This window comes from Narcine bancroftii, chromosome 4 (genome assembly GCF_036971445.1).
Source record: "Narcine bancroftii isolate sNarBan1 chromosome 4, sNarBan1.hap1, whole genome shotgun sequence".
Classification (NCBI taxonomy): Eukaryota; Metazoa; Chordata; class Chondrichthyes; order Torpediniformes; family Narcinidae; genus Narcine; species Narcine bancroftii.
The window spans coordinates 256798035-256870123 of record NC_091472.1 but is presented as its reverse complement, the minus strand read 5'-3'; the positions used below and the strand labels follow the sequence as shown (position 1 = coordinate 256870123).

The 72089-nt window shown below is 40.7% G+C and overlaps 1 long non-coding RNA gene and 1 other non-coding gene across 2 annotated transcripts; one reads left to right on the top strand and one right to left on the bottom strand.

Moving 5' to 3' along the window:
* Nucleotides 1–15: 15 nt before the first annotated feature.
* LOC138762526 (U6 spliceosomal RNA) lies at nucleotides 16–122 on the bottom strand. The gene has a single exon (XR_011356934.1). It is a non-coding gene; the product is annotated as a U6 spliceosomal RNA (small nuclear RNA).
* Nucleotides 123–45790: 45668 nt separating this feature from the next.
* Nucleotides 45791–56663, top strand: LOC138760102 (uncharacterized). Its single transcript, XR_011355407.1, has 4 exons — nucleotides 45791–45855; nucleotides 46826–46893; nucleotides 51492–51612; nucleotides 56564–56663. It is a non-coding gene; the product is annotated as an uncharacterized lncRNA (long non-coding RNA).
* The last annotated feature ends 15426 nt before the right edge of the window (nucleotides 56664–72089 follow it).

Here is a 72089-nt window from a genome sequence, read left to right as displayed (position 1 = left end):
ATTTTTTGTTTTTTTTTAAATATGGAACGCTTCATGAATTTGCGTGTCATCCTTGCGCAGGGGCCATGCTAATCTTCTCTGTATCGTTCCAATTTTAGTATATGTGCTGCCGAAGCGAGCACAGATCCACTCAACAGCTCCTCAAAGGGCAAACCAGTCACCACTCCTGGACCCAAACATGAATCTCCTCTTTGTTGCAAATATTCTTTCTTACATTAGCATCCTTTGAATTTACATAAAGGGATTGCTATGAGCCCAGAGGACCCCAAAACCCAGTAGCAATAGAAATTCACCAAGACAAATAGTTACTTAAACAAAAGTTGCTTTCATTTATCCTTAAACGTGAAAACAGGATCAAATGCTAACTTATTACTTATTTAACATAACTTAACCACTTTCTAATTCTAAACGCACGTCTATATAAATGAGTGAGTAAGTTTAGAAAAGTTCTTTAATTCACAGACCAATCTTAGTTCACATTCCTCCAAGTTCGCTGGTTGCAGGCCATTGGGGTTAATATTTATGAAGTTCACTAGACTTTGGTGCTTGAAAGGCAAATGGTTACCACTCAGGAAGGTTCTTGTTGATTTTCAGAAAGAGATTTGTTGTTCACTGGACACAAACTGATTCTTCTAATCAGCCACATCAGTGTCTTTCTGAAGAAACTTTCCCATCAGGGTTTTCCAGATGATAACCTCTTTTTTTCAGGTCACAATAGAGTACCTTTTTGTTTCCCTTATTTCAAGTGAAACATTAGGCAGCCAGTCCTCTCCTCTTGTATGGACGCAAGGGCTTTGACCAGGCTGAACTAAGCACTCACAACCCCCGTCTTCAAAATGGGGGTTTTCCACAAGCTTTCCTGCTTGTCCTGTTCCAATCCCAGCTTCTGCTGCTGAACTGAATTCTCTCTCTCTCACACACACACACACACACACACACACACACACACACACACACACACACACACACACACACACACACACACACACACACACACACACACACACACACACACACACACACTCAGAGAAAAGCCCTGTTTGACTTTCTCTGCTTGCAAAACCCCATGACACTCTTAGAACAGCAAACTGCACTCAGATAGCCTGCAGCTCTGAACCTAATCCTCTGAGTTCTTTCATCTGTTGCTTTTCAAAACAACAATCCATTAGTGAAGTCTCTTTGACACTCTCCAAAGCTTTTGCAAAGGCTCTCGGAGTTGGGCCTGTCTGGTTTGAGCAGAGCTCCAGTATTTTAAATTAAATCTGTTCTGGTATGTGACCTACACTAAAAATCTGCCCCAATTTATCTCCTTTAAAACAGATCTATTTACAATATAAAATACAACATAATGTGTCACAGGATATACTTCTAACTTTAAGATCACATTCACAATAAATCATATGCCTCAAAATCAGAAGTTATTGTCTTGAACATGTGTCTTGAAATTCATTGTTTGGCAGTAGCAGTATTGTGCTTTACAGGTGCAAAATTGGTACAAATTATAATTCCTTAAATACACTATTTAAATAAATAGATAAATAAATAAATAAATAAATAGATAAATAGACAGATAGATGTATAGATAAATAAATAAATAAATAGATAGATAGATGGCTACTTAGAATAAAAGAGGTAAATAAATAAATAATTCTTCGAGGGTGAAAGTACAGAACTAATGTAGAGGAAGTTTAGGGACCACTTGTGCTGCATTCAGAATAGGTTTATCCCACTGGGAGAAGGAAAAGATAGTGGGAAAAGGGAATGTAGGATTAAGGAGAACCCTGAAGTTTTCTATGCTTAAGTGAAGAACAAAAGGATGACAAGGGCCATGATAGGATAAGGGAGGCAACATGTGCCCAGAGGCAGAGGAGATTGGGGAGGTCCTAAATAAATACTTCAGTATTCACAAGAGGAAAGGACTTTGATCAGGGTGAGGTCAGAATACAACAGGCCTGTGTGCTGGCAATGTGGGGATTAAGGAAGAGGAAGTGTTGGATTTTCTTAAAAACATCAAGATTGATAAGTCCCTGGGACTGGATGCAATATACACCAGGTTTCTGTGTGAAGTGAGGGAAGAGATAGCTGGGCAGTAGGAATGTTCTTTGAATCCTCTTTGGCAGCAGGGGAGGTGCCGGAGGATTGGAGAATGGCAAATTTAGACCCCTTGTTTAAGAAAGGTAACAGGGAGAATTCTGGTGAGTTTTACATCAATGGTTGTAAACTAATGGAGAGGATTCTTAAGGATAGGATCTATGAGCATTTGGCGAAGTACAGTCTACTCAAGGATAGGCAGCATGGCTTTGTGAAGGGAAGGTCATGCCTCACAAGCCTAATTGAGTTTTTTGAGAAGGTAACAAAAGAAATTGATGAGATTAGGGCAGTAGATGTGATCCTTGTGGATTTTAGCAAGGCATTTGACAAGGCCTCCCATGAGAGACTTGTTCAGAGAGTCATGAGGGATGGGATCCATAGAACTTTGGCTGTGTGGATGAAAAAAATGGCTTGCAGGAAGAAAGCAGAGATTAGCAGTGGAAGGAAAGTATTCTGCCTGGAGGTCAGTGACTAATGGAGTGCTGCAAGGATCTGTTCTGGGACCCCCACTCTTTGTGATTTTTATAAATGGCCTGGATGAAAAGAAAGAAGGATGGGTTTGTGGATGACACAAAGGTTGGAGGAGTTATGGATGGAGCTGAAGGTTATCGCAAGTTACAAGAGGATACACAGGATGCAGAGTTAGGCAGAAAAGTGACAAATGGAGTTTAATCTGGATAAATGTAAGGTGTTGCATTTTTGGAAGATCAAAGCAAAAGGCTGAGTACAGGATTAATGGTGGGTTACTTAAGAATGTGGATGAACAGAGGGACCTAGGGATCCAAATCCATACATCCCCTCAAAGTTGATAGGACAGTTAAGAAGGTCTATGGGATACTGGGCTTCATTAATAGTGGGATTGAGTTCAAGGGTAGGGAAGTCATGTTGCAACTCTCTAGTGAAGCCACATAGCATGTTGTGTTCAATTCTGGTCACCTCATTACAGGAAGGATGTGGAAGCTATGGAGAGGGTGCAGAGGAGATTTACCGTGATATTATCTGGATTGGAAAAGAAGCCTTAGTAGAGTCGGGACTTTTTTCTTTGGAGCATAAAAGGATAGGAGTAGTCTTAATTGAGGTCTACATGATTATAAGAGGCTTAGATAGGGTGGATAGCCAGCGCCTGTTTCCCAGGGCAGGAATAACAAGCACTAGAGGACATCTGTAGAAAGTGAAGGGAGGGAAGTTTAGGAGAGACATCAGGGGTAAGTTTTTTATGCAGAGAGTTGTGGGTGTCTGGAATGTCTTGCCAGGGATGGTGGTGGTGGCTGAAACATTGGAGGCATTTAAGAGTCTCTTAGACAGGCACACGGATGGAAGAAAAATAGAGGGTTGCGGAGTGCAGAGGCAGGAGCAGCACGAGAACATATGCTAGAAGGGGGCATTAGCTATTTTAAAGGGGGATCATTTAGTGGAGGAGGTGCTGGTGGGGACCTGTCGATGGGAGGGGGGATTCCTGTAGATGGGGGAGGGGCTGGCAAGGACCTATCTGTGATTAATGCCATCTGCCCCTCCGACATGGGGCATGAGGACACTTTTTATTGCATCAAGCATCACTGGATGCTACTGATGCTTGATGAACGCTAGTGACGCGACCAGGGGCAGGTGGAGAGTTCCTAGCATGCGTCAACCTAAGTGCTACTGACATGGGAGAGACTGGAGTGGGTCTGACAGCCAGACCACTGGGGGGTGGGCACAGCACCTTGTTTTGAGGAGCAATGCCAACAGATGCCCCCCATCCTTGATGCCGACCTTGAAGGGAGGGTTTAATACTTTTTTAAGGAATATATGGGTCAGCATAATATTGAGGGCTGCTAGACTTTCGTTTTCTATGTTCTATGTTCAAAAGTATAAGAAAAGTGAGGTAATCTTTGTAATTTATTGTCCATTCGTACAACTGATAGGAGATGGGAAGAATCTGTTTTTGTGTCGTTGGGTGTTGTCTTCAAGCTCCTGTACCTCCTTCTTGATGGCAGCAGTGAGAAGGGGGCACTCACAATAAATGCAGTGAAAATAAAATCGTTCTCACTCATTGTAATGTGATCTTCGGCAATGAGCCACAGTCATCAGTGCTCAGTGAGATGAGAAAAGGATTATCTCAGTGAAAATTATAGAGTAATGTTTATACATGAGACATAGACTGAACCAATTTCTCATGATGGGATAATCTTGCATGCTGGTGTTCAATTGGCAGTTGTTCCTTTGATGAAGTTTTTAATTAGGAATAATCTCACCTCTTTCACACTGGAAGGAAAGACACACTTTCCACAGCCTCAGAAAGTCTCAGAGAACTTCACAACCAGCAAAACATGCTTGGAAGTGAAACTGCACAGCATCATAGCAAACACTGCAACCAATTTCTGCCCAAATAGAAGTGTGATAATGAACAGATAACTGTGGAAGAAAACAGAGGGTGATGGTGGAAGGTGATGCACAAAAATGCTGGAGAAACCCAGCAGGTCATGCATCATCCACAGAAAGTAAGGTTAACCAACGCTTCAGCCTGAGCTCTTGGTCAAGATATGAGCAAAAAACAGACAGGTGCCTGAATAAGTAACGTTTAGCCATGGGAGGTCCTTGCTATTGCAGTGAAAAGAGTGTAAGTGCTCAACGAAGTAATCTCCAAGTCTGCGTCCAGTCTTACTGATGTAGAGGAGGTCCCATTGGAAGCACTGCATGCAGTAAATTACCCCTAACGATTCACAAGTGAAGTGTTGTTTAACTTGGAAGGACTGCTTGAGGCCAGCCCTATGATGGTGCTTGGAGGCCTGTGAATAGCTGTGTGCCATAGGGATCAATGCTGGGCCCATTGCTATTTGTCATCTACATCAATCAGATGAAAATGTACATGGCATGATTAAAAAGATTTCTCATTACACTAAAGTGCCTGGTAGACAGTGAAGATGGCTGGCAAAGATTGCAGCAGGATTTTGATCGGTTGGGTGGTGAGCAGAGGAATGGTTGATGGAATTTAATACATTTTTGGAGGGCTAACAAGGGTAGGACCTACATAATGAATGATAGCGATTTGGGGAGTGTTGTAGAGCAGAGAGATCCAGGAGTACAGCATATCTACATATGTATTGTGTGCATGTCTATATGTATGTTATGTCTATACATGTGGTTTACACTGTTCTGCACCATGGACTGGAAAATGCTGATGTGTCCAGTTGTACTGGTATAATCAGATGACAAATGAATTTGAATTTACCTTATGTTAATGGCTAGAATATTGATGATAACTCAGATTTTTTTTTTAAATCATGCCATGGGATTTTTTTTTTACTATGCTTTTGAGAGAGAGCAGCTTTAGCCTCAGTTTAACTCATATTCCAAAATACATGTGACAGAGCAGCTCTCCCTCAGCTCCACAGTGGTATGTTTGCCACTTTGCTCCAAATTTTTTTTTTTCCCTACTGAGAATTTTGATGGCAATTGAAAAGACTGAACTTTGTTCAATTTCTGGCATTATTGCAAACATTGATAAAATCAAACAAGGAATTTGAACCTTGGGGGAAGCTAGTGACAAAGGAGAAAATAATTGGATGGGAACTTCAAGGCAAGCAAAGCTATTCAGAAGCATTAATTGTCTTTGCCCTATGGAAAATTTGAATTTCTTTGCCATATCTCCCTTTGTGTCAATTCTTTTGATTATCCCACAGATTCACTAAATATAAATGAAGGATGAAAGGGAATAAGTTGGATTCAAACTCATTTGTGAAATCATCTTTGTGGTTCTGATTGATTAGAAATTCATAAAGGCCAGGATAGATCTTGGCTTGAGTGCTGATCCAATAATGTTCATAGAGGCTTGCCAGCAAGTTTTTGATCTCTTCAATGGAAATAAAGTAAGTTGCCTTAACTTGCTCATCCATTGCGTTCCAGATCATGACTTGTCACCTCCTCATGTTGGTGTTTTGTTGTATTAAAAGTACACATGAGTTAATTTCTCAAATAATGGTACATATTTGCTTTATTTACAGCATTAAGTACTGATCAGGCCTTTTTCATCAGTGGACACTATTCAACAATTTGTGTAGCAATAATCCAACAAAAGGGACCGACTGATTCACAAAGAGTTTCGATAGACTAGAACAGAGATGTCCAAAACATCCATCCAGAATTTTCCAAGAATTTTGTCTTTGACCTTGCAAAAGACCTTAAGCAGAATTTGGCACCTGCAGCTCGATTATATTGGCTGTGTTGTTACTTTAATTTTCTCTCTAATAGACTCCAATACTGTCGCAGAAGTAGTCAGCATGTTCATAATTCCCTTGGGCTGCCTTCCAACTTACAGTTCAGCTCTGCACCTGCCCCTCTCTATTTCTGTGTTTTTCATTGATTAAGGAGAAATACATGGGAGAGCAGTGTACCGAAACTAGATGGAATTAGACAATTGCATCTAAAATATTCCAAATGGTTTCAAATTTGTTTCTGATCAAATTAATTTGCAGAATCCAAAAGTCGCTATCCTTAGTCACTCTACCCAATTGGGGAATGTAATGGAACTCAATTGTTGTTCCTTTCTCTGTTCATTACAAAATTGCCCTCAAGAATTTAATAATTCAGCAGTGCATAGATTTATCAGTTATATACAAACAATTGAATTAGGAGCACTCAGACCCTCGATCCTGTCTGCCAGCTCCTGCCATCCTGTCATCCAAGTGTGATGGAGTACGTAGATGTGTTTGGGAGATAAATTGGGGAAGGTTTGTTAGAGCAGGAGCTTTTGCAAGAGTGCTCAGACTCATGGTGGACAGTAATTTGCAAAAGGCAACAAATGTAACAACAGGATTTGTCTGGAAAAGAGCATTTACTGTCTGGGAGGTCATGTGATCTTTTCAGGCAGAGAGCAGGGAAAAAACAGGTTGCTCTGAGAGAGGAGGGAGTGAAAGAGAGAGAGAGAGAGAGAGAGAGAGAGAGAGACAGACAGACAGACAGACAGACAGACAGACAGACAGACAGACAGACAGATAGATAGACAGACAGACTGACTGACTTTGGAAGGGGGCCTGGTCAAAGGAGAGGACTGGCTGTCTGGTGTTTCCCTTGGAATAGGATAAAACAGAAAGGAACTCTGTAGTGACCTGAAAGAAAGAGGTTATCATTTGGAGAACCCTGAAGGAGGCAAATTTCATCACCAAGACACTGGAGTGGCTGATTAAAAAGGAATCAGTTGTGGATGACCTGGAACAAGAAAAACTCGCTCTCTGAAAACCAACAAGAACCTTTCTGAGTGATAAACATTTACCTCTTAAGCACCAAAGCCTGGTGAACTTTAATGTTAACTTCTGTGAACAGTATAAGCATTGCCTGCAACCAATGAGATTGGACTGTGAACCAAAGAACTTTGCTTTACACACACATGCGCTTAGAATTAGAAGGGGGTTAAGTCAGTCAAGTGAGTCAATAGAGATAAGTTAAAGTTTGATTCTATTTTCATGTTCAAATGTAATTAAAAGCAACTTTTGTTTAAGTAACCCTTTGTCATGATGCAAATCTATTGCTGCTGGGCTTTGGGGTCCTCTGGACTTGTAACAAAAGTCATGGCTGATCTAAATTGTAACCTCCACATTGCTATCTATCTCAATAACCTTTCAATCTCACACTAAAAAGAGTCTGTATACATATGACTTTAAAATATTAAAAGTCTCTACTGTTATTTAACTGTCTTAAATGTGAAATCTGTCATTTTTAAAGAGTGACCACACTTCCAAATTCTCCCATACACTTCAATGTTCAATCTCTCAAGACCTCTGAAAGCCATATATATCCCCTTAAAGTCCAGCAAAATCAAGACCAACCTGTCCAATCTTTACTTCAAAGGAAACCTAATTTGTCTAGGGATTGCTCTCGTAAAGCTCATCTGAACTGCTTCCAATATATCACCATCTTCCATTTATTACTTATCAAACCAGCAACAACAGAAAACGCAATTCAAAAGGGTTAAATTTTAACTCTATATTTATTAATGACTATTAACAATATAATGTCTTATTAGTTTTACAGTCAAAATTAAATGCAATATTTTGCTGAGATTGATAATGTTAGAGAAAGATATAAATGTTTTGGAAAAAGAGTAACAGAAATTCATTTGATAAAGAGAAAAAAGTACAATTAGATTCTTAGAAATTGAAATATATTTTATTACAAACTTATAGAGTTGAACATTTATAGACAATAGACAATAGACATAGGGTTTTGGCATGGCAATTGAAATCGGAGCAAGTGTCTAGCACAATCAAGGTGGTTAGAAAAAATTCAAAAATTTCTGATAAACCTCAGGATATTAATGAGCAGTTTTAGGAATTTTATTTTTAAAATTCTATACTTCAGAAGTGCGGCAAGATCAAAGTAAAATAGATGGATTTTTAATTAAGTTACATTTACCTATTTTGAATAATTCGATTAAGGAACAATTGGAGAAGCCAATAGATTTTAAAGAAATTATGTTAGTTCTTAATTCAATGCCAAATGGTAAATTTCCAGGAGAGGATGGTTTTACTGTGGAATTTTATGAAATTTCAAAAATTATTACTACTGCTGTTTGTTGAAGTTTTACAGCAGGCTAAAGATACACAATCTTTATCAGAAACTTTTTCACAAACTATTATAACAGTTATTCACAAAAAAAAAGAAATGGATCCTTTGAATCCTGGGTCCTTAAGACAAATTTCATTATTAAAGGTTGATTATAAGTTTTTGACTAAGGTTATAACTAATAAATTAGCACAATTTTTACCTACATTGATTCATATTGATCAAGTGGGTTTTATTAAGGGTAGATATTCTGCAGATAATGTAACTAAATTAAGTAGTTTAATTAATATTTCATAGGAGAAATCTAACTTATCAATGGTTTTATTTTTAGATGTCGAAAAGGCATTTAATAGGGTGGAATGGTGTTTTTTTATTTACAGTGTTGGAAAAATTTTTGTTTGGACCAATGTTTATAAGTTGGATTAAGACAGTATATAAACAACCAAAAGCTAGAGTTATGACAAATGGGCTTTTATATGAATATTTTAATTTAGAGAGATCTACTAGACAGGGTTGCCCTCTGTCACCACCATAATTTGCATTGGTGATTGAACCTTTAGCACAATTAATAAGGCAGGAAAGGAATATAAAAGTTATTAAAACAGGATTGGATGAATTTAAGATTAGTTTATTTGCAGATGATGTGTTGATTTATTTAATGGAACCACAAGAGTCTTTGAAAGTTTTACATGAAAAGTTAATACAATATGGAGAATTATTGGGTTTAAAGTGAATTGGAATAAAAGTGAACTTATGCCATTGTCTGAAACTGATTATTTAGTTTGCAAAGGAGTAGCAGGTTATAAATGGACTGATCAAATTAAATATTTAGGTATTAAAGTAGATAAACATATAAATCTTTTATATGCTTTAAATTATTTGCCATTATTTTCTGCAATTAAAGAGGATTTAATTGAATGGAAAGACTTGCCAATAAATTTAGTGGGTAGAGTGAATTGCATAAAAAATGAATGTATTTCATAGACCAGTATTTTTTTTCAAACTATTTCTTGTAATATTCCTAAAAAGATTTTAAAGATTTGAATACGGTAGTTAGGAAATTTTTATGGAAGGGTAAATAGTAGAGTTTCTACTCATAAGTTAACATGGAAATATAAATGTTTTGGAAAAACATGGGGTTACAACTTCCAATTTTTAAAATTACTACAAGGCCACTCAGTTAAAATTTATTAATAAAATTCTTGATCTTGATAGTCCTTTAACTTTAGTGGATATAGAATTAAATAGAATTAGTGAGGTTAGAAGGGATCAATTTATTCATAAATGGAATGTTAAATTGTTAGGTGCTTTTAAGTCACCAATTTTATCTCAGTTGATAGATATTTGGGTTGGGATAAATAATGAAATTGATACTCAAGATATAATATCTAGATATACTCCTTAGTAACAGAATAAGCTTTTTCCTTTTATGGTTAATAATTACCTTCTAAAGATTTGGGATCAGAAAGGGATTAAAATAGTAAATAATTGGCCGATTTCTTTCATTTGAAAAAATGAAAGATATCAAGTTCAAATTCAGATTCTTTTTTTTTATTATCAAATTAAACCGACGTTGTATGATTCCTTTGGGAAGAATTTGTTTCATCCAAAAGAGTCGAAATTTGAAATAATGGTTCGTGATGGAGGGAAGAAAGGATTTATTTCTGAAATGTATAAATGATTGCAACAGAAAGTGTCTAAAATTGATTTGCATAAATCAAGACTCAAATGGGAGAAAGATTTGGGAGTTGATTTGGATGGAGATCATTGGAAAACTATTTGTAATGATAACATGACAAAAATTTTAAATATCCGGTAGAGACTTGTAAATTATAATTTTATGCATCAATTATATTTAACTCCAGAGCATTTAAAAAGATATAATTTGATTCTTTCTGATTTGTGTTTTCAATGTAATGGTCAGAAAGGTACATTTTTGCATTCAGTATGGTCTTGTGATTAGGTTAATCCTTTTTGGTCTTGTGTTAAGGATTGTTTACAGAATATTTTGAAAATAAAACTTAATTTAGATTCAATTTTTTTTTTAAATTGGTGATGTAAGTGGAATTTGTTTGGCATTTAAATTGGATAAATTTCAAATAGCTTTTCTGAGACTGGCATTATCAGTGATGAGGAAATGTATAGCAAGTTCGTGGAAAGATCAGATAAAACTTAGTTTGCAGAGATGGCATTCAGAATTCCTGTATTCCATTGAAAAAAGATAACATGTAATTTGAGAGATAAATATTATATTTTTAGGAAGATTTGGAGCCAATATTTGGATTATTTTAATTGGAAAATTTGAAGATTTTGATCTGGATGTAGTGGCGTTTCCTCATTCCACTAGGTTTTCATTCTCATTTTTGTTTTCTCCTCTTTTTTCCATTTCCTTTTATATTTTAGAGGTTAATTGAGGTAGATAGGGCTAGAGATAGGAGGTGGGGTGTATTATTGTAGGGGTTAGGGTTAGGGGTGATAGAATGTTTTTTTTTGTTAGTTTTTTATTATATATATAAACCATGTTCAATTTAAGAATATATTTGTATTATATTGTGTTATATTTTAAATTGAATATTCATAAAAAAACAATATAATGTCTTAACACAATTAACCCCACTACAAGTATCTTTAGCTAATATACAGATGTCATATATTTATAAACAGTGAGTATATGAAAAACCCAGACCATTACTGTCTGCGCCCAATATTCAAAAATGAAAATTTCCCCCAAACCCCAGGTCAGTCAGTCCAAATTAACACAGCTCACAGAATTCAATCTCAAAGTTCAATGTCCAAATTCAGTTCTTTAACTGATAACAAAAGACGTTGTATTGAATGTTGGAGAGAGAAATTACCGATGTTCAGTTGCAGTAAACTTACGAATCCTCATTTATTTCACACAGCTCTCCAGCTGCCCTCTGCCACCCCAACTGCCACTCCAACTGTCGTTCCAAATGCTGTTCTTCTGCTCCAACTCCTGCTCTATGCTTCACAGCTGGAGTCTCCCTTTGTTCTCAAAAGTTCCAAGAAATTGACAAGTCAGCACTTAGCTCTACCACAAGTTGTACAGAGTTCTTAGGAGAAATTCATCCTTTACAATGGCAGTCAACAGTCCAAAACATCAGTCCATGGTCCATAACACCTGAAATAGGGAGATCATTTGACAAAGGAAAATATAGACTCTTTACATTTTTAGTGTCATTCACTCAAAACATTCTTTACGTTATTTAGTCTAATCATTCATGTTCTGTACATTGATATGTAAGGACTTAATATTTATACAAAAAATCATTGTCACTCAAATGATACACCCTTCCACTAATTGAAGTGCAACCTGACTGATCTCAGCTCCCCAATGTCCAGGAGCAGTAGGACCTGATACTGTGGTCGTTCCTCACAAAGCTTTTGCATTAGCTGCACCAAGTTTCAGAGTATCCCTCAGTAGATACCCTTGCAGCCTGGAATGTGCCAGTCAGCAGCATTCCCTCACTGTCATCATCTGCTGCTGGAAGACCAGCAAGGTTCAAGCAGACCTGAGAACATCTTTCACCGAGATGATGACCTTTCAGCAGCACTGAATGTCCCTGTGAGCAGCCTGTATATCTGCTCGGAATTAATCGTGACAAGAACCCTTCTCCAAACTCTCTAAACTAATCTACATTCTGCAAAAAAAAAAGTATTATTTTCCCTTTTGACATTGTATTTTCCAATTTTAGGTAACCCTCACATCTGTCTGATTCCCCTAATGCAATCTCTACTTCATCTATTTCCCTTGTCACTTTTCTCTCATACCTGTGCTCTGCCTTCCCCACTGGTCTCTTCCTCTTGCTGACTCTCCACCTTTTGTCCTACCCTCACCTCTTAGCCTCTTCTAGCCTTTTGACCCCTTCCCACCACTTTACATCAACTCTTCCTACTTCTTGCTAAAGGGTCTTGACCAGAAGGGTTGTTCTATCCTTTGGTAATACACAAAAGTGCTGGAGAAACTTAGCAGGTCATGCAGCATCCAGATGTATTAAAGGGTAAACAATGTTTCAGGCCTGGGCCCTTTGACAGGTATATCTAATGAATGGACCAGGGCTGAAACATTGGTTACCCTTTACTTCCCATGGATGCTACTGGATGCATCCTGACCAGCAGAGTCACTCCAGCTTCTCTTTGTTATCAGAAATACAAACCTTTCAGTTTATTCTTATGTAATGGTTTTTCTCAACAGTCATCCACTCTTTATCAACTCCCTTCTCAAATAATCCTCCCTTGACTATGACATCGATTCCTTCCAAATATCTGTCCGCTGTAATCCATGCCAATCCATCTGATGTCAACCATGCATACCTTAGCCCATACACTGCTACTTTCAAAGGCCCTCCAAAGACTTTTCCATCCTTGTCTGCAGACTTTCTTTGAAGGTCTTAATTCAGCCTTCTAAGGGCTCCCAGATACTGCTCTGTAAAGAACCAAGTAGTGGAAATATAAAATTCCTCACACGGTGCATGTAATTATCTTTACATAAATGGGATCTTGAAGGAGTTAGATCAGAAATTTCAGACCAAGAAATGGAAGATCAAAATCATTTCTTCCATGCAGCTCTCTGACAGACTTTGCCTTGTTATTTAAATAGTTGTTGGAATCTATACCCTGTGTTTCTGGAAACTAATCAGAAAATGAATTTTAAAAAGGTTTCCTGTCAGTCCTGCACAAAAACACTTGCCATCTACATTTGCTATTCCATTCTTCATTTCTGCTTAACCATACCTCATCTAGCCCATTCCTAATGTTTAAATACCTCTTTGTATGTTAGAGGTGAGGGATTGTGAATGTTCAAGTCCAATAAAAATATGTTTGAAAGGGAAACAGCAAAATATGCAGTTTTAACAGTATCTCAATATATCTTCTACCACAGGAAAAGTTTGTTTTAATGTAATTCAAATTTTAGTTATTTCCAGAACGCAACTAAAGTATTTGGATACAATGCACCGTGGTCAATCATAGCCAAGTATTCTGTAGCAAACTTCTCTAATGAATCCCCATCTGCTTTGCAATTAAAGAATTCCTACCCCAGAGCCATCATTTCTTCATTCTTTCTTATAAATTAAGACAACCTTGTTAATGGGCATATTATTTTCGGTGAAGCAATTAGTTGAGGGTTCAAACCTCCTTCAGATGCTTGCTCTCAATGCAGTATTATGGAAATACTACAGCATCAGAGATGACTCCAAGGTAATCTACTACTAATCTAATTCCGGTCACCACAGTGCACAAGTGAGACAATTATTAGAAAAGCAAAGACATTGCTGAGGTCCCATTTGGTGTATTGCATTCAGCTTTGCTGCAGGAAAGATATTTTCAAGCTGGAGAGGGTATTGAGAAGATTTACGAGGACATTGCAAGGACTCGGGGGCCTGAGTTACAGGGAGTGGTTGAGTAGGCTGGGGTTTTATTCCTTGGAGGATGAGGGTACAAAATCATGAGAGGAATCGATCAGGTGAACACAGAGTGTCTTTTCCCCAGAGTAGGGGAATAAGTAACCATAAAAGCAGGTTTAGAGACAGGGGTGGGGTGCAGGGGTTGGGTTGGGGGGGGAGGATTGGAAACAAAAGATATAGGAGTTGAAATAGGCCATTCAGCCCATTGAGCCTGCTCTGCCATTCTATCATGAGCTGGTCCATTCCCCCAATCAGCCCCACTCATCTGATTTCTACCCATAACCTTTGATACCCTAACTATTCAGATACTTATCAATTTCTGCCTTAAATACATCAAACAACCTGACTGCCACAATGGTCCATGGTAGCAAATTACAGAGATTCACTATTCTGTGACTAAAGAAATTTCTCCACATCTCTGTTTTAAATGGGCATTCTTCATTCTTCTTGTTCTAGATGCTCCTACCACAGGAAACAACTTTCAACAGGAACCTGAGAGGTACAGTATCTATTTTACACAGAGGGTGGTGGGTGTCTGGAATGGGCTCCCACAGGAAATGGTTGAGGCAGGTACTATTATGGCACATAAGAAACAAATTGGACCATACGTAGATAGGATGGGTTTGGAGAGATACTGGCCAAATGCTGGCAGGTGGGACTAGTGTGGGTGGGATGTTTTGGTCTGCGTGTGCAGGTTGGGGCAAAGGGCCTGTTTCCACACTGTTTCACGCTATAGGGGGATAGAAAGGGTGGAAATAGAAATTGTTCTCCCTTGGTGGAGATGTCTAAAATTAGAATCATAGGTACAATGTGAGAGGTGGGAAGTTTAGGAGGATAAATGGCGATCTTATGGACACAAAATATGATGAGAGGGATAAATAATATGGGAGTGTTGAGGTTATTTCCATAAGTAGGTCACAGGTGAGACTAAAACTAGGGGACATAGTGTCAAGATTTGAGGGAGCAGATTTCAGACATAGATAAGTAGGAGCTGCTTCTCACTGAAAGTACAGAATATCCAGAATTCTCTGGCCACAAAAACAGTAGAGGCCACATCATTAAATTTATTTAAGATACCAATAGATATTTAAATAGTCGGGGAATTAAGGGCTTTGGGGAAGAGGTGGGTCAGTGGAGATGAGTCCATGGCCAGAGCAGCTCCTATTATTGAATGGTGGAGCAGGCTCAATGGGCCAGATGGACAAGTCCTGATCCTGTTTCTTTATGGTCTTTCACTCCGAGGGAATATGAAGAAGAATTATCTTTTACACAGAGACAGATTTGAACTTGGAATGCACTTCCTGGAGCGAGGTACTGGAGCACCGTGACAAGCACTGGAGTTGCTATCTGCTAATTGGCTCCTGATTCTTGGCTTCACTCATTCCTTTGTTAACTATTAAATTTAGACATACAGCATGATGACAGGCCCTTCTGCTCCATGATCCCATTCCCTCCAAATACACCAATCTACCTACAAGCCCCATACATTTTTGAAGGGTGGAAGGAAACCAGAGCACCTGCAGAAAAGCCACGCCGGTCACGGGGATAATATACAAATTCCTTACAGACAGCCCTAGATTCGAAGCCGTGTCACTGGTGTTATAATAATACTGCACTATCCACTATGTTAACTGTGCCTCAGTTTGGTTATCTCCTGACTAAGCTTGGCCCCAGAATATTCAGCCTACCCCACAAGTTTTCAGTTTAACAGTTCTCTCAACAGCAATGGACCAGATACAGGTGAATGGAAATAACATGGCTGAAATGGTTAGTATAGACAAGATTGGGCTAAAAGGTCTGTTTCTGTGCTCTACAACTTCTTCACTGTGACTCTAAAGGCCCTATTATAGTGGGGGGGGGGGGGGGGGGGGGAATTGTAAAGCTAGATATTCTCTTTCTTTAAATCACTTCACTTACCTCCATAAAAGGTCTGAAGGAGGATTAACTGACCAAACTTGTTCCATCTTTAATCTGCCTCGGGGGATAGACACAGAGGTGGAGTGAAGTCGCTCCACCTCTTCCGTAAAAGGAATGCCGCTGAATGCGGCTCCAAAGGGGAGGGCTGATGATGTCGCGATGGCGCCGTCAGCCTGTGACCCAGGAGCGCAAATTTTAAAAAAACAATATGGTCAGGTATAATGTCTTGAACACCCAACACCCAACCCCAACCAACAAATTTTCCCCTGCAACCGCTGCAACCGTGTCTGCCTGTCCCGCATCGGACTTGTCAGCCACAAACAAGCCTGCAGCTGACGTGGACATTTACCCCCTCCATAAATCTTCGTCCGCGAAGCCAAGCCAAAGAAAGATCACAAGTATCTATGTATCTGATTTTTTTTTCAAAAACTAATAAAAAGATTGAAAAAGAAAGAAAAACACATATAGTTAATAGAGGCAATTATGTTGCACAGGCGATCTGCCTGACTCCTAAGACAGCTTGCACAGATCTCCACTAGCGCCCTTACCTGCTCTTCGGCCCCATTTTCGAGTATAGGCCGCTTTCCCTTCGCGGCGTGTAATTTTGAGGTCATGGTGGCAGGCAGCACTACTGTACCACTTGACCCACCACCTTCAGCTCTGGAAGCTAGCTCCCAACTCAGTCCTGCATAAAGGCATCATGGGATCTGCTTTATAGGTCATAACCATAAAAGGTAAATATGCCTTTTTTTTAAACGAGCCAGCTATAATGCAGGGTTTCAGCATAAAAACGGCTTCAGATAACATACCTGTGTTCAGTTGGACAATCTGGGTTTGTTCCCTTGGAAGAAAGTGTGGCTGAGCAACTTAATCAAGTAGTTTGGTGGGGGCACACATGAAGAGAAGCTTTTTACATGTGCAGACAATTCAAGTGAACGCAAATTAGGTTATGTGAAAAAATGTTCTCTCTCATGGCCCATTCCTTCACAAGCAAAGCTGAACATGATGCCTTGTAGCTTTTCTGTCCTCACAGAACTTTTGTTCTGTTTTTCATGGAGCTTTAGGCAACATGTGCCGGGGCAATGACTTGGAGGCGAGTGTTTGCCTAGGACAAATGCCTTCCTCTGGGTCCCATGCCACTGGGCCTGGCAGAGTGCAAGGCACGACAGCCAGAGTGACGCGGAATTGCCCCGCAGTGGTCTGTTCCAAGACCGTGCTCGCTGACCGTTTTCCTTACGGATCCTTCACCCACCGAGTTTGCTGCTGCAGACCGCCAGGGAAATTGTTTCCTGTGCTCTGTCACAGCTGCCAGACCCTGCTGCCAGACTAACATGTGCTATTTGCCCATAGCTGGGGCCCTTTCCAGGTACTGATGGCTGGGCTAGCTGAGCCCGGGGATTTGAAGTCAGAGTTACCTTCTATTAGCTTTTGCCTGAAGAGGCAAAACCTGCAAGGCAGCAGGTGGCTTGAACCCACAGATCCACCCCCAGGAGGAGGGAACTCCATCCGTAACTGAATCCTGGTCCGATTCCTTTCTGCCCTTGTCCCGCTCCTCAGCTCTGAGATGCTCTCCTTCCAGCGGCCCAACTGCAAGCGCGGCCATTCGGTGCAATCCAGGAGGAAGAAATGCGAACAGACATCAACAGCTGGGCTCAGCACTAGGCCTGGAGTAGGCCCTTACTCGGGAATAGTGAAAAATTAATACATAGTGATTTAAAGAAAAAATTTCCCCCTCCTAATAAATATGGAATGCTTCACGAATTTGCGTATCAGGAAGAATAAAAAGAGCTATTTTAATATAATGAGGAATGAGACCTATGTCTTATGGTCTTATAAAGTATGGTGATAATGTGAAAACCAAATGAATATTGAAGTAGCCATAATAGAGTCAAATCAGAGCTTTCAAAGAGTAATTAGATCATTTATAGGGCCTTGGAGATAGAACAGGAGAGAGCATTGAAGAGATAGCAATCTATGGGCTTTGATGGGCTGCATGCCTGCTTCTCAATTTTACAATGATATGGTTGTTAAATTGAAACCTTGAGGGATGGATGGTCTGTTCTAGCTGCTTGTATGGGCCACACATATTTAGGAGCCAAGAAATCAAATGGTTAACAAAGGATCAAAAGGAACCAAAATGTCTAGAACAGATTAACTGGCAACCATTCAACTTAAAGATTCAAGGTTATTTTACTGTCATGTAATAAAACAGAAAATGTGATATTAAATTAAATTTCCTTGTCAAAGGAAGATAAAGATTCACCATCAGCAGAAATTGCCCAGTACCCCTGACGGTCAGAGAAAGAGAAGCAATAGAGAGTCCCCCTGCCATGGATTCACCTCCAACATTCCTGCAGCTTCCACAGCCACACAGACTTCTGTCCAAACCCTTGGCAATTCGAACTCCAAATCCAAACCTCTCACATGATCAGGAAGCCATCACCACCCTCAGTACTCTTTTGCATCTTGGTTCCAATAGCAGGTGCCCCTCCAGCCAGTCTCAAGCCAGTCTCCAGTAGTCTCCAGTCTGGTGCGAGTCCCTTGATTACAGACGCCAGCATCCCCCAGTTTGCGTGAGTTCCTTGCTTCAAGTCACCAACAGCCTAAAGTCTGTGTGTCCTTCAGCCCTGGAGTCCCTTGCTGGTCTGCTGCCATGGTCACCGACCCGTTGGTCATCTCCCCTGCTTCTCCTTTCCAAACTGGAGGCTTGGGGTGCCGCTATAGTGGGCCTAGATCCCACTATCGCAGGAGTTTAAAATAAACCATTGTCTGCTCATTTAGCAGGTTATATAAAGCCTGTACGGAGCCAACAGCAGCAGGATTGGGATGATGGATCCCATGGGGGAGTGCTGTGCATCCGTTCCTTGCACTCTGCAGGTCCGCACCAGAGGCAACACTGCCGTTACAGTAGTTGTGGCAGTGCTGCCATTTTTATATTGGATACTGATCAGTGTTGGGACCACGGGTATTAATAATTCAGATTAATGGCTCTAATGTCAAAACTGAGCTCAATGCCAACATTTCCAGATGATGAAAAACTAACCGATGCAGCTGACCTTGGAGAAGAATGCAAAATATTACCAGCAGTTTAGTGAAAAGCTTGAAGATGGGACAGGTAAGTGTTATCTGAATGTTATCATGGATATAAGAAAGGTGATGCACTTTGGTGGATAAAATAGAAACACTAGATCAACACTCATCGTTTTATGCTTAAAGACAGACAAGGTTAAAAGGAGAAAATAAGATTCCTTGCCTGAAAAAAAATGTTTAATCTTCTCCATTCTGGGCGATGTTGAAATAGCTGAGCTACCTCTAATAGCACACAATGAAAATCCTGACGAGAACAGGATTATGCTATAAAATATTTAATAAGAAATTCTAATCAATGACTTGCTAAATAAACAATAAATAGACTGGAGCCTGGAGGACCAATGATGCATTCTACTCGCAAATCTGACCCTAAAAGATTAGTTTTATCATTAGTTATGCAGCCAAGACTGGAGGGTCTAATCTTGTTCAGTCGATGCAATGATTAAATTTTTAATCTCAGCTGTTCTGAGAATTATTTTCTACTTCAACCTGAGCTTTGTCGCTGTTTCTTTTTTCCCCGTTTCATTCAATCTAATCGGTTATTTTGAAAAATAAGAAATTACAGGGCTTGCCTCCCACGGCCGAAAAGACCCCAAACCCCCTGCTGCCTCGTGGTGCCCTGAGACTGGAGTTCGGCCTCTTTGTGGAGTTTTCCTGTTCTCCCCAGGACTGTGTTTCCTTCCCCTTCCAAAATATATGTAATTTGTTTGCTAATTGGCCATTGTATGGGCTCAATCTATTGGACTATATGAATGGCAGAGAGGATCATTGGAATCTCCATCACCCATGGACATGATTTTCCAGGATCGTTATTTGAAGTGGGTGAACAAAATTGTTAAGGACTCCTTCGAACCCGAACACAGCACCTTCCAGTTACTCCCATCGGGAAAGAGATACAGGAGTATCCAAGCCAGCACCACCAGGCTGGGAAACAGCTTCTTCCCTCCTGAATCACTGTTGAACCTGATGAGTCCCTCCAAGGCTCTACTATTTACTTGAAAATATTTATTTATTTTTATTTATGTTCTACCTATAAATCACATGTAAATATGTGTTTGCATTTTTTCATACCAAGGACCAAAGAACACTGTTTCATCCAGTTGTATTTATACAATTGGATGATAATAATAAACTTGAACTTGAACTTAAATTGGCCTAAAACGTGTAGGTGCATGGATAAATCTGGGAGAAGATGGGTGGAGGAGAGGTGCAGGGTAAATGGCATAGTTGATCAGAAAATTGGATTAATGATGAAGAATTGGGCCTATTTCCTAATCTCCTCATGACTCTGGCACTAACCAATGAAATACTATTCTAGGAACAGGAGCAGCCAATTCGATCACACCAAACACCCACAACCTGGATGCCAGGGAACATTTTACATAAAAATGCTGTAGAAACTCAGCAAGCCATACAGAGTTCTTTATGCAGAAAACCAAAAAAATACATAACCAATGTTTCAGGCCTGAGCCCTTCTTCAAGGTATGAGATAAAAGCAGGGAGGTGCCTAACAAAATGGTGATGGGGTGGAGTGGGGAGGAGCTTATATAACCAATGCTTCAGGCCTGAGCCTTTCATCAAAGGTTTTCATAATCATTGTTTCATGCATGAGTCCACCATCAAGGTTTTACATAACCTACATTTCAGATCATTCCCTTGCTCCACCTTCGAACTCTGCCATGAGTGCTTTCCAGAGGAGAGGGCAAATTGACCCTGGTTTTTTATGCCTCATCTAAGGGATTGTACTTCTTTCTTTCTTTGGCTTGGCTTCACGGACGAAGATTTATGGAGGGGTAATGTCCACGTCAGCTGCAGGCTCGTTTGTGGCTGACAAGTCCAATGCGGGACAGGCAGACACGGTTGCAGCAGTTGCAAGGGAAAATTGGTTGGTTGGGGTTGGGTGTTGGGTTTTTCCTCCTTTGTCTTTTGTCAGTGAGGTAGGCTCTGCAGTCTTCTTCAAAGGAGGTTGCTGCCCGCCGAACTGTGAGACGCCAAGATGCACGGTTTGAGGCGATATCATCCCACTGGCGGTGGTCAATGTGGCAGGCACCGAGAGATTTCTTTAAGCAGTCCTTGTACCTCTTCTTTGGTGCTCCTCTGTCACAGTGGCCAGTGGAGAGCTCGCCATATAACACGATCTTGGGAAGGCGATGGTCCTCCATTCTGGAGACGTGACCTACCCAGCACAGTTGGATCTTCAGCAGCATGGATTCAATGCTGTCGGCCTCTGCCATCTCGAGTACTTCGATGTTAGGGATGAAGTCGCTCCAATGAATGTTGAAGATGGAGCGGAGACAACGCTGCTGGAAGCGTTCTAAGAGCCGTAGGTTATGCCGGTAGAGGACCCATGATTCAGAGCCGAACAGGAGTGTGGGTATGACAACGGCTCGGTATACGCTAATCTTTGTGAGGTTTTTCAGTTGGTTGTTTTTCCAGACTCTTTTGTGTAGTCTTCCAAAGGCGCTATTTGCCTCGGCGAGTCTGTTGTCTATCTCGATGTCGATCCTTGCATCCGATGAAATGGTGCAGCCGAGATAGGTAAACTGGTTGACCGTTTTGAGTTTTGTGTGCCCGATGGAGATGTGGGGGGGTGCAGTATTACCCTGAAGAAGGAGCTTCAGTTTAGGTTTTATCCTCAAGTCACAAAAGTGCATGCCTTTTATCGAATGGGTGAAGGCCATAGTAAAAAAAAATGACCTCAGTATCAAACCCTGCTAATGGAGCATTGTGTCAGTTCCCTTGTCTTCCAGATCCAATTCCTCTGATCCTTTGTTCTAAGGGTGGTGCAGTTAGTGCAGCGGTTTAGCACAACACTGTTGCATTATCAGCAACTGGGGGTTCAAATCTGGCACTGACGATATGGGGATTGTATGTTCTCCCCATACCTGCCTGGGTATCCTCCAGGTGTCCTGGTTTCCTCCCACCCTTCAAAACATACCAGGGGTTGTAGGTCAATTGGGTGTAATTGGGGAGCATCTTGCATAATAGGTATCAAACGATTAAAAATAATTGTCATTAATGGCTTAAATTTCTCAGGGATCTGTCATATTGCTGGACTTCAATGTACCTGATCTGTTGGACAACAGAGATTCCTGCCTCCTATATGCTTCCAAGTTACAGACCACATATAGCAAGCCCATCAAACCACTGGATGGATACCAACAGCTTTGTATCCTCACAATCCTTCATATCAGCTGGTAGGGTAAGAGATCCAAAATAAGAATTCTTTCCCAGGCCATACACCCAGCACTGAGCCTATGCTCTCTACTCGCTTCTACCTTAAGGCAGAGGGTACAAAACACTGAAGTCCAGCACCTTGAGGTTCAAGGACAATTTTTCTTTTCCAACAGTTATCAGGCTTTTGAGCAACCCTATCCTATCCTTATAATAACACTTCTTCAAGATCAACATAGAACTACTGACACAGTAGAGTTTATGTACTGAAACTCAAAAGTCTGCTGACCCTGTGGAAAACTCCATATGAGGCCTAGTCAATGTTTTGTGCAACTGTAACATGACATACCAGCTCTTGTACTCAATACCTTGATAACTGTACCAGTTCCCTCAAAGCACAGCTTAGATTCTCATTCTCGTTTTCAAATCCCTCAACCCTCTGATTCTGCAAAATCTGATTCAACCTCACATTGAGCTGAGGTCACTTTGCTTCTCCCATTCTGCTGCCCTGCTGGTGATCATACTCTATTATACAATTTTAAGCAGCCGTATGACAAGCTATTTTTGTATGATGGCTTTTTGTTTCATAAAATGAAATATTGTTCCCTTTAAAAGTGAGAAGGATTGAACAAAGTTTATTGTCATATAGGTAAGTACAAGGTACAGATGCAAAAAATGTTTTACTTACTGCAGTTTCGCAGGAACACAAGTCACTCTATTTAATTTAATTTAGCCGCAATTAACGCATGAGAGAAAGAATAAAGTAATAACTATGAAGGGAAGAAATAAATGTCACAGAATCAGAGGGTTGAGGGATTTGAAAATGAGAATGAGAATCTAAGCTGTGCTTTGAGGGAACTGGTACAGTTATCAAGGTATTGAGTACAAGAGCTGGTATGTCATGTTACAGTTGCACAAAACATTGACTAGGCCTCATATGGAGTTTTCCACAGGATTCTGGTCATCGCACCATGGAGATGATGTGATTAAGATCAACAGAGAGTGCAGAAAAGTTCACAAGGATATTCTTTGGATTGGAGGGCTTGAGTTATAGAGATTGGATAGGCTGGCTCTGTGTCTTCTGAAGTGAAGGTGGCTGAGAGATAATGTGATAAAGGTACATTAAATTGATTATTGCTGAATTTAATGTTTTATTTTTGTCACATAGAACATTGCAGCCCTTCTGTCCACGATATTGTACTGATCTGTGTAAATCTATTCCACCACAAGCTAATTTTTTCCAACATCACAACCATAGGCCTCTGTTTACTGAGATATGGTGAAAAAACTGTGTTTGTGTGTTATCCAGGTACGTCAACTCAGAAATAGTCAGGGCATAAGTTTAACGTGAAGGAGATCTGAGGAGAAAGGCTTTCACACAAAGAGTAGTTGGTTTCTGGAATGATCTACCAGAGAAGGTGATAGAGGCACGAGCAATAACACCTTCACTTAGATTCTCATTCTCGTTTTAAGAGGTATCTGGGCAGTTATTTGAATATGTAAGACATAAAGGGATATAAAATTAATGCAGCCAAGCAGGGTTATGATAGCTAGGCAAAGTGAAGTTTTATTATTAGAGTTTATACATGACATCACTTACAGCCCTGAGATTCTTTCTCCTGCTGTTCCAGGCAGATTTTCTGCTTATCGGTGGTGCAAAAAACTACTCAAGAAAAAAATGCTAACACAAAAGAGAGAAATGTCAACAAAGAAAGAAATGTAAATGAGCTGACTGTGCAATATAAAAAATTCAATATTCAACAGTAAATAATGTGCTAAGTAAGAGTCCTGAAATTAGTTTCTGATTGAGTTTGTGCTTTAGGAGTCTGATAGTGGAAGGGTAACAACTGTTCCTGGACCTGGTGGAACGAATCTTGTGCCTCTTTCCTGTTCGCAGCAGTGAGAACAGAGCATGTGCCGGGTGATGTGACTGCTTGATGGTTGCTGCTGCTCTCTGATGTGAGAGTTTCATGGAGATTTTCTCAATGGTGGGCATGATATTTAGCAGAGATGTAGAGGGCTGAAGGGCTTGTTTCTATGCTGCGAATCTCTATGGTTCTATAATGCAAAGACCCTAAAATCTGACAGTATTTTATCACAGAAATAGGATCGTAGTCACTGTTCAACATCTGTGCACGATAAAGGCACACATCTGAGGAAACAGGTTTCTCAAGAGTGTCAAGTTTATATTAAGTAGTGGTGAAATTATTGCCTTGCACACATCTCGAACACTGACGGGACTTTAATTGCAGGCCACAAACTTGAGTGCTACTTAATTTTTCAAACCTAAGTCTCTCATTAAGATCCTAATTTACGACCAGTCTCATTTCAAATTTTTGCCAATAAATATAGGAAACCTTCAGGTGAAGAATCAGTAGTGTAATTACATTGTTTCATGTTCAAGTAAAAAAAAAACAAAGCAGGGGCAATCTACTCTGTTGTTTTACACCACAGTCTGCACAGAGCAACTGGTCAGTGTGGAGATTCAATTATCTAGCTCCCACAAAATGGGAATGCATGCCATACCAGGGCTAAGATGCAATGAATAGGTAATGTCCCAAGAGACTGCCCAGGCTAACTTTGATGGTACAATCAGAGAGGCTGATTGGGACTGGCTTGTTGGAGGTAAAGAGACATCTGTCAAGTGTGAGGCTTTTTAAAATTGAAGTAGGGAGAGATCGGGGACAGCGTTCTTGTTAAAATGAAGGATAACTCTGGCAATAGCAGGAATCCAGATGACAAAAGATACTGAGCCTCTGGTCAATAAAAAGGAGGCATAATGTCAAGTAGTTGGGATCAAGTGAATCCCTTTGGGTGTACAGGGGATGTAGGAGTACTCAGGAGGACAAAAAGAAGACATGACATAACTTCAGAAGGTAAGATGAGGAAGAATGTTAAGACACTCAAGTTCAAGTTTATTATCGACTGATGCACAAGTACAATCAGATGAAACAGCATTCTCTCTCTGGTCCTCGGTGCAAAACATGCAGACATACAACCAGACATAACACACATACAGACAAATGATACATCTGCAGGACAAATATACATCATCAAAATAAATAAATATTCTTTAGTAAATAGTCACGTCTAGGGTAGTTAATGTGAGCAGTTAATTTAGCCATTCAATATTCTCACTGCCCGTGGGAAGAAGCCTGGTGGTGCTAGCTCTGATACTCCTGTATCTCTTTCTAAATAGGAGCAGCTGAAAGATGTTGAGTACAGGGTGGAAGGGATCCTCAATGATTTTGTGCCCCCTCTTCAGGCAGCAATCCCGGTAGATCACGTCAATGTTGGGGAGGGAGACCCCAGTCATCCTCTCTGCCACTTTTATGGTCCTGTGGATTGACCTCCGATCCAATTCTCTACAGCAGCACTCTACACCTATATTAAGGCAAAAAGATAATGATGCAAGAAAATGGCTCCTTAAGAATTAACTACGTGTAGAGCTACTTGGGATAGTCAAGGTGTTAAATGAGTCTTGCTTGCAGAAGTTCTGGCTCTTCTCCATGATGCTCGGCTCCTGGTATGGCTTTCCTGGGGCAAGCTGGTACATAACTTTGGTCTTTTTGGTGTTGATAGTGAGACCGAAGTTGTTGCAGGGCTTGTGAGAAGCAGTCCATTTCTTGCTGCATCTTCTGCTCTGTGCTGGCGTTCAGTACGCAGTCATCAGTAAACAAAAAGTCTCTGATGACAGCCTCTTGCACCTGCAAGGTACCTAAAGTTGAACAACCTGCCATCAATCCTATACCTGATGTGGATTCCTTCTTCATAGTTACGGAATGCATCTGTCAGCATGGCAGAGAATACCATATTGAACAGAGTTGGGGCAAGAATGTAGCCTTGTTTGATGCCATTTGTCTCTGGGAAGGCCTCTGACTTGTCGCTGTCATCCAGAACTTTCACCATCATACAGTCGAGGATGAACTTGTTGGGGCAGCCAAACTTCTCCATGATATTCCACAAGCCTTCTCTGATGACCATATCGAAAACCTTGGTTAGATCTACAAAGGTCTTGAAGAGGTTGCTGTGTTGCTCCTGGCATTTTTCATGGAGCTGGCGCACAGCAAAAATCATGTCCACCTTGCTCAAGATATTGGAGATGGCGGTTGAGCAGGACGTGAGCCAGAATCTTCCCCACAATGGACAAGAGGGAGATGCCTCGGTGGTTGTGGCAAGACGGGCGGTTGCCTTTCCTCTTGTAGATGTGGACTATGCTGGCATCTTTCAGCTGTTGCGGGATCTGTTCCTTTTTCCACATGGACTGGAAGAGTACAATCAGTTTTTGCATCATGACAGGGCCTCCTGCTTTGTATATCTCAGCAGGGATTGCTTCGGGTCCTTGCGTTTTGCCATAGGAGAGTTGCTTCACTGCCTTCCTGACTTCATCTACTGTGAGGAGGGTGTCGAGGTTCTTGTTGATCTGGGGCATTGGCCTTGTCATTGATGTCAGCAGGGCAGTTAAGGACATTGTTAAAGCGTTCAGCCCACCACTCCAGAATCTGCTTCTTCTCTGTCAGCAGCTGTATCTCATTTGCATTGAGGATGGGTGATGAGCCGGAAGACTGGGGTCCGTATACAGCCTTAAGCGCATCATAGAAGTCTGCATAGCCCTGAATTTCATTGGTCTTCTTGCTGAACCAGTTGTTCTGCATCTTGCAAAGTTTTTTCTGCACTTTTCTTGCATTGGCAAAGGCATCTTTCTTGGCTAGCGACGTGTGGTCATTCTGATGCACTCTGTACTATTGATGTTTCTCCATTAGTAGTGCCTGTATTTCACCCTACTGCTTTTCAGCTTGGAGACATTCAGCCCCTTTGCAGTCTCTGCCCTTGGGGTCTTCTCATGGGCAGAATGCGAAGCCTGAACTTGGACACAATGAGGTGGTGGTCGGTCCAGCAGTTGGCACCACACAAGGCTCTCATCACTCTGACGTCCATCCTGTCTCTCTTGCTGGTGATGACGTAGTCAATAATTTGCCAGTGCCCCAAGTGTGGGTGCATCCATGATGTCTTCTTACAGGTGGGTAGGCGGAACAGGGTGTTGGTGATGACAAGATCATGTGTGCCACATGTCTTGAGGAGCAGAAGGCCATTGCTGTAACACTTGCCAGTCCCTTCCCAGGTTTGGTAGTCTGTCCCTACTCTGGCATTGAAGTCCCCGAGAACAATTAGCTTTTCTGACTGTGGGATTGCTGAAATGAGAATGTCGAGTTCTTCATAGAACTTGTCTTTAATGTCATCTGGGTTGGTCATGATGGGGGTGTAGGCACTAATCAGCGTAGCACTCTTCTTGTTTGCAAGTGGGAGCTGGAGTGTCATCAGGCAGTTGTTGATGCCCTCTGGATGCTTGGTGAGTTTACGGGCGAGGTTAGAATTGATGGCAAATCCCACGCCTGCTTCTCGTCATTCAACGCTGCTGCCACCATTCCAGAAGAACATGTATCCACCACTATGTTCTGTCAGCTGGCCCTTGTCTGCTAAATGTGTTTCGCTGAGAGCTGCTATTTCCATGTTTCCAACCAGTGCAGTTTTTTTCTCTGGTCCATCTGCCTTGACATTATCTCGCAAAGTCCTCACGTTCCATGTGCCAAGGTTGAGCGCCATCACTCTCTTCTTCACTGTTGTAGGTCGACCGCTATGAGGGATCCCCACCAGCTGAGGTAAGCTGGCCAGGGTGAAGTGAAGCAGACTATGTTTGAGGCACCTTTTTCAGCCCGTTCCTCCATGGACATGAGCAGAGCGATCCTAAAGAGGGCTGTTCAGACACCCAGGGGACTGCCGAACTCAACTGCTGCTTCAGTCCATTAGAGAGCGACGCTATACCCTGGTCTGCTTGTGTCCAGGTTTGTGACTACAGCTTCCAGTATATCCATACCTGCTGCTTCACCACTCGCCCATCGCCAAAGGACTTTAGGTGTTGCGCATTGGGTTTGAAGTCATGACACGCTTGACTTGGATTAAACTGAGGAAGAGTTGCTCAGGTTGTCAGCCTCACTCTCTCTCATCCCGGCCTATCTGGACCCAGTGGCAAGACATAGTCGAGACGCTGGAGACAGGTCAGGATGCAGTGGATGGCCAGCAGTGTTCTGTGTGTGTCTCACTGTGTCCTCTTAGCGCTCCACGACGCATTGCTGAGAATCGCCTTTCTGCCCGTTGAACCAGTGATGGTTTCTTCCACACAGTCCACTGAATCCAGACTTCACACACTAGGTAGATAACCCCTGAGTGTTGTGGGACCACAACAGTTCTTGTGGCGTTCTTGCAAGCCTCCCTACCCATTGATGGGCATCCTCATCTGCCTTTCCAGGCATTGGTAGATGTGTCCCCTTCTGCCTGCTCTGCCATTACTACACCTAGTGGTGTAGTAATGACACCACCCCCTCACTTTTTTTCACCTGCTAGCTGAAGCATTTTCCAAGGTGTGGCATGAGGAGCCAACAAGTGATAGATTTAGGAGATGAGTGAGGTCCAGAGATTCTACCATCCCCACCTTAGTGAGGCGCAGCTATCAGCACCAAAGGTACTCCCTCTCCTCAGAGCTCCCGACACCCTACAGCATAGTAGTACAGGACATTTGGTTCTTAATGTTATGATGACCTATATATTACTCCCAAAATAAAATAAACGCTTCCTACCTCATAACCCTCTATTTTTCTTTTATCCATGTGCCTCTCTCTTAAATGCCCCTAATATTTCAGCCTCTATCACTACCTCTCACAAGGCATTCCAGACACCCACAACTCTCTGTGTAAAAAACTTAGCTTTGATGTCTCCCCTAAACCTTCGTTCCTTCCTTCACTTTGTACAGATGTCCTCTGTTGTTTGATACTCCCGCCCTGAGGAAAAGGCACTTGTATTCCACCTTATCTGTGTCTCTCAGAATCATGTGGACCTCCAACAAGAAACCAGCTCTGCTAACCTTTCCAAATGACTTACTTTCCAATCCAGGCAACATCCTGGTAAATCTCTTCTGCATCCTTCCAATAATGAGGTGACTAGGATTGAACACAATTCAGTATTCTCAACAGAGATTTGTAGAGTTGCTATATGACCTCTCAACTCTTGAAGTGAATCCTCCTATTAATGAAGCCCAAAATCCCATAGGCCTTCTTAACTATCCTATCAAACTGTGCAGCGACCTTGAGGGATGTATGGATTTAGACCCCAAAGTACCTCTCTGTTTATACACACTCCTAAGTAACTGACCATTAACCCTGTACTCAGCCTTCTGGTTTGTCTTTAAAAGTGCATCACTGCACATTTATCCAGATTGAACTCCATCTGCCACTCCTCTGTCCAATCCTGAATCCTGTCTATACCCAAGATAACCTTCAACACTATCCACAAGTCTTCCAACCTTTGTATATATCTGCAAACTTACTGAGCCATCCTTCCACTTCTTCATCTAGGTCATTTATAAAAATTACAAAGAGTAATTATGAAAAAGAAAGCTCCAAACTTCCAACACTTTTGCAAGTAACCATACTTCCTGTCTTCCCCTGTAAATGGCCCAGCTCCAAGACTGTACCTCTTAATCCTGATTGAAAGAATAATTGTATTTCACCTGAAGGAATGAATCCATGGATATGCACTATTTGCTGAAGGTTACTTTGCTTTCTCTGGCAACCATTGATAAGACATTAAAAGCCCATTCACATTCAATTTTCCTGCATTCATTCCCAACAGTTGCAAGCATCTCATCCAGCTATCTCATTTTATTGAACATATTTTGCTGATCTGCAATGGGACCCATTAATATGATTCATAGCACCACACAATTCACAACCTCCTTAAAATAATGGGCAATGCATTTTTACTGTCATTGGGTATTTACAGAAAATCATTGATGAGAAATAAGGTCCATGTTTTAATTTAATTTAGTCTGGTGTCAGAATCAGAATCAGAATTTATTGTTATGAACATGTCACAAAATTTGTTGTTTTGCAGAAGCATTACAGTGCAAACACTGTTATAAATTACATTTCAAAATAAATAAATAGTGCAAGAGAAGTGGATAAAATGAGGTAGAGTCTGTGGTTCATTGTCCATTCAGAAATCTGATGGCAGAAGGAAAGAAGCTGTCCGGGATGCTCGTCTTCAGGCTCTTGTACCTCTTTCTTGATGGTAGCAGTTTGAAGATGGTGGTAAGGGCTATCTATTACTCTGGGTTTGGTGTGTAGCATGTCGTCATGTTGTGGAGTGGAATTGAATCTAAAGAGGCATTTAGAATTTCTGTTGTAAATCCTGAGCAAATAGCTTACTTTATGTTTAGTTGGCCATGTTTGTTCAAGAACACTGTCCTTTGACTGAAGACAAAAGATTTCACTGATATGGTCCTTGAATTGGTCAAACAGTCATAGATCTACCAAATAGAGTAAGGTTAGGCTTGGGGAGCAGTGGTTATGCCACCAAGTTAATAGTTAGAGTCCTGAATATCTTGATTCAGAGAAGTGAGTTATATTCTCATCATGGCAGAGAGGAAATTTAAATCCAGCTAATTAGGGGTTTTTCTCTTTGGAGTGAAGAAGAATGAGAGGTGACTTAATAGAGGTCTACAAGATTTTGAGAGGCATAGATAGGGTAGACAGCCTTTGACTTTTTTCTTGGAACTGGAGTAGCAGAGGACATTTGTGCAAAGTGAAGGGAGGAAAGTTTAAGGGAGATATCAGGGATAATTTTTTTATTAAAAAAAGTCCCCCATCCCAAAAAAAAATACTGACAAAAAAAAGTGACCAGTACTACCACCCCCCCCCCACCCCCCCCCCCCCACCCCCCACCCCCTCCGGCTCTTGCCACTAAGTGGCACATAATAGTAAGGGAAGGAGAAGGAACAAAACCCTTCTGCACCTCCGCACCCCCCCCCCCGCCAAGAGAACAAATATATAAACTTAAAATCAGATCATTTATAGATGTAGGCAGCTGCTTCAAGAACTCTATTAACCTATCCTTCTTCAAGGTCTTCTTGCTGCATCAACTCTTTCTCTGCATCTTGTATCTTCTTGAGTTGTTCAATATCCAGGCATTACACCTCAAATTGTTGAACCTTTTTATTACTTGGAAGAGAGTTAGCAAATTCCAAAGATTCCATTTCATTTACAAAGAATCTTGCTTGATTATCTCCCAAAAACATCTTGAGTGTACCAGGATGACAAAAAGAAAACTTGTATCCTTTCTTCAACAAAACTGATTTAGCTGGATTAAACTTCTTTCTTCTTTACACAATCACCATACTTAAATCTGCATTCTTATCCACCCCTATCAATGGGCTTTAATATTGGCGAGCATTCTGGACAGCCATTCTCAATCTTCTATCTTTACCTTGATAACGCAATCATCTAAACAGAACAGGTAATGGTTTATTTCTATTGTCCGTGTGTGCTCTATCCAATTCAATTCCATTTGGAAAATTATCAGAACTTCTGGGATCCACTTTTGAAAAAACTGTACAGGATTAGAACCTTCAAAATCTTCTATTAGCCCAACAATCTTCACATAATTTCTTCGACTATAAATTTCTAATATTGAATCGAGTGGTAGGAGATCTCATACTCGTGTATCTTATTCCTGACGGGCCGAGGTGGGGGAAGTCTTTTAATGTATTGGCTGTTTTATTAAAGCAGCGAGGTGTCATCTTTGCACTGTACCATCTGACCTCTCTTTGTAACTCTACTCTCTGTACTGTGTCTTAATTGCTGCACTATGTATAATAAGACACATGAATATGAACATAGAAAATAGGACTTTCCATCACAGTACAGGCTCTTTGGCCCACTGTACAAACCTATTCAACAAACTAAACCTTCCCTACATCATACCCGTAGCCCTCTATCTTTCTTGCATCCATGTGCCTTTCTAAGAGTCTTTTAAAAGTTGTACCAGCCTCCACTACTGCCCTTAGCAATGTATTCCAGTCACCCTCTACTCTCTGTGTCAAAACATACCCCTGATGTCCCCCTAAACTATACTCCCTTCACCTCATACCTCTTTGCTAGTCTCACCCCTGGAAAAATGTGCTGGTTGTCCACCCTATTGAAGCTTCTCATAATCTTGAAGACATCAATTAAGTCACCTCTCATCCTTCTTCGCTGCAAAGAGGAAATCCCTAGCTCTGCTAACCTTGCCTTATTAAACATATTTTCTAATCCAGGTGTCTCCTCTGCATTCTCTCTATAACTTCAACATCCTGTAAAGAGGCGACCAGAACTGAAGGAGATGGATGGATATCTGTCATGTACAAGCAGCAGAATTTTAGATTGATTTGGACCTCATATTTGCCACAGACACGTGGGCTAAAGGGCTCGTTCCTGTGCTGTGCTGTTCTATGTTCTATATTCGGTGCAAGTAATGTCTAGCTGGATTGCTCCTAAAATAAACTTTATTTCTGCACCTTCGTATGTGTGACAGTAAATGAACTATTTACAATATTCCATAAACATAGCATATTCCAAAGCATTAATGATTAATTTTGAAGTGTATGTTGAAAACCCTCAACCGTTCATGCAGCAACTCTGGACCAGGAAGCAAGTTAATGTTGGTTGGTGACAACTTGTTCACAACAGGAGGATGTTTTCTGGATATTGGGTGACTCATTTACAGAAGGAGGAAGTTTTCTAGATATTAGGTGACTTGTTTACAGAGAAAGAGGTTTTCCAGATATTGGGTGACTTGTTTACAGAAGAGGAGGCTTTCCAGATGTTTGATGATTGATTGACCAAAAGAGATTTTCCAGATATTTAACATTTTAAATAAGTGAAATGATAAGGATAGGGCATGGAGGGAAGGATCAGAAAAAAACAAATGGAAAGTAGGAGAAATCAAATTAATAAAGTGGGGTTGGTTGAATTCTGGAGATACTCAGTAGGTCAGGCAGCATCTGAAGAAAAACAAGCAAAAAATTCATGTTTCCAGATGTTGAATTTTATTCCAGAGGACAAAAATAGGACATGAAGAAATAAAAATGAGTGCAGAGAAGGTGAAAATGGCAATATCAGAATTTTTTGTTAGAATCTGGTGTCAGAAAGAAAATGGAGCTCTAGATATGATTGGAAATTTTCAAACTCACTTTTGAACCTGGAAAGCTGTCATGCATATAGCCAAGAGACGAGGTGCATTGAGGTTATTCTTGGCTGGAGAAACACAATGCTGGACAAACTCAGCAGATCAAACAGTGTACTTTATAGAGCAAAGATACATAAACAAAGTTTCAGGCTTGAGCCCTTCATCAAGGTATCTTCTGTTGGAGCAGTGTAGAAGGATACAGACAAAGAGGTCAGTTGGAATAAGTGTGTGCTAATTAAGTTGGAGCAACTTTCAGTATTCTTTTTGCAGTACATGGGATATGGTGGGGAAGTTTATTTTTAAATTTTGAAATACACCAATATAACAGGCCATTTTGGCCACAAGTCCATGCCACCCAATTTACATCCAATTAACCTACACCCTGATACGTTTCAAACAGTGGGAGGAAACTGGAGCCCCCAAGAAAACCCACGCAGACACAGGGGAGAATGGACAAACTCCTTACAGACAGTGTGAGATTCGAATGCTGGTCCAAATTAGTGGCACTATAAAGGTGTTGCACTAACCGCTACACCAACCTTGTCTCCACGAAAACTCAAACTCATTTTCCAAAATAGCAACAGGACTACGACAGCATGGTTAATGCAGTGGTTCGCACAACGCTATTACAGTGCCGGCCACCCGAGTTCAAATCTGGCACTAGAAGGAGTTTGCATGTTCAACCTATGTCCACGTGGTGTTTCAATTTTCTCCCACATTCCTAAAATTTGCAGGGTTAGAAGATTATTTGGTCACATGGATATATTTGGACGGCGTGGGCTTGTGGCTGGGAGGAGTCTGTTGCTATGTTATGCTCCTAAATTTAAAAATAAATTATAAGATGACCTATTTAACTTCTCTATTTAGAATAAGAAGATTAAATTATGAATTGGAAATATTTTGGCTTTGCAGTGCTTTGACTAAGTCACTACTTACTACAGATTAATTCATAGGTTTTGGACTCCATCAATAAAATCTGAGATTGATTCTTCCCACTACATGAACTGAAGGCATGCATCTTCCACCAAAATGGATCTAATTGCACTGTTTCCTCATTTTCCTAATACCCCAAGCAACATTGCGCTTCTCCAAGTTAACTTAAACCTCCTAAGCTTCATTGTTCAGAGTCTAGTAACTGGATTCACTTTTGCTATTGTTCATCCTCAACATATCATCACTGCAGGAAAAACAACTCAGTCTCCAGCTGAACTGAAGAACTTTCTCATTAAAGTTTTTCCTGTGGTTTATGGACATCACAGGTTGAAATGTAATCACCACTCCCTAGCTGGCAAGGATCAGCCTTATTCAACTGATGCATTCAGTGCAGTGATGGTACTCCTACAGTTGTCACAGACAACTCCCTGATCTCCAGGCTGTTCCCAGGAAAACATCCCAAGATAAATGTAAAGTGCAACTAAAATGTCACTAACTCAGTGAAAGGCCAGAGCTTGTGAATCTGTCTGTTAGTGACTGTAGCCTGAAACATTCTGAGCTGAAGAAGGGGCTGTGGAGGGACCTTAGAACCATAGCATCATAGAACATTACAGCCCTGAAAAAGGCCCTTTGGCCTTTCTAGTCTGTGCTGAACCATTATTCTGCCTCACCCCACTGAAACTTGGTGCAGGCAAGGTAAAGTCCTTGTGGGGAAGGAGGTCCTACCTCCTTTGGGTACAGCAGGGCTGGGTCCTGTGTAGCAGCCACACCATCATTTACTGGGTGTATTGTTTGATGAGGCTATGAGTGACATTGGGGCTCTGTACACAGAATGGATTAACATGATGACACCATAAATGTACATACTGCACGACATACTCAGAGACCACTCTGGCGAGAGGGGGGGCAGTATTTCAGTGTGGAGTCTCAGGTACTATGTATGAGTTGTCTTTAAAACCTGAGTGTTGGCTAGCTGGATTGCTCACAAAATAAACTTTCTTACTATACCTGTGACAGTAATCAAACTGAAATGAACTGGAGTTATGGATAGAAAGCACAGATAATGGACGAGATGCAGCACCTAATACTTAAACAAATTAATGTTAAGTGATCCCAGCAATGAAGTAGCAGAGAGTCATAGAGTTTGCCAGCATGAAAACAGGCCTTACAGCTTAAGTTGTTCATGGTGACCTTCCCCTGCATTTGGTAATATTCCTCAAAATATTTCCTATCTATAAACTCGTCTAAATATCAGATACCCTTATCAAACTTCTACAGGTGCATTGTAGAAGTATACAGACTGGTGGCATTTTGACCTGGTTTGGTCATTCCAAGAGCGCAGAAGGTAGCAAACGTAGCCAGATCCATCACAGGCTCTGACCTCTCATCCACTGAAGACATCACAGTGAGGTGCCACCTCAAGAAAGCAGCCAACATCATAAAAGATCCCCATCACACTGGTCACAACCTCTTCTTGCGGCTCCCTTTGGGAAGTACGTACAGAAGCCTCGGCTTAATAACAATTTTGTTTCCACTCAGAGGTTACGCAGCATCCACGGAACTTAAAAGATAACCATCGTTTCAGCCTGAACCTTTTGTAAGGAATCCTTTACTTCCTATGGATTCTGCTTGACCTGCTGAGTTTCTCCAGCATATTTATGCATTGCACTCGACCCCAGCATGTGCAGATTTTCTTGATTAAATATATTTTCCAACAGTTTCACGGTCTTGAACTTCTCCTTACTACCTTAATCATAAACCATTCCAAAACCACGAAAGGACCTGTCTGCACGACAGAAGTAGCACTTTTTTTCCTACACTGCTGTAATTGTGAATATCTATTGTCTATCTTTTCTATTCTTTATCACTTTATGTATGGTAACCTTTTGGAGATTTTTCAATAGTATATTTAGCTGCAGCAAGGAAGAATTCTGGTACATATGTACATTGTACAATGTATATGACAGTGAACTCATTATCATTAAATGTCTGTGAATGTTACAATTGTCCACACTTCCAACTGTCAACATTTTGATCCATAGGCCCACCTTTAGGTGAAATGCTCCCGCAAGAACCTTTTAAATCTTTCCCCTCTCACCTTAACCATGAGCAGCATGGTTAGCGTAGCAGTTTACACAATGCTATTATACCGCCAGCGATCGGGGCTGGGTTCGAATCCTGCGCTCTCTGTAAAGTGTTTGTATATTCTCTCTCTGTCTGAATTAAGTTGAATGTGAACCCATGCTCGAAGCATCCAAGTCACTCCTCCTCAGCCCCCTTTTCTAGATCCTCAAAATGATTAGGAAGCCATCAACAACCTAGGCTCTTTGGAAACCCTCCTTACCATTATCCCAGTCCTGATACCTGGTTCTTAGAAACCATGAGTTGATCGCGAACAAGTGCCTGAGGAGAGAAAGGCAAGGGTACTATACTTGGAAAGGGGTTGGCCTCTTAAGCAAATTTAAGAATGGACAAGGGTAAGCAAGAAAGACAACTGAAGCACAAATTGTAGATGTTGAAGTCTTGTCCAAAGAAAGAATTGTGGGAGATGGTCAAACAGTAATTGAGTAGAAACAGTCATTCAGTGTTTCAGGTTGAGACCCTTTATCAAGGCTAAAGAGAAAATATAATGTATAGAAAGGGGGAAAGGGCACAGGAGAGAGGCCGGCCAAAAGGCTATGGGGCAGAAGGTGCAGCAGTGGAGAAACAGGTAGAAGGAGAGTCCACAAGGAAGGAGGGAGAGCAAATTTAGAAGAAAATAGAATAAAAAGAAAAAAAAAAGTAAAAGGGTTGGAAAAGAAGAGAGGAACGAGTGGTACCACATGAAGGTTGAGGTTACCTTAATTTGGAAAAAAATGATGTTCATACCATTAGGTTTGAAGCAGTCCAGTATGTTGTGTGTTCCTCAAATGTACATATGGCTTCACCCTTACAAAAGACAAGGACACATATATCATAAAAATGATGGAGTGAGTTGAAATGAGTGGCGACAGGAAGCTCAAGCTTTCCCACAAAGAGCATGTAGGCGGTCAGCAAATGGTCACCCAATCTATCTTTGGTCTCACTAATGGAGAGAAGGCCACAATGAGTGCATCAAATATGCATGTGAATCTCTACCTCATCTCAAAGGTCTGTTTGTGATTGAGGTGAGGTGAAATGTAGGAACAAGTTTTGCACTTCCTGCAATTATAACAAGAAGCATTTAAAAGAGTGGAAACATGGGTAGGGATGGAAAACTGGACTTGGAAGTCCCATTGTAGGAGTATCTAGGGTATGGCAGCAATGGTATGTGCCCTGGGCGCCGCTTGAAGGGGGGCACCCTTGAGCAGTTCTCCTGGTCCCGACCACCTCTAGCCACACACACACTGCAAGTGCCCTCCAAATGACCATGCCCCTTCCCCTTCACACTTTCCATTGGCCGGGCTGACGCCGAGCTCACTTTGCATTGGCTCACTGTCCTGTTGATCATCATTGTTCCCTCCCATTCTTCTAAACTCCAATGCATCTAGTTTCAGGGTACTCAATCTCTTCTAAGCTCGCCCCCTTCATTGTTCACTGTAATTGGCTTGATTCGTTTTTTTTAGATGGTCCAGCAACATGTTATCTTCAAGAAGTATTTTGGAACATGCAATAAATGATGATCTTGCGAGCGATCCCTCATCCCATGAAAAGAAACAAAGAAGTAAAGTAGAGAGGCAGTAGAGATGCATTTGGAATGGCACTGGCAATCAGCAATGGTAGTACATCATTCTGAATTCACATGTTGCTGAAACCTTCATGAGTTGGTCATATTAAATGTCACAACATAATGAAAACCAGAGTCTGAGTGAAAAACTCCAAGCACGGGCAGGAAACACACTGAGTAACCAGCTTTCAGCTGAAGAGTTCATGGAAAATTGTTCAAAGAATCCACAGTTCATTTGGGTGGGTTTCTATTTTAAGAAAAGTCCTGCTCTGCACTAACAAGTGCAATAAAATGCAGGGCATATCCACACCCTAATTCACATTCAACTTAATTCTAGATTCCAGTTACCAATCAGAGTTGGAGGAAACATAATATTTCCGTCACTTGCTGAGATTTAAAATGAAACTAAAACTAAATCCCCTGTCCTGAAAACCCTTCTGACAAATACAGTTTTGTTTTTCGCATTCCCCATCATATTTGGCAGCTGCCTCCAGCTGAATGATCACCAGGTTGCGCTTTCACCCCATCATTCGCTCTGCTCACTGAAGTCAAACAGAGAAACTGACATGGCCACTGACTCACTCGTCTCGCTGTTGGTGACCAGGATCCGCCCAGGCGGTGTTATAAATTGCGAGGAAGAAACACGAAAACAAATCGCAAGGGGAGAAAATTTCCAGTCTCCTCACCTTCTTCTTTCATTCGATCTAATTTTACAAGTTGCAGGACAGTGGATTTATGTTTGCACCTGGACTGATTTTTTTAAACACCCACCCTTCCATCAATGAGAACCTCCTGCTTGTCAACCACTTTGGGGTAAAAAAACGTCCTGGACTCTTGAGGGATTTTGGAGGTAATGGGTTTTCTCAAAGAGTCAGAATGCATTAAATTTGATTTAGAAAATATTAGATACCGGAGGATGTTGTGCCTTGGAAAAAAAAAATCACAAGCTGGCTTGCAGCAAAAGGAAAACAAAAGGTGTCACCGCTGCTTCAAATGGTCATCGATCATCCCCGGTGCCCAAGAAGTATAGTGTGAACTGACTATTGCTCAGTAGCATTAATGTCTTTTGTGATTAAATGCTTTGAGAAGGCTGGTCATAGCCACAATGAACATGACCAAAGATCTAAGCAAAGATCGGGACCAACTGCAATTTCACTGATCTTCACAACTGCTCCACAGCAGATGTAACATTGTTGGCTCTCCACTCATCTCTGGATCACCTTGAAAACAGCAACTCATACATATGGCTGCTCTTCATAGACTACAGCTCAGCCTTCAACACCATTCACCCAGTGCTGGTTAAGAAACTACAAACTCTGGGCCTCTGTCACTTTCTCTGCAATTGGATCCTCGACTTTCTCATCAATTGTTTCCAATTCGTACAGTCAGTACGAATTGGAAACAACGTCTCCTCCTCACTGATCAACATAGGTGCTTGTTGTAGCTTTAATTTCGCTTTTACATAAACATCTCTGCAGAAGAATGTGTTAATTTAATTAATGTGGAGCAGTGCTGACCACACGATGTGTTTGTTCAGTCCCACTGAGTTTCATAAAGACTTATCCCTGCAAAATGCAAGTAGGGGTAGAGAGGGGTTTGCCACAATCAATGAGTTCTTAACCAACATCATTGGAATTCTAAGGTGCAGAAGTTTAAGAGCTGGCCGGAGAGAGAATCCTAGTAGTAAAACAAGAAAATCACCAGATGCTGGGTCAAGTGCAATACACAAATGTGCTGGAGAAACTCAGCAGGTCACGCAGTTTCCATAGAAAATAAAAGGCAGTCGATGTTTCGGACCTGAACCCTACTTCAGGAACTTCACCATTCGTAACAAAGGACTCAGGCCCAAAATGTTGGTTATCCTTTACTTCCTATGAATGTTGCGTGGCCTGCTGAGTTTTTCTATCACTTTTGTACACCGCAGAGAATAAGGGAACTGCATATAATGCATGTGGATCTCTGATTAAATGAATCCCAACACTTCAGTCTCAGGAATAGTTCATTATAAAATAGAAATTGCTGCAAAACTGTATTTCATGTGCTTCCTATTTTTTGTTTCAGATTTCCAACATCTGCAGTATTTTGATTTTGAAGAAAAGATTTATTGTCCCAGGTACATCAAACCATAAATTAGATACTGTGGCAGCCCACATTACGACGCAGATGAACTGGCTCTGTATGTTACGCCTGCGGTAGCGGAGCAGCCACGTTAAGATGGCGCCATCGGGTTTGGGGACTCCTAGTGGCCTCGGCCATCGTGCATGCCCTTTCGGCTGCATCGTGACGTGGCAGCCAACGTGGTGACGTGGCGCGGGCTTGCCCTTAAAGAGCAGCGTGCAGGTTTCAAATGAACAGTTGAAACTGAAACTCACCTCGACCTGTGGTTTCTTTCAATCTCTCGATCGTTGTAGCTACCACTACAGTACAGCCTTAAATCAATTCACTCTAAATGTTATTAAACCCTTAATGGATATAAGTAAACGCATGTTTAAATCGAAACAGCATTCAATGTATAACTGACCATCAGTGAGATATCAACCAAAGCCCCATTGTTAGATAAATGTAGCATTGCAACTGTGCAATAAATATGATGTAACAGGATGGCAATTTATTGATAGTGTTTATACAAATGGAAGAGGAACTTAAGAGAACAATCAGTTTTTTTCTTTCATTTATGGTTATGATATGGTGCTGCGCTGATGGCATTAGGCAGGTCATTTATATGTTTATGATTTTCAATCCCAGCGTGGCAGAAGGCAAAGTTTAGTTCAATAAAGTCTCATTGAATGATAATCAGATCTGCTGAAATACAATGCTTAAAAAAAAATCACCTTCATGGAAAGGAGCCTCATTCTCCACCCTTTCCTATCATCTGTAAAAACAGCCAGTTAATGCAGCCAGTCTCGCAGCATTCATAGGAAGTAAAGATATATTACCAGGATTTTGGACCTGAGCCCTGCTTTGAGGAACAAGCAAAGAGCAGCCATCTCATTCTGATAGTTTACCTCCTGAAAGAGAGACAGACCGATCAAGAAAGGGGAAAGCATTCCCAGAGATGAATGAAGTGAATTTGAGGGAAGTTGATGCTAAGGTGAGATGGAAAAGATTTACAAGGGATCTGAGGGGCAACTTTTTCACACAGAGGGTAGCAGGATAAAAATGGCAAAAGAAGTTGTTTCAAAGATTCCTAGCCAGGCGAGTGGATAGGAAAGGGTAAAAGGCATATGTGGTTCAACACAAGCAAAGTTACTAAGTTAGACAACTTGGGTGAACTGGTCTGGGGGGCCTTTCTCCACGGTGTGCAACTCTGTGATGTTCGGGGTAAGGAGATAAACACATTCTGATCATAATCCACTTGTTGGGTCCAGGAGGTTGCAATGAGGAGCAGGCCCCACAAAGGGCCTCACAGGTAGGCAGCTTTCCCACGTCCTCTGGTCTTGGGATCATTCAACCTGCAGAGAAGAAACTGTCTTTTGGCACATGCTTAAGCCTTCTGCCCGATGGGAAGAGAGCAAAGAGAATGTGTCCAGGGTGTGATGGCTTGTTGCTTACCTTTCCTAGGCAGTGGGAGATGTCGATGGAGTACATGCATGGATGAGAATTTTGTGTTCCGAGCTGTGTTCAGTATTATAATGGCATTGTTTGATGCAGCGTTCTCTGATAAGGTGAGATTAAGGGGTGAACGTAGCAGTTGAGATCAGATAATGTTTATTTATCTGTATTGCGTATTGTTAATATCAAGTTTGTTGGAATACCCAACAGACCAAACCATACCCATAGAAAGAGACAAGGCAAAGACAAAATCAGGTATGACTGACAGATAGAAATAATCAGTTCTGATACAAACAGAAACAACAAGAACTATCTAAAGATGGAGAACGTGATATTGAATCTAGAATGTTGAAAAATGCCCAGATGCAAGGTTGCAGATAAACTGTCAAGATTATTGTCTGTGAATTGATTTGAAATAAAAACACAATCTTCACATTGTTGAAAAATAGATCTTTTAGTTATAACAAAGGAGGGAGCCAAGAAAACTCAAAAAATATTTTCCATAACAAGTATAAAATTACGTGCAACCACACCTTCCCTTCCATGGGGTAGTGTGTGTAAACGAGTGATTGAAAGACAGCAGGTGTAGGAAGAAATGTATATGTAATGCACTGAGGATAAAGCCAATAAATATATCCTAGCCTACAATGTATTTAATCAATCAATCTTTACTGTACTCGACAGTAGACAATTCCAGATACAGGTGCCTAACCTTTTATATGGAATTGTCGTGACCGGACACCTGCCCTTTTTCAAAATCTTCAGGATTTCAGAATCATTTTGATTTTGGCCCCTTTAAGCCAATGACTCACACAGGTGTGGGGGGTGGAGGTGTTCGAAGTGTACCATACAGGAGGCCCTCGACCAACACTTCAGTTAGGTGGAGGTTGGAGGCGACGGGGTGGCTCGGGAGCTCAGCCAAAAAGGCAGCCAGCATCGGCTGCTCAGAGCCAGAGGCCAAGCAGGGCAGATATGAGGTGCAGAGCTGCAGGAGGAGTGGGCCGTCAGGGCAGTGGAGCCAAGCGTCGGCAGCTTTCAGGCACTCCATAAGCTCCATAACCTCATCAGGACTGCCCTCAGGCACACCCCAGAAGCGCAGCATTGTTCATCACCCTCCACCCCCATCTAACTCCCAATGCAGCAGCAGGGGTGCAGTGCTACCAAGCCCGGAGTTTACAGAACACCGCACTGGATCGTGGCGAAGACTCAATGCAGGAGATAAAGATATATTACCAATGTTTTGGGCTTTCTTCAAGGTATGGGAAGAAGCAGGCAATGGATGAATAAAACAAATAGTAGGGGGAGGAGTACAAACCAACAAACAAAAGGTGATAATTGGATGTGGAGAAGAGGCCAGGGAGAGGAAAGATGAGAATTGATTGGGGGAGGGGAGGTTAGGCTCTGTGAATGAAGAGCTGAGGTAAAGGAGACAGAGGGAAAAGGAAAGAGGGAGAGAAAGAGCTACAAGAAAGGAGACATGGGTGGGGTCAATGTTAATGTTAATGGGGTCAATGTTAATGCCATCTGGTTGGAGGGTGCCCAGATGGAAGGTGAGGTGTTGTCCTCCAATGTGCAGATGATCTCAGTGTGGCAGTGCATGAAACAATGGACAGAGAATTGAAATGGGTGAACACTGGGACAGAGCTGAGATGCTCATTGAAGTGAGCTCCCAGTCTGCGTCCAGTCTCTCCAATGTAGAGGAGACCACAATTGGAGCACCAGATGCAGTAGATGACCTCTACAGATTCACAAATTAAGTGTTAACCCCATTGTTAGGCTCTGGACACTGATTTTAGAGTTCCTTCATCAGAGGAGATATCCTCATGACATCTGCCCAGTCAAGCATGCATTTGGAATCTTATGTTTGAATAAGATCATCTCTCATCCAAAACTCAAAAGCATTGCTTGTCCATTCCCTTTAATAATAAGCCAATCACACTGTGAATCTAGTGAAATTTTTGTGTTTCAACTCAAATGGTTAACCACTAAAAATAAAGGTTCCTTATTCTTGTTAGTAATTTGACATGTCTCTGGAATGATGGTGAATCATCTTGATTTGATGGGACAAATCAGACCATTCAGCCCAATTGCTATACAAGGAGTTGGTGAGACCATTCTTGGAGTACTAGGTGCAGTTCAGATCACCCAGCTGTAGAAAGGGCATTAATAAGTTGGAAGGGGTGCAGAGGAGATTCACCAGGATACTTCCAAGACAAGAGGGCTTGAGTTGTAGGGAGAGGATAGATAGCCAGGGACTTTATTCCCTGGAGTGTAGGAGGCTGAGGAGTGAACTTATAGAGGTATATAAAATGATGTGGGGCATGGACAAAATAAATGATCATAGTCTTTTCCCCAGGGCAGGTAATTCTAGAACCAAAAGGGCAAAGGTTTATGGAGAGAGGGGAGAGATAGAAGAAGCATCAGAGGGTCAAGTTTTTCACTGCATATCTGGAATGAACTGGCAGAAGGAACTGAAAGAGTGGGTGCAATTACAATGTGCAGAAGATGTGGACAGATATATGGACAAGAAAGAAATGGGTTATACTCAGGCAATTGGGACAAGCTCTGAATGCTAACTTAATTGAGTTAAACCAAAGGGCCTGTTCCATGCTGTCTGACTCTCTGTGCTCAGTGTTCAAGATTTCTCTATTCCATCTTGCTATTCTGTTTTTTCTTATCTTGCCATTCCCTTACAACTTCATCTGTTATTCATCCCCACTGTGAGAACGAGATCTGAATTCTCTTCACTCGCAATCAGAATCAGAATTTATGCCATCAATTAGTCACAAAATTCATTGTTTACAGCACCATCACAGTACAAATTACATTTAAAACTACATAAATTTGTGCAAAAAGAAGAGAAACTGAGGTAGTGTCTGTGATTCATTGTCCATTCAGAACTCCGATGGCAGAGGGGATGAAGCTGTCCTTGGTCCTCGTGTTTGTCTTCATGCTCCTGCACCTCCTTCCTGATGGTAGCAGTGTGAAGAGGGCATGACCTGGGTTGTGAGGGTCCTTGATGATAGAACCTGCTTTTTTTTTTAAGTTACCACCTCTTATAGATATCCTTAATGGAGCGAAGCCCATGATGGCGCTGGCCAAGTTCACAGCATTCTATTTTTTTGTCCTGTGCATTGGCTCCTCCATTCTATAGAGTGTTGCAACCAGTCAATTGATGACATTTCTCGAGTTCCTTATTGCATGTGGAGAGGATGAGCAAATTTAAGTTCTTGGAAGTCATCATTTCGGAAGATCTTCCATGGACTCAACACACTAATGGCATTGTGAAGAATGCATATCAATGCCTCTACTTCCTCAGGAATTTGGGGAGGTTTGAATGACACCAGAAACACTGGCAAAAAAAATTCTACAGATGTGTGGTGGGAAGTGTGCTGACTGGCTGGATCATGGTACGGGGACACCAATACCCCTGAGCGTAAAGCCCTTCAAAAGGTAATGGACACAGCCCAGGACATCACAGGCAAAAGCCTCTCTACTATTGCTGTTGGAGAGCACCAGCAATCATCAAGGATCCACACCACCCAGCACACACTCGGTGCTGCCATCTGTAAAAAGGTATAGGTGCCACAAGACTCAGGCCACAAGGTTCAGGAACGGCTCCACCATCACACTCCTCAACAACAAACTCAATCTGGAACTCGTTTAAGAACTCTTAGATGTGTATTTTATGATTATTTTTTCCTCTCTGTATTGCGCAGTCAGTTTATTTACATTTGTTTTCTGTTTACAGTTCTTTATTTGTTTACATGTATACAATATGTACAGTTATTTAGCACTACCAATAAATGATAATTCTGCCTGGCCCTCAGGGAAAAAAAATCTCAGGGTTGTATGTGATGTTATGTAGGTACTCTGACAATAAATCTGAAATCTGCAATCTGATGAATATTTTTACAGTGGTGGCCCTTTTTTATAGACTTTCGAACAAACAGAAATATCTCTCCCTCTTCCCTATCTTTGCTTATTTAATGGACATCCTTCGGTCAGTGCGCACCTGTCTATTTTCCAGACAGCAGAGCCCAAACTTGATATTCATATTCTTTCATCCCAAATAGACATGAAAATAAGGCAAGTCTGCGATATCTTAATGATGAATGACTTCCCCTGCTCTCTCCATTCTGCATCAATTCTGCATCAGATTACCTACCCCAAATACAATGCAGCCAGAGATTAGCTGGAGCGTGGTACAAATCAGCACCCGTACGTTGGCCAATGAAGCATGGTTTTCCAATCTGATTGTTGCCATGCAGAATGATCTGATCAACAACCCTAGCGCAAGGAAGGTATGATAAGCTACCGAAGTGGAATTACAAGGAATAGCTGCAGCACAAAACAGTCGTGCTGAATCCTCAAAGTTGAAGTTAAAAGGTAAAGTATTATAGCAATGTTTGGAGACATAGTTTGAATCCGATGCTGTTTGTAAGGAGACTGTACATTCTGCTGTGACCTGCGTGGGTTTTTTCCAGGTGCTCCGGTTTCCTCCCACTTTCCAAAAACATATGGGGTTACTGCACAGTAGAAGCCGATTTTGGCCATTTAAACCCGTGCTGCCCAATTACACCCAAATTAGCTGACAACTCCTCTACATTTTTGGAGGGTGGGAGGAAACCAGGGTGCCCAGGGAAAACCCATGCAGACACAAAGAGAGCAAGCAAACTCCTTACAGACAGTGAACCCGGGTCGCTGGCACTGTAATTTGTGCTAACCGTGCTGCTCCACATGGTAATTTGGTAGGTTAATAGGTGTATTTGGGCTGCACTGGTTTCATGCTCTAGATGGTACCATGCTGTATCATTAAAAATTAATTTTAAAAAGATATTTCGAAGAAACATTAGTATCAGGAAATTTAAAGCAATGATAATGATTTTGATCTGAAACAAGAAAGTCTGCAAACGCTGTGAGTGTAGTGAAAGCACAAAATTGCTTGAGGAACTCAACGGGTGCTGCAGTGTCATAGAAGGCAAAGATATAGAACCAATATTTCGGGATTTAGTCTCTCAAGCTAAAAACTCAATTATGGCCTATCGTAGCTACACAAGTTTTGTTTTATTAGGTTCCAAAACCTTTGATTTGCTTTTGGAACATTGTGTCTTCCCAGTTTAGCAGCCCAGGATTACAGTGCAGTTTCCTTTAAAGATTGTAAGTGTAAATTATTTCCGATCGTGGGTAACTGCGATTCACTTCAATATCGATTGCAACTTGGAATGTTTTCAAAATTTAGGTTTGTTGGTTTTCCATTTTTAACTATTGAATGTGAAAATCTTGCAGAATCTGTCGTAGAATCGTTCAACATGGGAAGGGTTAATTCACACAATTGCCTCTCTCTGGCTCTTTCTAGGAGTTATGCAACTCACTTCCTGCAGGAGAAGGCATGCACAGAGACAGCAGGGATCAAGGGAAATTCAGGTGGGTAAATTAACCCTTTGCATACTGAATGATAGATTCTGCCTTTTATATCAATTTCTTCTGCTCTTCACCTTGTTACGGACCTTCTTTTGGTTCTTTCCAGCCATCTCCTTTCTCTGCAAATTAAAATTTAGTTTGTTTCCAACTTGTCCTGGGTTTTTTTTTTCTCTCCCCACAGGCGCTGCCTATAATCTGTTGAATGCTTCCAGCATTCTGTTTTTTCTTCATCTAGTCACAGAGCCTGGAGACAGGACACTGAGTCCCATTTGTGACATGAGACAGTATTACCGTTTAATGTCATATACATAAGTACTATGCATAAAGTACACTACCAATGGTGTAAATTAAGATTACAATGCTCCATAATATAGAAAAATAGATAATAAGTGTATGTAATGCGAAGATAAATAAACATTCACAGTTGCAGTTGGTCCAAAAGGACAATGTTTCAATCATTCAGGCACTGATCCCATTGTTTTCCAATGAACAATGCATGCCCAAGTACACACAGATCCTACTTCAACTACTAGGGATCATTAACTTGCAAGCCTGCATTCTTAGGTGGAAACAGGATAACCTAGGGAGCTCTCGTGGCCACGGAGAGGGCATGTGTGCTCCACGCAGACAGCAAGTGAGTGCAGGATTGAGCCTTACTCACAGGAGGTACGAGGCCACCGTTCCACTAGCTGTGGCATTGTGCTGTTCCCTTCCTGAAAGCTGTGACTAAATCTGCTACCATCCACCTTCTCAGCTTGTCAATCACAAGCATTCACTGCACAGTTCCATTGGCAAGGTCAGTGTTTATTGTCCTGGTTATTCTTCAGAAGGTGAGCCACCCTCGAGAACTTTTATGTATCTATTTATTTTATTTGCAGCACAGTAGAAGCTGATTCTGGCCATTTAAACCCATGTCTCCCAATTAACCTAAAACCCCATACATTTTTTAAGGTGGGAGAAAACTGGAGCACCCAGGAAAGACACATGCAGACACAGGGAGAACTGCTTACAAACAGTGCTAGATGCAAACCTTGGTCCTTGGTGCTGTTATCGCTTCTGTTAGGTGTGAGAATTTCTGCACTTCTTAAATGTTAAATTTAAATTTCGACATTCAGCACATTAACAGGCCGTTCCAGCCCATGAGCCCATGCTGCCGAATTATATCCACTTGACCTACAACTCTGGTAGGTTTTTGAAGGGTGGGAGGAAACCAGAGCAGCTGGAAGAAACCTATCCAGACACAGGAAGAATGTACAAACTCCTTATAGATGGTGTTAGATACCAACCCTGGTCACTGGAGCTGTAATAGCTTCTATTATATTAGAGAACTTCTGCAACTCCTTTTGTTTCTGGAGTTGCCCTTTATCACTCATCAATCACAATAAGGACCAAACTCACCTGACACCCAAGACCTCCCTATCATCCATAAGGTACAAGTCAGCCTTCATTGATGGGATGGCAGCAGAGAGAGTCAGTAGCTTCAGGTTCCTGGTTGTCAACATATCGGCGGATCTCTCCTGGACCCAGCATCGAAGCAACTGTGAAGAAAGCACATCAACAGCTTAACTTTCCAAGATGTCCGAGGAGATTTGGCATGTCAACAAGTATTCTATTGAAAATCAACAGGTGAAATGGTTTGATATTTATCATTTGCCTTGCCTCATGGTGATAATTTAATTTTCACTATTGTATGCATCAATACACAGTATCTTATGTACCTGTGTGGCTCCAGCAAGTGCGAATTTCAGCATGTCTGTACATTGTACTTTAGTATATAACAATAAACTCAGATTGACATTGATAATACTGTGGTGGAAAACTCTAGACTTGCCTGGATGAATGAAACTCCATCATCTCTGAAGTACCTTAACAAAATCCAGACAAAACTAGAAGTGATTAGCGAGTTTAAGGTAAAGGAACCCTGAAGAGGCAGTGAAGTAAAGGAAATTATTGTTGCATGAGAGAGAGTGTTGATTGGAAAAACACTCTAATGGGGAAGACAGCAGATTAACAATGGCTGGAGTTTCTGCAAAAATAGAGGAAAGTGTAGGACAGGCACCTACCAAAAAGAAAGAAAATTGTGAATGGAAAAATGAGACAATTGTGGCTGACGCGGGAAGTTAAAACCAAAATAAAAATAAGACAAGGAAGTGAAAATAAGTGGGAAACTATAGGACTGGGTATATTTTAAAAACTTAGAGAAGACAACTAAGAAGGTGATTAGGAAGGAAATTATAAATTATGTAAGGAGATTAGCAAGTAAATTGAAAGAGGATACCATAAGTTTTTTTTAATATATAAAGAGTGAAAGAGTGAGCAAAATAGACATAGGACCAATCGAAAACAATGCTGGAGAAATTATAATGGGAGATAAGGAGATGGCAGAGGAACTGAATGAATATTCTGGAACAATCTTCAGCGTGGAAGTCATTAGTGGCTCTCTCAGAAAAGTGAGTGCAGTCATGATAACAAGAGAGAAGGTACTTTGAAAACTAAATGGTCTAAATATAGATAAGTCTCCAGGACTGGATAGGATGTACCCTCGGATTCTGAAGGAGGGAGCTGCAGAGATTGTGAAGGCATTGGTAATGATCTTCCAGGAGTCTGGCATTGTTCCAGTGGACTGGAGGATCACGAATGTCACTGCTATTTAAGAAGGGAGTGAGGCAGCAGAAAATAAAGCCTGACATCAGTGGTTGGGAAGACATTGTTCCCAATTGTCAAGAATGAGGTTATAGAATATCTGGAGGTGCATGAAATGATAGACCTAAGTCAACATGTTTTCTTAAATTTTAGAATTTTTTTTTTAACTTAGACATAGAGCACAGTAACAGGCCATTTCAACCCATGAGTCCATGCCATCAAATTCACCCAATTAACCTGGAGTCCCCGGTACATTTTGAAGGGTGGGAGGAAACCAGAGCCCCCGGGAAAAACCCATGCAGTCATGGGGAGAATGCACAAACTCCTTGTAGGCAGGGTGGGATTCGAACCCAAATCCTGATCACTGGTGCTGTAAAGACATTGCGATAACAGCTATGCCAACCATGCAGCCCTTAAAAGAAAATCATCCATGGTGAATCTATTGCGATTTTTTGAGATTACAAGTAGAATAGAAAGAATAGATGCAGTGGATGTTGTGCATTTGGACTTTCAAAAGGCCTTCAACAAGGTGCCACACATAAGGTTGCTGAACAAGATGAGAGCCCATGGAATTACAGGAAGGAGACTAGCATTGGCTGGACATGAGGAAACAGAGAGTAGGAAAAAGGGATCCTATTCTGGTTGTCTACAGGTTACCAGTGGTGCTCCGCAGGTATCAGTGTTGGGGCTGCTTGTTTTTACTTATAAATGATTTGGATTATGGAATAGATGCCTTTGTGGCTAAATTTGCAGATGATATAAAAATATCATGGTAGGGGAGGTGATGCTGAGGATACCGAAAGTTTGCAGAGAGAATTGGATAGATTAGGAGAATGGGCAAATAAGTGGCGGATGAAATACAATGCTGGAAAGTGTACGTTCGTGCACTCTGGTAGAAGAATTAGATGGGAAGAGTATTATTCAGATGGGGAGAAAATTCTAAAGTCAAAGGTTCACTTGGGTGTCCTTGTGCAGGGTACCTGAAAGATTGACCTCCAGGTTGCATCAGTGATGAGGAGTTTGAGGAGATTTGGTGTGTCACCAAAGACTTACAAATTTCTACAGGGGTACCATGGAGAACATTCTAACTGATTGCATTACTCTCTGGTTATGGAAGTGCCAAAGCACAGGGCAGGAAAAGGTTACAGAGATTTGTGAACTCGGCCAGTGTTATCATGGGCACCAGTCTTCACTCCATTAAGGATATCTACAAGAGGTGGTGTCTTAAGAAAGCAGCCTCTATCCTCAAGGACCCTCACCACCCAGATCAAGCCTTCTTCGCACTGCTACCATCAGGAAGGAGGCACAGGAGCCTGGACTAACATTCAACGGCTCAGAAATAGCTTCTTCCCCTCTGCTGTCAAGATTTCAGAAAAGACAATGAACCACAGGCACGACCTCACTTTCTCGTCTTTTGCACTCAATTATTTATTTTTAATTTTATTTATAGCAATATTTGCACCTGTAATGCTGCCACAAAACTTCAAATTTCATGACGTTCGTGACAATAAATTCTGACTCTATGTCATGTCAAAAGTGATTGCAAATGTGTGCATCTTCCTCACTTTACCTGTTCATTGATTACTTTTCAATTACTTGACATTTACAACATTAACACCCTGACTTGCTTAGCAATATGATGGACAAATAAGGACAAGGCGGGGTGTGGGCAAAGATCCCACTTGTTTCTCTAAAAATAGGGACTGCATTTCTGTCATGCCACTATTGGCAGGGTCAGAATATTTATAGTACATCTCAGCTGATGAAGTATACATTTATCATGTTCATACTGAAGAAAATAAATACCTTCAAACTCTTTCCTGTTGCAAGCAAATCCTCTGGAACATCTGTTTCCTTTCAGATAAGAAAGTCACCTGAATTCTACTATTCTAAAATATCCAACTTCTTGATTTTCTTCTTCTATTAAATTCCTAAATAGAATTTTTTTGTTATTTCAGTCCCTTACGATGTGCCAACGTTCATCAGTGTGATGGGGAATGGGACTGATAGGAAATCTTTGCAATCTGGTATTGACTCAGTGGGTTCAAAGGAAACTTACATTGAAAGAGTGTATGAGAAGTAAGTAGTTTCTTCAAACTAATAAGATAAGAACTAGATAAAGGTGTTAGTGATCTTGGTTTAAGGATAATTTGGGATACCTGGGGAAAATGAGCTCAAAATAATGGAGGAAATTCTTTTAATAAAGGGTCTTCAATTTACCAAAACAGAAATGCTGAAGGAACTTAGTGTCCGTAGGAGGTAAAGGTAGGTATCTTACTGACATTTCGGGTCTGAAATGAGAGAAGTCAATGTCAATTACATCTGGTTAGAGGGGGCCCAGACAGAAGATGAGGTGTTATTTCTCTAATTTGCAGGTGGCCTCAGTCTGGCAGTGCATGATATTATGAACAGACATGTTAGGAAGGGAACAGGATAAGGAATGGGTGGCCACTAGGAGATCCATGTCATTGCGGCGAACAGAATAAAGATGCTCAATGAAGCATTTTCCCATTCAGTCCCTCTGATGTAGAAGAAACCACAAAAGGAGCACTGGATGCAGCAGATGACCTCTGCAAAATCTTCCTGGGGTCCCCATTGGTGGTGAGGTGTGGGCACAAGTGGAGCATCTCCCGCAGTCACAGGGGTAGGTGCCAAGGATGGTGAGGGAGGAGTGGACAAGGGAGTCACAGTGGGAGAGGTCCCTGCAGAACATGGAGATGGGAGGAAAGGGGAAATCATGTTGTTTGAAGAATGAGGAAATATCTAATGATCTGGCATTGAAGACCACATCCTGGGAGCAAAATGATCGAGATAGAGGAACCGAGAAACAGGGATGGAATCCCTACAGAGGACAGGGTGTGAAAGACAATCCTGAAACAGAAGTGTCTGTACTGCACTGGAATGTTCACAGGTTATTTTTTGTGTGTGTTCCTTTTCTGGAATGGGATTCTGATTTTGCTTGTTAGCAGTTCACTTAAAAAAGAAAAGAGTATTCTTACCATAAAAGTGAGCAATGTTGTTTACAATTCCTTGCTCAAGAGTGGAGGCAGAGTTTTGCGGTTACAGTTTATTTCTGATCTAAACTTATTCTCCAACTTTGTTTCAATTATTTTCATTTTAATGATTAGAATACGGTAGAAACTTCTTCTAGCCCATGAAATCCATGCCACCCAATTGCACCTGATTAACCTCCCAATCCCATACATTTTTGGAGAGTGCAAGGGAACTGAAGCACCCGGAGGAAACCCACAGAGGTCATGGGTAGAGCGTATAAACCCTTGAAAGAATGTGCTGGATTCAAACCCAGGTCACGGGGTGCTGTAATAGTGTTGTGCTAACCTCTGTCCAGGGCCGCTGACCATGCTGGGTACAAAAGCTTTCCAAATAGGTGCTCTGAGAACTCGTGGTGCTCATTTATCCTCAGTGGAGGCAGACTCTGAATGGTCTAGTTACCGACATGTACTAACATTTGTGCAATGCTGAGGCCATCACACACACTGCTCCCCTCCATCAATTTCATCTATAATTCCCACTGCCTTGGAAAAGCAGCCAACATGTTAAAAAGCATACCATCCCCTGCCACACTCTCCCCTCAACCTCAGAAAGAAGATTCACAAATGTGAAATCACGCACCACCTGATTCAAGGACAGTTCATTTCCCACTGTTACCTGACACCTGAATGAACCTCAAAATAGTAAAATTATGTTGCCATTGCTATGCATCAAAGAATGCTGGGTGCCCTTTGTGATATTGGCTGACTTCTTGAGGAGCATCTCACATAGATCTCTCTATTAACCCTACACCATTCATCATTAAATCACTCCTTAAAACTTTCTGCTTAATATGAATGATCTCATCTTCTGCATTTGCAACATATCTCCGTTCAAACCCTCCAAGGACAACGTAACCATCCAATGTCCCAAAATGAATGAAGGAGTGTCGCTGACTTCTAACAAAGGCTGTTAAAACAACTGAAGCATAGCTTCTTCCCTTTGCACTCCATATAATTTTTAGTCTGGTCACTCATCTGATTTAGTCAGGTCAATCGTCTGAATGCTACTGGTATCATATAACTCAGTACTACCTGTTGCATGGTCAGGTGGTCGACGACTAAACTGGCATCTCCACCAGGCTTGCCTGGGGCGGAGGGTGGCTAGACACCCTGAAGGATGAAAAACGAGACCTGTTAAATGGCGGACGAACTCTCTCATAGGGTCTATGGCCATCTAACAAACACGTGCCGTGAAGTGTGGAAAGGGAATCCCTTCCATCAAAGCTTGGTCTGGCCATTCACTGCAACATAACTTACCCCAGCTGTCATGGATCTTGGAGGAGATATTGAGAGGGTAGGTATGGACCTGTGCAACTCCCTACTCAGCTAAAATTCATTCACACATTCTGTTCCTTTCTGAGGGGTGAGGTATCCTCACAGTGCCTGTGAAGGATCAGTCTGTATAGCCACTTCAGGACCCATATATCAAACCCCACAAACTAAACTGAAAGGAACCATCGTCATCCTATGGGATGGAGAGCCAGAAGAAAGGATTTGAAGTACTAAGTATGAGATATCTGCTCACAAAGTAAGTTGATCACTGCATCTTGGAACATGTGGCATTAAACTTGAACTTGAGGTTATGATAATAAAGGCATGATTCTAGGCTTTAGCAGACGATACGTTCTCACAGTAGCTGAGTTGGGCCATTGAGTGGAGATCAAGGTAAGAAGTCTTAGTGCTGCAGCACATGGACCAAAAACTAAACTTGGGATAAGGTCATTGCAGTAAAGAGTAAAGTCTACACAATTGGGACCAAGTGAACTGGGCAAAAGAATGTCATTCAGTGATCTGCCCTGCGTGATAGTTGCTGCCACAGACTAACTTAAACTCAACAAGAGTCAAATGAACAGTAAATATGGTTTTGTCATCTCCTAAGGCCCCAGTATAATTATCACCAACCATTGACTTCACTCAGATCAATTAACTTGCTGAGGGAAAGTTCTGCACATAATTGTTCAATCAATAAAGAGGTCTTCCTGCAGTAGTTATCACAATTGAAAGGTCAGCTTTTATATCGAAGAATCTTTTGCAAGTCTGACAGTGAATAGTAATTATATGTAAGAAACTTTACGTGTCACAGTAACTTTTTCAGATTGAGAATTAATCAAAAGTGGTTTCATTTAATATTTCCATACCCTACTTCTATGAATAACTCAATTGCCAATTAATGTGTGGCTCAGCTGAGGACTTCCATAAACAGCAGATGCAAAAAAGGTTGTTTGCAAATGTTTGTCTTGCAAGACCTAGAGTTATTTTGTTCAGCAGCTCCTGGGGCTCACAGTACACAATTCATTAAAAACCAGGAGACACGTACAAAAAGCAATCAAAAAGGCTAGCGCAATGTGGACTGTGAGCTCAAAGGGACTTGAATACAAATGAGAGCAAGCTACGCTTCAGTTGTTTTAACAGCCTTTGTTAGAAGTCAGCGATGCTCCTTCATTCATTTTGGGACATCGGATGGTTACGTTGTCCTTGGAGGGTTTGAACGGAGATATGCTTCAAATACAGAAGTTGAGATCGTTCAGATTAAGCAGAAAGCTTTAAAGAGTGATTTAATGATGAATGGTGTAGAGTTAATAGAGAAAAAGCTGTGTCCATGCTGAATGGATCAGTTACAAATGAGAATAAATTTATGAAAATCCACAAGACCAGAAGCGAACATGGATGCAAGGGATAGGTTCAACTGAAACTTTCAAAGAAGGTTGGAAAGAAAATCTAACACCAAATTGTTAGAATAATGGAAATGGAGCAGTGATTGGAACCATTTGCAAGTGAAGTGGGCTCTTCAAATCCATTCACTGGATGTGGTTTTTGCCATCCATGTCAGTAATTATTGAACTGTTCAATTCGATTCTTGTTCCGGATACCACAAACACCTCATTATTTGCTCCAGATTCCAGCATCTGCAGTCTCTCTTGACTCCAATTAAAGTCATAGAGTGGAACTGCAAGGAACCTGCCATTCAGCCCAACACTTCCATGCTGACCAAGATGGCATTGCAGGCTAATCCCATTTATCTGCATTTGGTCAAGATCCTTCTTAACCCTTCCCATCCCCACATTTGTCCAAATGTCTTTAAGACATTGTAATTGTATTCACTTTGATAGCTTCCTCTAACAACCAATTTAACTAGCCTGCAACTCAATGCCAAAATACCACATGCACATGGCCCACTGATACAAGTAGTGCAAAAAAATTGCAAAATGGAAAAATTCCATTAAATGTCAAAAAATAGATGTGGAACCAAAAAGGACCAACAATATCACTACCGATAAAAAAAGTTAATAGATGTCGCCCTGAGGCAGTTAGTTTCAATTGCTGCAGAGTACTTGTTCTTCGTCAGAACTTGTTTTTCTCTTCGCTTTTTTGAAATCGCGGCAAGGTGAATTTTCAGTTTTTAAAATTTCTGTTTCATCAGTTTATATAATTTTTTTTTAATTTAGTTAATTATCTATCTGATTTTATTTGTTTTCATTACACTCGATATGCCTTTGAAGAGACGTCGTCCAAGTGAAACTCTAGTCATGTCCTCTCATTTACATTCAACACTAGAATGAGTTTTAAATCCAAATTTAAAGTAGATGATGTTTTTTTGATTGACTTCCACAATTTTTTTTTCCCATATTGGAATTATAAAATTTGGTGGAGCACACAAAAAAACATGGCATCACTGTTTGGCAGTACATAAATGTGTGAGAAACTTCACAAAAAATGAAGTTCACCAAGAACCACTTGAGAACAAACATGACTAATGCCCATTTAGATGAGGTATTGGTATTAACATCAACAACTATGTCACCTAATATCAAAATGCTTTCAAACAACAAACAAAAACACGTTTCCCACTGATTGAGCTGCTGTATGCTTAAGGGTTAGTTATTTTGTTTTCATTTTGACTAATTTTTCTCCTTTTTGATGCATGTTTTTATTGTGTCATTTTAATGACTAACTCGTGTTTTTTGGTGCATTTCCAGATTTGAAGATGCCTTCCTGACCTGAAATGCACCATCGTAGTTTTTTGGAAGGAAAATGGTTGATCTCAGTGCTTGAATTTTGTCTGTGGATTGTTTTTTTAATAAATTATCGTCAGTCTGTTCATACATTGTACATTACATACTTCAAGCAGAGACAACAAAAACTTAAATGATGTAATGTCTGTGTTTCATTATTTACTTAATTTATGGGAGCATCAGAGCAGCCCGCCGTTCAACCACTGACACACCATCCGGCCCACACATGATAAAAGGTTGCCCTCCCCTGCTCTAGTAGCTCATTCCAGATGATAATGATAATGAGTTTATTCTCATACACGTTATAAATGTAAATATGAACCAAAAATCTTACACGCTGCAGTTAAACAAATACTTTGTAAAGGAGAAAAAAAACAACTGATATAGTAAATTAAATTAAAAAGAGATAACAAATAAAAAAGATACATGATAAATATTAACAGTTACCATAGTGCCAGAAAAAAATAAGGTGTTATAGAAGAATAGTATCAGAGTATTTTATGATTAGTGTAGTAAGGGGGATTCAAAAGCCAGATTTTCATTGGAGAGAAACTGTTCGTGAAGGTGCTGAACTTCAGGCTTCTGTACCTTCTTCCTGAAGGTAGGAGTGAAATGAGGTGGTGACCAGGGTGATGAGCGCCCTTTAAGATATTGGCTGCCTTCTTGAAGCAGCATCTCACATAGATGTCTTCAATGGATGGGAGGTCAGAGCCTGTGATATATGTATTCCCTGCAACTTGAAGGTACTAATTCTCCCTCCTCTGTCCCTTCAATATGGGCAGCTGCATGCCTCTCAGCCTCCCTTTCCTAAAATCAACAATAATCTCCTTGGCCTTGGCGGTGTTGAAAGGAACACTGTTACTCTGTCAACCCGCCAACCAGATTCTCCATCTCCATTCTGTACTCTGACTTATCATTTCCAGTTATTCAGCCAACCCTGCTGTCATCAGAAAATTCATAGATGACGTTGGAGCCGAACGTAATTAAGCAATCATTAGTGTCCAGGGAGTCGTGCAGGGGACTAAACACACAGCTCTGCAAATGCAGAGGGACAACAGTCCCAGATCTAGAGTTGATCATGTCTTGCTGATATGATGGTGTTGATCATGGGCCAGGTGACAACGGTGAACTGAATTGGCTCCAGTTCCATCCTAAGATTGTAATTGATCTACTCCATATCCAACCTCACAAAGCACTTTGACACTGTAGATATGTGGCTACCGGCCTGTAGTGATCAAAGCTGGTCACCTTGTTCTTCTTGGGCTTGATGGGAGAAAAAGTTCCCACACACCTCTGTCTTAATTCTCTTCCCTTTCACCTTAAAACTACACCTGCTAGTTTTAGAACCATCACCCCAGAAAACAGACCATGAGCATTCATTTTATCCATGCCCCACATGATTGTATAAACCTCCATAAGTTCAAAAAGATCATATTTGTGCCATTTCCCAATTGCCTTCAAATAGAGTAGCTTGTTGAATCATTTAACATTGTGGTTAAGAATCAACCTCTGGATAGTGGACCTGGTGTTACTGGAACGACAGAGTGTGAGAATGGTAAATTTCCTTCTTGAAGGATATTGGTGAACTAGGTGTTTTACAATAATCAAGTTGTTCCATTCTCACCTTTCTAGGACTAGCTTTTTACCCTGAGAGCATGCAATTCAACAAATTTCGCAGTTGCCGCAGTTAGATTTGAACCCAGATTATGAACTTAAATGCAGGCCTCTGTATTCATAACATGGGTTCAAATCCACCTGCAGTAAAAGTATCCATTTGGCTGGTTTCCTGGCATCCCCAGAACTGACTCTATGCTCTCCTTCTGTGCCATTACCTTTTATTCCAAATCGGTGTATTTAATTAAAACTAAACCAACATTGCACATTCTCTCACTGAGCTGCATCTGGAAGGTGAAATTAAATTTAACATTAATTTTTTTGGCAATGTCATATGCCTCATAGGAACACACTTATTCCACCTGCCGCAAAAGCAAGGAACTTATGTGTTCTCTGGTGTGGAAGCTGACAGGCTGAATTAATGTCTGAGATATAAACAATAGTGAGAGATTTCAGATAATGTGCTGTCAAGGGAGGTTACAAAATATGAAAAAGCAACTCCTCCATATCAATCCCATCATAAATATATATTTTGGACAAAACCGAGGAGAATTTTAGGAAGCATGTTTTGGAAAAGGCTGACACGTCTTTTTCTGGGAAATGGACAAATGGTTCAGCAAATTATGCCTCCAAGACCATAAAAATAGTCATAGCAGATCAGAGAGGAGAAGCCAAATTATTAACTGAGAGTTATAAATTAAGTTGCATGGATATAAAATGTGAAAAGTAGAATTATGGCAAGTAACAGGCTAATAAGGTAGATAATGCTTAAATCTATTGGAGGTGGTCACAATGGCTTATCTAGTAGAACCACTAGCTAATAACACCAGTGGCCTGGGTTCAATCCTGACCTACAATGCTGTTTGAATTGAATTGCTTATTGTGTCGCATACTGATTTAAAATGAAATGTTTTGTTTTGTGTGCTATCCAGGCAGGTCAACCCATACTTAAGTACAGCAGGTGATGAAATAATAAAAACAAAATGCAGAGTGTGGTGTTACAATAAGTTAAAGAGGGAAAGCTTTTGTGTTATTGGGACAACGTACAGGATACATGGAAAGGTGCAGTTAAGTAGTGCAGAGGCATCATATTTTACCAGTGAGAGGTTCATTTAAGAGTCTGATAACAGCAAAAAAAAGTTTCTCCATGTGATGCCATGGGTTTCCATCAAATTTCCTCCAAAAGGCATTCAGGTTTGGAGGTTCACTGGACCCAGTGTGTATGTGAGAAGTAGAATCTGCAGTGGGTTGATGGAAATAAGGGAGAAATAACACAGGATCATTGTAATTCAGTCCTTGGTGGTTGGATGAAAGAACTTTTTCCATACTATTTGATCTTACATACTGCAACACTTTCAGTCTTGAACTAAGGACATTGGACAAAAGAAGACAAAGATATTCAGCCCCAAGGGTTGATGATGACCTACATCTCAGGTACCCTTAATGGATCTACAGACCTTGTTGCTCTCCATCTCAAGTTAATCCCCCAGAGAAGCACAAAACCTGCAGATTCTGGAATCTTGAGCAAACAATGAGAAACCGGAGGGACTCAATGGATCAGGCAGCATCTATTGAGTAAAATGGTTAGTCCCAAGCCTGTTATGGCCAATCAAGTTAATATAATTGCAAAAAACCAACTCCAGCCTCAACAGGTCAGGTAACAACAATGGGATCCCAACACCAGAAACATTTTCCCCTCCTGTTTTCCATCAGGATCGCTCCCTCCAAGATACTACTAAAAGAAGAGAATTGGTAGATAAAAAAATAAAATATGAAACATTTCAAACATATAAGGTGGAGAAAAATATAATGAAGACAAAGCAGAAATATTACGAACTAGGAGAAAAAACAGACAAAATTCTAGCGTGGCAGCTGTTAGGTCTGCTTTGTTCATGAATGAGTGAGACAAACACCAGGCTGAGTCGAAATCAGGGTTCTTTGTTCTTTATTACCGGATTGTAACACTTACGACCAACCATGTTAGTCGGAGAATGCATTCTGCCGTTATCAGCAAAATGGTGATTTTTTATACCCTTGGATATGTGCTTAGAACATCATCATATCATTACTTGTCCAATGACTAAAACTGTTGCTATCCTTTCCCTGCTAGCTTCCTGCCTCTCAATCCATCAATGTCTCTCTTATCTTGTAAGTACAAGGATGCATTCACATCTTGTTACAGCCCTGTACATTCCCATCTCATGATGTTTTACCTAACAGGAGTACAAGGACACCTCCCCTTCTTGTTACAGCCCTGTACAGGGTAACTCCCTACACATTCCCATCTCATGATGTTTTACCTTACACAGCTTAAGACAGAACAAACTAAAAGAATGGTATTGGCATCAAGGAAAAAAAGACAAACAGATCACATATAATCCAAAGGAAATTAATGAAAATTTCAGAGAATTCTACGAACAATTATACCAAACTGAAAACGAAGAGAAAGAAGGCAAAATAGATGAATTCTAAACTAAAATTGAACTACCGAAATTACAAACAGAGGAACAAAATAAATTAATAGAACCATTTGAAATAGTAGAAATACAAGAGACAATAAAAAATCTGCCGAATAATAAAACACCAGGAGAGGATGGTCTCCCAATAGAATTCTATAAAACATTTAAAGATTTATTAATTCCTCCCCTCCTGGAAGTAATCAACCAGATTGATAAAACACAAAGCTTACCAGATTCGTGCAAAACAGCAATAATTACAGTAATACCAAAGGCAGGGAAAGATCCACTTGCACCAGCATCATATCGACCAATATCTCTACTTAACACAGATTACAAGGTAATAGCTAAATTATTAGCAAACAGATTAGCTGATTATGTACTAAAAATAGTAAGTCTAGACCAAACTGGATTCATAAAAAAAAGACGAACAACAGATAATATTTGTAAGTTTATTAACTTAATTCATGCAGTAGAAGGAAATAAAACTCCAACAGTAGCGGTTGCTTTAGACGCAGAGAAGGCCTTCGACAGAGTAGAATGGAATTATTTATTCAAGGTACTACAAAAATTTAGTTTACCAGAGAAATATATTAATTGGATTAAAGCATTATATAAGGGGCCATTGGCAAGAGTGACAGTAAATGGATATGTATCAAAACATTTTAACTTAAGCAGATCAACAAGACAGGGATGCCCACTATCGCCCTTATTGTTCGCGTTAGCCATAGAACCACTTGCAGAACTGATAAGAACAGAAAATAAAATAAAAGGGATAAAAATAAAAGGCAAGGAATACAAAATCAGTTTATTTGCAGATGATGTTATAGTATACCTAACGGAACCAGAAACATCAATAAAAGAATTACATAAGAAATTGAAGGAGTATGGAGAAGTGTCAGGATACAAGATTAATGCAAATAAAAGTGAAGCAATGCCAATGAATAATGCGGATTTCTCAAAATTCAAGAAAGAATCACCGTTTAGATGGCAAATGCAAACAATACGATACCTAGGTATACAAATAAATAAAAACCTCAGCCATCTATATAAACTTAATTATTATCCACGAATGAAAAAAATACAGGAAGATTTAAAGCATTGGAAAGACTTACCATTAACACTAATAGGAAGGATAAACTGTATTAAAATGAACATTTTTCCAAGGATACAATACCTATTTCAGGCACTGCCAATACACTTGACAGAAAAATTCTTTAAGGAGTTAAAGAAAATAATAAGGAAATTTTTATGGAAAGGAGGGAAACCGAGGATAGCACTAGATAAATTAACAGAATGGTATAGACAAGGAGGCTTACAACTGCCAAATTTTAAAAATTATTATAGAGCCGCACAATTAAGATATCTAGCAGATTTTTACCAAACAAAAGAAAAGCCAGATTGGACTAGATTAGAGCTAGACAAAATAGGGGAGAAGATACCTGAACATATATTATATAAATGGGATGAAAAATTGGTAAAACATAGGAACTCTCCAGTATTGCACCATTTGCTTAATATTTGGAAGAAGATTCATGTAGAAAGAAATAAAGCAAACTACCAATTATCAAAACTAATACTGACGCAAAATCAGCTAATCCCTTTTACGGTAGATAACCTGTCTTTTAGAGAATGGGAGAAAAAAAGGATTAAAAGAATAGAAAATTGTTTTTCGGGGAATAAATTATTATCCTTTGAACAAATGAAGGATAAATATAATATAACTCAAGATACAGTGCTGGCATATTACCAATTGAAATCCTATTTAAAGGATAAATTGGGAAGTAGTCTGAAGTTACCAGAAGGAAGCAATTTTGAATATCTGATTACAGACACAATGATAATTAAAAAAATTATAACAAACATGTATATCAAATTACAAGAAAAGGAGAATGAGGAAGTAAATGATAAAACTAAACAAAAGTGGGAACAAGATCTAAACATAAAGATAAAAAAGGAAACATGGGAGAGGTTATGTTTAGGAACTATGAGAAATACAATAAATACGAGATTACGTATGATACAATATAATTGGATACATAGGTTATATATCACTCCTCAAAAGTTAAATAAATGGGATCCAACAATATCTGACAGATGTTTTTGTTGTAAAAAAGAAATAGGAACAACAATTCATGCAATCTGGACTTGTGAAAAGGTGAAAAAATTTTGGGAAGATCTAAACCAGATATTAAATAAAATTACAGAAAGCAATATACCAAAAAACCCAGAGATCTTCCTCCTAAGTAACATAAAAAATAAAGAATTTGGACTTGATTTGGAGGGTGTACAAAAAAGATTTGTTAAGATAGCTGTAGCAAAAAAATGTATTATGTCAAACTGGAAATTAGAAGATAATTTGAAAATACAGCAATGGTATATAGAAATGAATAAATGTATTCCATTAGAAAAAATAACATATAGTTTAAGAAATAATATAACATTATTTGAACAAATATGGGAGCCGTACATGGAATATAATAGAGAAAACCTACCGGGACATCTATCACCTAAAATGACAAAAGGAAAAGAGAATGGAAAGAATTGACCCAGTGGAAGTTTTTGTTCGTTAATGTTGAGTGACAAGATTGTTTGATGGGTTTGATGTATCTTGGACTCAGAGTTTTGAATGGATGGAGGGGGAGGTGGGGGGGAGGGAAGGAGGGAGGGGGGGAGAAAACGACACTGTATATATTTGAAAGGAGAAATGTGTATATCTTGAATAATGTGATCTATAGTGTGAAAAATAAAAAAATTTTAAAAAAAGGATCACTCCCTCCACAACTCCCTTGTCCATTCATCCCTTCTCACCAATCGCTCCCTTCGTACCAACTCCTGTGACGACAAGAAGTGCTACACTTGCCATTACATCTCAGCACTAGATGGTGCCACAAACAGTTCTTCCAAATGAAGTAACATTTCAATTATGAACCTTTATGGGTCATTTACTGCATCGGAAACTGTCTTTCCACACATTGCCACACTGACATGTCTCTCCATGCATTGTGAACTGCCAATTGAGACCACAAATAAATTGGAGGAACAACACCTTATATTCTGTCTTGACAGCCTCCAACTAGATTGCATCAATATCCATAAGACCATAAAATATAGGAGCCATACTCTACCATTCCATCATGAGCTGTTCCATTTTCCCTCTCAGCCCCAGTCCTCTGCTTTCTCCCCATAGCCTTTTGATGCCCTGAATATTCAGATTCGAATCAATGTCTACCTTCAATACACCCGACTTGGCCCACAAAGCCATCTTTGCACATTCCTGAATTTCACCACTCCCTGACTTAATGGGTGCCCTTTAATCTTGAAGTTGTGCCCTCTTGTCCTTAACTCCACTAGCACTAGCATGGGAAACAACTTAGTCACATTTACCCAACATTCAAAATGTTTCCATGATATCCCAACACATTGTTCTGACCTCTAAGAAGTACAGTCGAAGAGCTGTCAAATGTTCCTCATATGCAAATCTAGTGGTTCTCAACCTTTTTCTTTCCACTCACAGACCACTTTAAATAATCCCTATGCCATAAATGCTCTGTGATTGGTAAGGGATTGCTTAAGGTGGTCTGTAAGTGGGAAGAAAAAGGTTGAAAACCACTGGTCTAGACCCAATTGTTACTGAAACATTATCCTTGAGAAAAAATGTAATTGGCCTAATTCCTTTGGAGTTATGAAACCATGCACATAATGAGTCAATTAGATATGATTAAAACAGTGGTTTTCAACCTTTTTCTTTCCACCCTCATATCAACTTAAGCAATCCCTCGCTAATCCCAGAGCACCTACGGCATAGGGAATACTTAAAGTGGTACGTGAGTGGAAAGAAAAAGGTTGAGATCCACTGTGTTAATCCCCTCATTCCAGGAATGATTCTTGTGAATCTTCTCTCAACCACTCCAATGCCAGCACATCCTTTCTTAAATAAGGAGCGTAAAACTGCCCCGTTCTCCATGAGGCCTCGCCATTGACTTTTCAAGCCTCATCGTCACATCCCTGCTCTTGTATGATATCCTCCAGATTTGAATGCCAACATTACATTTGGCTTCTTCACCAAAGACTCAACTTGCAGGTTAACCTTTAAGGTATCCTATATGAGGGATCCCAAGTTCCTTTGCATCTCCAAACTTTGAATTTTCTCCCCATCAAGATATTAATATTCTTTTATTCCTTCTATCAAAGTGCATGACTGTATACTTTCCAACATTGTATTTTATTTGCCATGTCTCTGCCCATTATCTGATGTAAGTCTCTCTGCAGCCTTTCCATTTCCTCCTCACTATCTGCCCCTCCACCTATATTTGTATCATCTGCAAACTTAGCCACAAGGCCATTTATTCCACAATCCAAATCATTAACCTGTAACATTAAAATAAGTGGCCCCTAAACCATCTCCTGTGGAACACAACTGGTTACAAATAGCCAACCAGAATAGGATCATTTATTCCCACTCTATTTCCTGCCAATCAGCCAATACTCTCCCCATGCTTGTACATTTCCTGTAATTCCATGGGCCCTCATCTTGTTAAGCAACATAATGTATGGCACCTTGTCAAAGGCCTTTTGAAAATCCAAATGTACAACATCCACTCCATGTCCTTTGTCTAGCCTGTTCGTAGTTTCCTCAAAAGATTGCAATCGGTTTGTCAACCAAGAGTTTCCCTGAAGGAAACCATGCTGACTTTGGCTTATCCTGTCATGCACCTCCAGGTACTCTGTCACCTCGTTCTTGGCAATCGACCCCAATAACTGATGATAGGTCTATAATTTCCTTTCTCTGCCCCCTTCCCATTTTAAATAGCAGAGTGGCCTTTGTAATTTTCCAATCCTCCAGAACCATTCTAGAATCTATTGATTCTGGGAAGATCAATGCCAATGCCTCCAGAATCTCAAAATCAACTTTCTTCAGAACCAGAGGATGCATTCCATCTGGTCCGGGAGACTTAGCTACCCTTAGACCATTCAGCTTCCCAAGCACTTTCTCTCTGGTGATCACAACTGCACTCATCCCTCTTCCCTGGTACCCTTGAAAATCTCGTATACTGCCAATGTCTTCCACATTGATCAGTTGCAAAATACCCATCTCCTTATCTCTCATTACAATTTATCCAGCATCATTTTCTATCAGTCCTATATATACTCTTGCCTCTTTTCTACTCTTACAGCTTTTTAAAATATCCTTTTTGATATTATTTTCTAGCTTCCTTTAAGTTCATCTTTTCCTTCTGAATTATCTTTTTGTTTGCCTTCTGTACACTTTTAAAAGCATCCCAGTCCTCTATCTTCCCACTAATTTTTGATTCCTTGTTTTCCCTTTTACTTTGGCTTTCCCTTGTCAGCTACAGTTGGGTCATTTTTACATTCAAATATTTCTTCATTTTCGTAATACACCTGTTCTGCACCTTTCCTTATTTTTCACAGAAACTCCAGACATTGCTGCTCTGTTGTCCTCCCTGCGAATGTGCCTTTCCAATCAACTTTGGCCAGTTCCTTGTAGTCCCGTTTATTCCACTCGTGCACTGCAACATATGATTTTTGTTTCTCCCTCTCAAACTGCAGAGTGAATTCTCTAATATTATGATCACTGCCTCCTAAGAGTTTCCATATTTTCAGCTTCCTTATCAACTCTGATTCAGTACACAATATGGCACGGTTAGTGGAACACTGTTACAGCACCAGCGATCAGGACCAGTGTTAGAATCCTGAGCTGTCTGTAAGGAGATGATATACTCTCCTCATTTCTGCATGGGTTTTCCCTGGGGACTCCCACCTTTCGAAGCGTACCCGGTTAATTGGGTGTAATTGGGTAGCACAGGCTCATGGGCCATGGGCCAAATTAAAAGAAATATTTAAATAAATTGCAATTTCTCTGATCGGATCAGCCACTAGTAGTTTTACCTAGTTTTACTTATCAACCTGCATTTTGAAATCCCCATGAGAATGCTGAGGGACGAAAAGAACTGCTCACACTAACCATCCAAGACACTCATGTATACAAAACAAAATTTATTTATTTATTTGTATAAATAAAATACTTGTCCTGCATTGTTTGTCTGTATGTGTGTTATGTCTGGTTGTATGTCCGCATGTTTTGCACCAAGGACTGGAGAATGCTGTTTCGTTGTGTTGTACTTGTTCAATTAGATGACAATAAACTTAGCATTGCTCTTTTTACATGCTTTTTCTACTCTATCTCCCTGGGTATTTTACATGCCACATCCTGGCTACTGTTTGAGACCTGTATACAACTCTCATCAGGGTCTTACAGTTTCTTCTATCCGCAAGGATTCTACATTTTCTGATTCAGTGTTTCCTCTCTCCAAAGATTAAATGCCACTTTTAACCATCAGAACCACCCCACCCCACCCCCTCTGCCTAATTTCCTGTCCTTCTTATACACTATGTATCCATGGATATTTAGTTCCCAGCTGTGGATTCGTTCAGCCATGATTCAGTGATGGCCATACCTGCCAACTTCCAGCTGTGCTAATAGATCATCAGCTTTCTTTCTTATAATGCAGGCATTGGCTTTCAGTGCTATATTCATCACCCTTTTCAATTTTGTTTCAAGAGTACCCCAAGTTAAATCCTTAATCCTACACCTGCAATTTTTCCCTATTGACTGTCTATCCTTCTTCACAGAAGGATACTTGTGTATCTTCTGCCCTCTTCACCCCCTCTCCTTTTGGCTCTCATCCCGTGGCCAAACTAGTTTAAACCCTACTCGACAGGTCACGTGAATCTGCCTGCCAGAATATTAATCCCCCTCCTGTTCAGGTGCAACCCATCTGATCTGCAAGGTCATACCTTCCCCAGAAGAGATTTCAACTATCCACGAATCTGAACCCTCTCTGCATCACTCCTGCTCTCTCACCTGTATCTACCTGTTGGACTGTGGTCATCCTTCTTTTCCTTCGTCCCTCCTCTCCTCCTACCTCCCACTTTTTTTTTTATTCAGGTGTCTGTCTACCTGTATGTCCACATTCCAGATGAAGGCTCTGGCCTGAAACATTAATTACACTGGAAACAATTTTTTTTTAGAGGATGCTTCCTGTAAAAAAGATTGGGGATTATGAGAGACAACATAAAGCTGAACAGAAAGATAATTTCAGATTTACTGTATCAGGTAAGAAGTTGGAGAAAAATTAACTTTTACTGAATTTAAAATGTTTAATCGCATAATGATGCTGACAAATTGTGTTAGTTCAACTGACCTAAAAATGTTTTGCTGCTGATTTTCATTTGTACTCAGCATCTGATGCCTCTCTTGTCAGTGTCCAACAATAGTTGGCCAACATTGATGGATTTCAGTCACAAGGATACTGCTTTTCCATGGTCACAATGTCCAGGTGAAACCTTTCGCCATGTCTGTCGCTGACTGCATCAAGATCAGCAGGGAAGTCCAAGTGCGAATGCAAAAAATTAATTTTCAATTACATGCTGCAGTTCTTGGTCTTGTATGCTCGAAGTAGACATGACATATGACACAAAATCAGAAAAAATAGGTTAGATCTAAAAATTGGTACATGATAGGCACTTTTTAAGGTGATTTTCATGATCAGAGCAGTCCAAGATCCATAAATTACACCCAAAAGTGTTTAGGAAACAAAATCTTCATTGTCCAGTGTTAACTTTTACCTGCAACAGATGCTGTATGACCTGCTGAGTTGCTCCAGCTCATTGTGTGTTACCGGTAATGAGGTCAGGTGCTTTGCTTTACATCAGGGAGAATGACCTGGTGGATCTGAATGTTTATTATTTCCCAGAGAGTTCATCAGCCCTTGTCAGGCCACGCTATTACTCCATTGGAAAGTCGACAACATCCTCTTTTTGGGCGTTTATTACACTCTGTTTGCTGTCAACAACATCCTCATCATCAAGTGCACATCAATGGTGTGTTCAGCCGATAACTATGTAACTATGGATCTAGATGTCAAAATATCTGATAGTAGGTTAAAAAGAGGTCAAACCTGCTAGTTGAAGCTCAAAACCAAGAAAATCCATCCGTTTTAAGTTGTTTTTTAAGAGTTCTACCACTCTTACAGTGAAAAATTGATTTCTGGCTTCACACCTGAGAGCCCAACTCTAATTATTAACTTGATGTCTCTTGAGATCATTCTCCTCCAGAAAATACAGTTAACAAAGACTGTAAATCTGTATTGAGTTTTTAATAAAACTACATAGTTTTTTCTTGATTAGTGACTTGAAAGATAAATTATGATGGAGAGTCAGTAATTCTCGGTATTAAAAAGTATGAGACATTTTTTTTAACCCTGAGAAGACATTTGCATTCAAAAGTAAAACTTTATTTACTCCCTTATTTTTAAACTTCAGACAATAAGTCTGCATCATCCCAGGGCATGAATTTAATCACAAATCTTTTTTTTTTTTAAAACACAAATAAACTTGAAGAACAAAACATATTTATCCTAAGAAGCCTTCAACCTAACAGCATAAATGGCAAATAATGGTGCCTGAGGATACACTGAGACAGAGATCATCTGGAAATTTGGATTGAGTGGCAGTAGATGGATTTTTTAAAATTTAATTTAAATATACTGCACAGTCACGGACCCTTCTGGTCCACAAGTCCATGCCACCAAATTACACCCATGTCACCAATTAGTCTGTTAACTCTGTACATTTTTGGAAAGTTAGAGGAAACCTGAGCAGCCAGAAGAAACCTATGCAAACAGGAGGAGAACATTCAAGATCCTTACAGACAGTGGCAGATTTGAACCCATGTTGCTGGCGCTGAACTAGAAGAAGAACATAAGAAGTTGGCGTTCTGGCCTATCGAGCCTGCTCCACCATTCAATAAGATCATGACTGATCTGGCCTCTCAGCTTCAATTACCCATCTGGATGGTAGGGGAGGTGTGCTGCAGATACCAAAAGGCTGCAGAGAGAATTGGATAGATTAGGAGAATGGGCAAAGAGGTGGCAGATGAAATATAGTGTTGGAAAGTGGACAGTCATGCACTTTGGTAGAAGAAATAGATGGGCTGACTATTATTTAGATGGGGAGGAGGTTCAAAATTCCAAGGGCAAAGGGACTTGAGAGTCCTCATGCAGGATACCCTAAAGGTTAACCTCCAAGTTGAGCCAGAGGTGAAGAAGGTGAATGCAATGTTGGCATTCATTTCTAGAGATATAGCATTCAAGAGCAGGGATGTAATGTTGAGACTCTATAAAGTACTGGTCAGACCTCACTTGGAGTACTGTGTACAGTTCTGGGTGCCTTACTTGGAGGCATTGGTGCAGAGAAGATTTACTGGAATGATACCAGGAATGAATGGGTTAGCATATGAGGAACAATGGTCGGCTCTTGGACGGTACTTGTTGGAATACAGAAGGATGAGGGGGACCTCATAGAGTCATTTCAAATCCTGAAAGGCTTGGACAGAGTAAATGTGGCAAGAATGTTTCCCATGATAGGGGATTCTAGGACAAGAGGGTATAATTTCAGGATAAAAGGTCATTAATTTAAAACAGAGATATGGAAAAAAAAACTTTAGTCAGAGGATCGTAAGTCTATGGAACTTGTTGCCATAGGCAGCTGTGGAAGCAAGGTCATTGGGTAGAGATTGACAGGTATTTAATTAGTCAGGGAATCAAGGGTTATGGGAGAAAGCCGGGGAGCATGGCTGAGGAGATAGGTGGATGAGCTCGTGATTAGAATGGTGGAGCAAACTCGATGGGCCAATAGGTCTGCTCTTATATCTGGTGATCTTATCTTCCAGACCATTAATTCCTCTGTTGTTGAAGGCGGCAGCGCAGCAGAAAGAAGATGAGCATTCTCTTCACATCCACTATGTCACGATGCCTCAAGACCTGATAGATTTCAGAGATGTCCATTCGATCATCTCCAGTCCAGCACCTACATCTGTACTTGGCTGATCAGATTGTAGCCTCAGTGCGAATAAAAAGCCATCATGCCCTGGAATTAAGAATTCATCCAGCATTGCAGAAAGCCCTGGTGACCTAAACACTAATCTGGAAATGTCAATGTATGCAGATTACTGGCCAAGAGAGAGCAGTGAACTCTAAATTGAGGTCTCAGGTGAATGTTCACACTAGGTTCAGCCGATGGAAGCTTTCTTGTGTGAAAGGGTGTACGTGAGGAATATTACTGTTGTGTGTCTACAAATTTTCTCCTCAAAGCACTGAATCAAAATTACATTTTAATCAAAAAGACACAAATTTATTTTTCCACGATTACTAACCAGAATTCATTTGCAAATAGCCCCTTCATTTCACACCATTAATCAAGATAAAATCTTGCAGTTTTATAAAAATTCAGCAAAGATGTATAGTTTTGGTGCAGCAACTGGAAATGCACAAGGAATTGTCAACAGTCTTGGTCATTATACAGCTGATTAACTTACTGTGATTAACTTATCAAGAATTTCCTCATGTTCCACTTATCTCTTAATTTTCTGCATAGTTAATCAAGCAAGACTATCCTGGAATTGAGTCTGTTTACATCCACTTCTGTTTTGATCTCTCTTTTTTCTCTTTTGGCTTGGCTTCGCGGACGAAGATTTATGGAGGGGGTAAAAAGTCCACGTCAGCTGCAGGCTCGTTTGTGGCTGACCAGTCCGATGCGGGACAGGCAGACACGATTGCAGCGGTTGCAAGGGAAAATTGGTTGGTTGGGGTTGGGTGTTGGGTTTTTCCTCCTTTGCCTTTTGTCAGTGAGGTGGGCTCTGCGGTCTTCTTCAAAGGAGGCTGCTGCCCGCCAAACTGTGAGGCGCCAAGATGCACGGTTTGAGGCGTTATCAGCCCACTGGCGGTGGTCAATGTGGCAGGCACCAAGAGATTTCTTTAGGCAGTCCTTGTACCTTTTCTTTGGTGCACCTCTGTCACGGTGGCCAGTGGAGAGCTCGCCATATAATACGATCTTGGGAAGGCGATGGTCCTCCATTCTGGAGACGTGACCCATCCAGCGCAGCTGGATCTTCAGCAGCGTGGACTCGATGCTGTCGACCTCTGCCATCTCGAGTACCTCGACATTAGGGGTGTGAGCGCTCCAATGGATGTTGAGGATGGAGCGGAGACAACGCTGGTGGAAGCGTTCTAGGAGCCGTAGGTGGTGCCGGTAGAGGACCCATGATTCGGAGCCGAACAGGAGTGTGGGTATGACAACGGCTCTGTATACGCTTATCTTTGTGAGGTTTTTCAGTTGGTTGTTTTTCCAGACTCTTTTGTGTAGTCTTCCAAAGGCGCTATTTGCCTTGGCGAGTCTGTTGTCTATCTCATTGTTGATCCTTGCATCTGATAAAATGGTGCAGCCGAGATAGGTAAACTGGTTGACCGTTTTGAGTTTTGTGTGCCCGATGGAGATGTGGGGGGGCTGGTAGTCATGGTGGGGAGCTGGCTGATGGAGGACCTCAGTTTTCTTCAGGC